General features: G+C 43.6%; 3 protein-coding genes across 4 annotated transcripts in view; 1 reads left to right on the top strand and 2 right to left on the bottom strand.

Moving 5' to 3' along the window:
• Positions 1–4,617: 4,617 nt before the first annotated feature.
• On the bottom strand, positions 4,618–46,293 carry pld1a (phospholipase D1a). Of its 2 annotated transcripts, XM_063219012.1 has the most exons (26): positions 46,146–46,293; positions 35,912–36,076; positions 34,123–34,286; positions 33,544–33,683; positions 31,068–31,179; positions 30,343–30,408; positions 29,919–29,977; positions 28,382–28,474; positions 26,857–27,009; positions 25,931–26,080; positions 25,552–25,635; positions 24,508–24,589; positions 23,254–23,364; positions 22,562–22,753; positions 21,809–22,049; positions 19,188–19,316; positions 18,647–18,765; positions 17,108–17,221; positions 16,417–16,527; positions 15,895–15,983; positions 12,255–12,368; positions 10,988–11,037; positions 10,621–10,755; positions 8,505–8,658; positions 7,570–7,687; positions 4,618–6,527 (listed from the first exon to the last, which is right to left on the bottom strand). In XM_063219012.1, exons 2-26 carry the CDS (start codon positions 36,042–36,044, stop codon positions 6,303–6,305), a joined length of 3,138 nt encoding a protein of 1,045 aa, XP_063075082.1. In that variant the 5' UTR covers positions 36,045–36,076; positions 46,146–46,293; the 3' UTR covers positions 4,618–6,302. The 2 variants fall into 2 exon arrangements, with proteins under 2 accessions (XP_063075082.1, XP_063075083.1); XM_063219013.1 differs by lacking the exon at positions 46,146–46,293 and having other exon boundaries at positions 35,912–36,441.
• Positions 46,294–60,973: 14,680 nt separating this feature from the next.
• On the top strand, positions 60,974–62,390 carry ghsra (growth hormone secretagogue receptor a). Its single transcript, XM_063220297.1, has 2 exons — positions 60,974–61,733; positions 62,086–62,390. The coding sequence occupies exons 1-2, from the start codon at positions 60,974–60,976 to the stop codon at positions 62,388–62,390; spliced, it is 1,065 nt and encodes a 354-aa protein (XP_063076367.1).
• A 4,722-nt stretch (positions 62,391–67,112) lies between these two features.
• fndc3ba (fibronectin type III domain containing 3Ba) overlaps positions 67,113–72,089 on the bottom strand; it is a 173,067-nt gene continuing 168,090 nt past the window's right edge. Inside the window, exon 26 of the mRNA XM_063219011.1 lies at positions 67,113–71,424. Coding sequence (XP_063075081.1) covers positions 71,110–71,424 — 315 coding nt within the window. The 3' untranslated portion in view covers positions 67,113–71,109. The remainder of the gene's footprint in view (positions 71,425–72,089) is intronic.

A 72,089-nucleotide genomic window follows, 5' to 3' on the forward strand; every position in this document is an offset into this window, starting at 1 on the left:
CATAATCTGTCAATCATTCAATCACTCCCCAAAATTAGTAACATAGCAGCTTAGTATTTTAGGAGGTTGTAAGGTCATTTTCTGACTGTACATGGTGGCAATCCCTTAGCCTGGTCCTGACCATCCCATAATACTACCATTTCATTTCGTATTCATGGAGCCAAGTCTCTTGGCGGAAGTACGTAGGATGGTGCGCGAGGCTAGCAATCCCTGGCAGTGTCCTACTTGTAGTAGCCTATTTCTGGCTAGGGCATTACAGTGTTTTATATTCATATTTGCTTTTTTTATTTCAATGTGACAGCAACACAGTGAACAAAAAGCCTTTAAAGTGTGACTACATAAAACATAGAGCTGAAATATTGCTGCTCACACATCTGCGCATTGGGTTTTTACCATTTTTCTGCCGTAGCATGCTGCAGTCAGGTCATGTATTTAGCAATGTCACTGCCTGCAGCACTTAATTCTTGGCAGCTGGCCCTACGGGCCACTACACTAGTATAGGAGGCATCTACAACATCCACTGAAATGGACTATGCATGCATGCTGGCTCAGTCCTCCCTCAGGACACAATCACTAACTTGGTTCTCTCTCTCTCTCTCTCTCTCTCTCTCTCTCTCTCTCTCTCTCTCTCTCTCTCTCTCTCTCTCTCTCTCTCTCTCTCTCTCTCTCTCTCTGACTTTTGAGAGAGAGAGAGAGAGAGAGAGAGAGAGGGGGGGAGAGAGAGAGAGAGAGAGAGAGAGCGAGAGAGAGAGACTGTGTGTGCCTCGCTTATGCTTAGTCAGAACAATCTGCAAGTGTGTGTGTATCCGTGAGAGTGTGTGTGTGTGCCTGCGTGCGTATGTGTGTGTGTCTACATGCAGAAACACATGTGCATAAATATGATGGTTCTTTGCTTAATTTTCTAATAGCCCATCATGTGATTATGTTGTGCTAGTACAACTCCTCTCCATAATCTGCGGTCATATAGGGAGGAAGTGGAATGGTACAATATGTTGGATTTTGATAAGCCTGGAAATTCAGCTATAGGAAACAGATAGAGTGAGGACGTGGTGTCTGCTCCTGACAGACATAGGCCTATCTCTTTGTAAAACCTTAGCCGGCCTGACACAGCATGATCTTTATTTTAATATGTTTCCCATGTGGAAAGGGTAGATAAGTGACAAGCTGTCCTCATCATCATTTTAAAGACATCGAGTTACACGAGATACCAAATCCTATACATTATGATTGGCGCGGAGTTCAGTAAGCTATACAAAATATGGCCGCAGAGTAGTAAAGCAAACAATCATTCTGTTTCCACAATGTACAGGGCCATGGGACATAGGGACAATCTCGTCTTTTTGGCTCTGTACACCACCACAAAGGATTTAAAACCAAACCAACAAGGTGTGATTTAACTGTTAACTTCCACCTTCAATTTGAGTTTATTCACAGTCAACTCAGGTGATATGATGTATAGGAAAACACTTCAACAATTCATCCTGCTGCTTTTGTCAGCAGTTATATCATCAATACCTACAAGTGCCCCAGTTCCATTGACAGCAGTACATGGCCTTGCCATGACACTACCACCACTGTGGTTTCTGATGGTGCATTAGTGATGGTGCATGAGGTGCACTATTTTTTTCTGATCACTCTTATACAAGTTCATCTTTGTCTCATTTATTCTTATTTATTATGTGAAGGCCTAAGACTGGCTATATGTCTTGGGACAGAAACTGATGGAAACAAGTCCCTATACTAGCGCCTATAGTATAGTGTACAGTTTTCTTCCTTGTGGAACAGTTGGTGAAAGACAAGAATTCCCAAGAATTTCATTCATCTTTCTAAACGGAAACTTTTCTAAAAAATCACATAGGCTACCCATGACATACACAATTTCCAGGATTCCTGAGAAGTGTTGAGCAAAACAGTTTTGACGTTTTCTGCTTAATGTCATGCAACAGGTTAATAACGAGAGATCATTTGTCAAATTCCAGCATGCCACCTGGCTGCTATGATCTTTCAACAGGAACCGGCTGGCTGGTTGGCACCCCTGTAGCTACTGTGGCTGAGATAATCCCCATCATGTATCATCCACTCAAATGCAACTACTCTTCCTGCTTGGCACTCTTCTGTATTCAATTATTTGGAAACTGTAATTACTGCTACTGAGAAGCCTTAATCCTTGCTCCTCCTGGTTATTGTTGTATTTCTTGGGTTGACTTGATGGTGTGACTGATCTTGTGAAGTTTAATGTACTTTATCCACATTCTTTGTTTTAACAACCTCCATAGAAAAGCTAAGTTGTTTGTTGAAATTTTACTGTGGCAAAGGCATAGCCTGTGTAGACTTATTGGCTTCAGATATAGACATGCGTAACCTCATGAGTACTATTTCACAGAAAATAACTGGTTAATCACATAACATAACACTGTGCTCAGATTTTTACAACACACACCCCACCCTGTAATTCCACCTGTCGGTTATACTGATTTGCACTGCTTGGCAGATAGCCCTGTAAATGTTAACAATGTTGTGCTACATTTTGCATGTGCTCATGCAGATCATTTGCAGTTCACAGTGGGTAACTCATGGTGAATATAGATAATGTTGAGCTTTATTCATCCAGAAACCTAGAACACGTTATGTGCTTAACCTTTTATAGAGCACTCTTTGGAATACTTTAAAATCCAATTCTTGTGTATTGTGTACTGTTATTTTATAATCAAAAGGTTTGTGGGGGATAAAACTCATTTTTATGATGAAAATGAAGTGTAATGAAATGACAAATGCCAATGCTGAGTCAATGCTAGTGTTGTGTCCCTGCGGGTGGCTACTACGTGACATCAAGTCACATAGGTGACATGTGGAGGCAGCTCCCCCACCTGGCTGCTGGTTGAAAAGCAGCCATGGCATTAGTGATACAGAGAGAGGGCCGGGGGCATCAACATGACCTTGAGGTTTTCCTCATTTCTTTCTCTGGAACTGTGATCTTCAGCTTTTTAAATGCCATTCAAACAGTATTTTCAGCTCGTGTTGTTCTTCTTGCTGTAGTTTTTTTTTTAAAATAAAGACATAGCCAAGAACAACATAAAAGGGAATGTCATACAGCTGAAGTTCATAAAAAGGTCAGCAACAAGCTTTGAAAGTCGAGTGGGGAAAAATAACAGGAGGCTTCTCTTGGTGGTCAGGTGAAGAAAATCCTATGTAAGCCTTTGGGGCACTGTTTCAACATTTTAAAACGCATGATAAAAAAACAAAACCTGACCTACCTCAACGTGATGATGAATGAATCATTATGTTCAATAAAAATCATCTGTCACTACCGGGCTCCTTAGTAGTGTCAATCCAGTGGGCTCACTTTCCATTCAACCTGTGGCACCTCTAGTAAGGCCAGAGTGGGTGATTTTAAAGTCTCTTGTGTGGAGGACCTCAGCCATTGGTGAGTTATGCACAATGAATTATTGAAACCAATTAAAGATTAATGGAGATGGGGATTGTAAGGATGATGTATCGGTATATGTCAGGGACACAATATCATCTCCTCAAGACACCATCAAAAAGGAAGAGTAGGCCTCCTTTTGTAAGAGATTTCTCTGTAATCTGTAATCTACATAGTATTTGTTCTTAAGATTGATGACAGGTAGTGTAATTCAATTATGTACGAAAGCATTTCATGGACACTAATTGAAACAGTTTTCGGCAAATAATTCAGATCATTGTACATACTATGGAAAGCAAAACTGCCCTTAGGCCTTTTCCCAATTTGAAGTAGAGTATATAGCATTCCCTCTTATGCCACTGACAAAAATGTGGGAGCAAAATTAGCTTTCAATTGTAAACAAGTTAATCTCTTTACATAGACGCATGCATTTCTTTGTATTCAGAAATTAAACACAAGCCTAAATGGCTACAGTATATGCTTCAGGCCAATCCAGTCTAAATCCAGACAGCCTATACAGTAGTTGCTTCAAGTACGTATCACACTACGAATAGACAATAAAGAACGCTAAAGGCATCCGCCTGATGAGTACGAGTATGAGTGCACAGATGGCATTATGAGTGAATAGATCTATCCTGTATTTAAATTATGTTATAGCTATACCCCATATACAGCATCCAGACATGATCTATCCTGCATGGACACTGTGTGAGATTTTTAGTTGTTTATTTCCAGAATTCATGCAGCCCATTCACTAATGTTACCTTTTTCATGAATACTTACCACCACCATCAAATTCTAAGTATTCATTATGACTGGAAAAATAGCACTTTACATACACGAAAAGGGGGATCTTCTCCATGGTCAGCCATTTCGAATTTCCAAAAATAGCCATTTTTAGCTGCAGAAATGACTGTACTTGGACCATACTAGAAAATATTTGTTTATTACTCAGTAAACTTTCATGTAAAGATCAAATTTGGCAATAGGCAGCCCAGTTTCAATGAGCAGCATAGTTGCAGTACCTTTTTTGACCATTTCCTACACAGTGTCCCTTTAAATTATGTTATAGGTATACCCCATATACAGCATCCAGACATGAGGGGTTTTTTTACATTTGTGTTGCTATGTCTGTACGTTTAAAATCTTCTTTGGAGACTGAACTACAAAGAACATACAAATATACACACATAATAATGCACGTTTATTGAAATCTGAGATTGTTACAGAAGTGTTCCGTTAATTTGCTGTCTTGTCGGACATACACACAAAAATGTAGAAAATTGCATTAAAACACAGAAATGTACAATTTGCTTGAATTATTACTATTTATTCCTTCTAGAAAAGCTCTCGACTGCTGAAAGCCTGTCAAAAAGCCTCTCCGATCTCTGTGACGCACCATCAGAACGTCCCCCCGGAATCAGGGATTCTCCGCTCCGTCAACCCTCTAGCCAGACACCCTTAACTAGAAATGACATGGCGGTGATGAAATTGTGCTTGGGCCGTCTGCAGAGGGATGACATCCGAGTTGTTTTGTAACCCCCCCACAAACCCTCCACCATCCTCCCATCCTCCCCCAACAGCCTCGAAGCCCCCTCCCAGCAACAGACCTGCCATGCCTTTTTGACAGAGCAGGCACACCTACGGTGCCAAGGGAGGAGAGGAGAGGAGAGAAGGGAAGATGCTAGGCAGTGCAGGAGCAGCAGCAGCAGCAGCAGCAAAGACAATTCACTGGAGGCAGCCGGATTGCAAGGAAATGGATTCTGCAGGGTGTCAGTAAGAAATGTGAGAATAAGACCATGCTGGCTTCATTATTGCTCAGCGTTGTGCTGACCATGTAGGTCCATAAAATGATGGTGAACTATATAGATATGTCAGACAAAGAGTGGTTACATAAAATGAATGATATACTACATCAGAGGAATAAAAAAATCAACCACAGATGGAGAGAGAGAGAGAGAGCGTGAGAGAGACAAAGACAAATAAAGAGAGAGACAGACAGAGACAGAAACAGAGGACGAGAGAAAGGTGCAGTGGGGCAAATACGTGTAAACTGCTGAGTCATTTAGAAAGTAAGGATCAGTGGTGTCAGGTCTAGGGATTCAAGCTTTCAGTCTATGCCTTCTATGCTCTTCACCAATAATGGCTTTGGATTGCATCACAACTGTTCAGCACTTTTAACATTTTACAGGCAGATTGTCTTGTAGCTCTCGAATCATTTTCACTGTCACACAGTCTGGGCAGTGTGAGTGAAGCATGAGGCACGTCCTGGCAGTCCCAGAGCATCTTGCTTGTTTTTTTTTTACAGATGAAATTACACTGTTGACAAACCACAGGAGATTGCTTGTCCCGAACTCAGTACAGAGGAGTGAACCGCAATAAACATGTTGCCTCAAGGACCATTACTGCTGACTGAAGTACTTGCGTTTTCTGAGGGTGATTTTAAGGGTAATGCGGCAGGTTTTTTTAACAATAACATCCTGCAAAAAACATCCCATTATGCGTCCGGACTCCATTCCAAAAATAAAAAGGCACAGGAGCTCATGGGGTGGTCGTACTTTCTCCCGACATCAGGTTGTCTGTCATTTAAAGCGACCTCTAGGAATCTGATACGTAAAAATATATATGCCATTTATAAAATGACATGAAAAACGTACCGAGGTGTGGTATCTGACAAAGCATTAATTGGAATAGAGAGAGAAGAAATGCACTGGAGGAGCCACATACAGTATACTGTAATCTCAGTGTAGTAGCAGTGCCTCATCATGCGAGTTGTGTTCGATTGGGTTCCCTTATTGCGTGAATTCTAGTGGTCTAGTGGTCCAGTGGTCCAGTGCAGAAGCAGATGAACCAAAGGCACCACCACCGTGCTTGCTCCTCAGGTCCAGAGCTCAGTGGGTGCCATGGCCTCTTTGGTGCCGACGGACGGCATGAGGTTCTCCTCACTGAGGAACTCCAGGGGGAACTGGACCAGGAACCCGCGGATCTTCTTCAACAGCTCCCGAGCCTTGGCCGGGTCCTCTTTGTCCAGCCCGAAAGTGGTCTTGAACTCCATGAGCTCCTGCATGTTCCTCACCAGACTGGACGGCAGACAGTTGAACACCTGCAAGCAGAACACAGAATAGTACAGCTCAGGGGTGCGTTTCTTGAAAGCGTAGTTGTTAGCCAGTTAGCAACTTGGGCAGTTGCCAATGTGAAATTGCATTGAAAACAACAAAGTAGCTAACATAGTTCGCAACTTTGGTTTCGAGAAATGCACCCCAGAACTAAAACAAACTAGGAAGACAGCAACTAAGACTACAACCACGAGTACAATTTGCATTTTAAAATGAGCTTCTTAATGCGTAGTCAATATGCTTTACACATTCCTCAAGTCACAGAAGTTAATAGGCTTTGTGAGATATGACAGCAGCTTTTTAATCTTGTGCAAAATCTATTGCCCAAGTAACTTGTACCAGACGAGGGCTATTTTTGTTTAGTGAGAAAGAAAAATAACGCAAAAAAACCCATTAGATTTCATGCGTGTATATCATTTTTAAAATGTACAAAATGGAATAACAGCAGTGCCTGAAACGTGTATGAAATAACACCCAACATGTGACAAGCGGTGTGGTCACTGGAGTGAAGTTGGCTGTGACCAGCAGCTAGTACTACAGTATAGCCAGGCTCTGGCAGCGACTGACTGCCTGCCTGCCTGCCTGCCTGTAAAGTGTTGCTGAAAGTGTCAGTTCCCTGACGGCTGTGCAGAAGATGGATCTGCTGCTCCATTAAAACTCATTAGAGTGCCGCCATGCCACGTGACAGCTGCCAGCCCTCCCTCTCCTCTCAACAGCCCCCCGAGCCCATCTACCCCCCACACCCACCAGCCAGTCTCTCTCTCTCACACCAGCATTGATTGAGGAGCGTGGTTATGGACTGAGTGGAGTGAAGGGCTCGTTTAAATTATAATTTACTGCGGTTTTGATAAATTGAGAGCATTAAAGAGGCTGTCCCCAATTTCACGCAACTGTTATTATCACCTCAACCCCTACACACCACACACACCACACACACCCAACCCGCACTGACAGACACACCCACCCATAATGCCACCACCACTGAGCTGACAGAAAACAGAGAGACAGGAGAGTGTATACTGCAGTGACCTTCTCGTATATGGTGGCGTTGCGTGCCGATATCGTCATCCACACCTCCTTGTAGAAGGTTTCACTGATGGGGTCGGACACATCTATGCTGGGGTCAGTGTGGGCACCCAGCAGAGTCCTGGGTAGGAAAAGAAGAAACACACGCACCACCCACACCCAAGTTGTCATTTTACATCAGCAGCATCGGGAAAGGGTGTTGGTTAATTGAAACGGAATATACTGTAGCTGTGGCCTTCACTGAAAACCTGAGACATTCTCCATGTGAAAACATGGTGTTTGTTTCTTGAATGATATGAACTGACCCGGGCTCTAAATGAACACCTGCCAACAGGCCAAATGCTGCCGAAAATGCAGTTTGGCTGAAGTAAAGAAAACTTACTCGCCACTTTCACCCATTAGTCAGTGTGTGTTTGGGCAGTAAGAATAACATCTACTGGCCATTTTGGCTGGTGATGAAAAAAGTTAATTTAGAGCTCTGGAACTGACCCAAAGGTCACTCAAAGGTCTCGGCCATTTTCTTCATAATGCTTATAGCAAACAGACTCTATACAGGACTCTAAAACAGCTTTGTTTTACACCTTTCTATTTTTGTATTCATACTGTACCAGTACGTAGGTAAGTAAATGAACGTCCAAGTCAAAGCCATAGCCTTGTATACAGCCTCCGCCTTGCCTGCTATTGAGGAGGAGCAGTGGTGTAGTCTACTTTTTTATGGTGGGCATACTGTATATTGGAGCATTTTTTGAAGTGGGTATACTGTATATATTTGTGCTATTCAAAATAATGGATCAATCAATTTTAAGTGGGTATACTGAAATCCCTGAAATTTAGAAGTGGGTATACTCTGTATACCCACGTTCTACGTAGACTACACCACTGAGGAGGAGAGGAAAGTGGAGGACATGGGGGGGTGGGGGGTGTTGTTATTGACTTACTTGAAGCACTCAAGTCTGAGCCCCAGAGCAAACTTTCCAGCCTGGTATTCCTCTCCATCCATCACCGAGGGGACGGTCTCCGTGTCCTCCACGATCACGGCCACCTCGCTGTCTCTCTTGCCCAACATACTGCGGTCGTTGATGTTGGCTGAGCCTACAGGAGGATGGAGGGTGGAGGGCGGGGGGGTGTGTGAGACAGGGAGATGAGAGTGAGGTGGAGCATGGTGTATGAAGATGAGAGTGACCTGGTGCATTGTGATAGTATGGCATATGTATTATACCACTTTGTGTGTGTGTGTGTGTGTGTGTGTGTGTGTGTGTGTGTGTGTGTGTGTGTGTGTGTGTGTGTGTGTGTGTGTGTGTGTGTGTGCGTGTGTGTGTGTGTGTGTGTGTGTGTGTGTGTGTGTGTGTGTGTGTGTGTGTGTGTGTGTGTGTGTATACGCCTGCGCCCATCATACATGAAAAAGTCATGTAGGCTATGCAGCTCTCTGCATATTACTACTGTATGGTGCCAGAATAAGCTGTAAAAATTGTTTAAAAAAGTGGACCAAGATGGAGGACAGCCATGCAACAAAATCCCTGAAAAGGAGTCAATCCATTATCCTCTGGCTCTCATTACTCTACTCCATTCATTTCCCAGGGTGGTGATTGGATCCTCAGGCAGAGGTAATTCAATGCTGCACAAATCATCTGTACAGATCTTTTGAGATAATACATTTCGAACAACGGACTAAGAGATTGTGTCTCTTCCTACTTGTGTTAAGATAGCTGCTGCACAATAGCTGATCAATTTTGTGAAACCCTTTGCCCTACAGTGGTACTTGTATAATTATTCACGTCTGTGGGTGTTTTGTGTGAGCCTAAGTTCATTTGACCCCACTGGAAATACATATACGGAAGTCCTCTGACCACATCACATCCACTGGCATAAAGCTAAATGATTATAACAGCACAGTTAAAAAAAGGGATTTCTTAGAAGGGTGTTAGGCCTATAAGTCTTATGATTTTGTTTTCCAAAATACTGATCTAGCTGCAAAAAAAGAAATTGAAAAAGAAACTTGTGTTCACCTAAAATGCCATGAAAAATCGCTGCTGTCAACAGATGCTACAAACACTTGTTTATATTCAGCAGAAAAAGTCTTTGCTTGGGAAGTTTTCGATTCATCAGTTTTGCCCAAATCATGAATCATTTCAGCAGATGGTAACAGCTGCCATGGTGATTTTCAAAATGGTTGCAGCCACAGGCCAGCCACTGTGGGATAATAGTAGTAATATCATAACATTTCACTAGGGGGAGCAGTGTCTTCATGCCTCACGGGTGGTGAGTGACACGCAGTACAGGGCACAGGGGCCAGAGGCGTATCTTGCCACCAGGCAAGGCAGGCAGCCGCTTGGGGCCCCCAAGCCCCTAACAGCCCACACTTTACCACAGTAGTGGCGATTTTGGTTTAAATGTTAATTGTTTTGCATTTTCGCTTGGGGCCCCACCTGACCCTAGAATCGCCTCTGACAGGGGCGTGTCATGCATCTGTTCAACTACTTGTTGGCAGTGGATAGCAAATATCACACTTTTGTAAAACGAAAAAAAGAAAGAAATAGAAAAAATAGCAGTCTTTTTCATCAATATTAACTAGGGGTGGTACTGTTCACAAAATTCACGGTTCGGTTCATATCACGGTGTCAAGGTCACGGTTTTCGGTTCTCTACGGTTCTTTTTTTTTGTTCATGATAAATGATGCACTGGGAATATTAAACAATATTTATATAACTGCAGTTAAAAGGTGATGTATAGGCTTATAATAGGCTTATTGTATAGGCTCATAATTTGAAAATGGTGTGATTTTAATTGTGTCATCCTCTGATTGGTCTTATACGATAATGTTTTAATCAGAGAGACTGGATAAGATACTCCTAGAATGTCTGTTTTACATATTTTTCTGGGCAGCACATGAATTGCGGTTTGCGACGGATTGCACGGTTCGGTTCGGTATGTGTGTGAATTGTACGGTTTCGGTTTTCGGTGCGGTTTGTGCCATCTCTAATATTAACCAAAGGTATTCACCGATTATGCAGGATACAGTGTATATAATTCCAGAAGCTTCTCTCATATACTAACCAATGATGACGGTATTGTCATCGGCTATGAGCATCTTGCTGTGGACGTAGATCAGCTCCGTCATCAGTCGCCCCTCCAGTTCAGCATGAGTACGAAGTCCCGCAAAGGAGATGTAGTTCATCCACTGGTTATCCACTAGAAGTGTGAATTACAAACCGCAATGTTATTAAGTATGGCGTGCTATGCATTGCTATTGCCTTTATAGCTTTTAATGCCAAACTGATATAGCATATGTGAATTCATTTGTTTCAATTCGAAGCTATGTGTGAGTGATCTGTTACTAGAACATGACATTCAACAGGTTTTGTCAAGAATTTCACACAGAGAGTCAATACCCAATAAACTGAGAAGGAGGCAGAGCACTTACTCTCTTTCTTCAGCTGTGATATGATGGAGTAGTCTCCCCTGTTCATCGTTCTGAAAGACAGAAAACCAATATAGTTAATGTACCACAAAGGCATGAAGGACACAGCACACTTTTAATGTCTGAAAGAAACAGAATTCACATTTCACAGCTTAGAAGTGTATGCTTTTCCTTATTTTCACTGATGGTCTGTACACTAGAACAATAATACTATATTTTTTTAAATGTTGCATAACATCAGAGGTCTGAAACAGGCTTTCATTGTACTGCTCCTGCACACCAGACTGCCTGACCACAGACACAGTACTGAACGGCTCCACCATAAATTGCCACGTTTAACTGTTGGCCATCTCATTTGTGTTGTCACTTTAATGTGAGAGTATCGCTCTAAGGAATGATGAGGACTATGATTAAATGAAATACTGTTATTCCCTCTGGCAGGTTTGGCAGGTTTTTGTAACTTTGCATACAGTTTCTTTCCATACACAAAACCAGCAAAACAGGGGGGCACAATGGAACAGTTTTACACTGTTCCATTCACAAACTTTAGGGCTAACTTTCTGATTAAGCTAAACCTTGTGTTTAATGTCATTTTTTCTTTAACAACACCTGTCTCTTGGGTTTAGAGGCATAGGTGGGATTGGAAACACTACAGAAACAACCGACTTGACGGGGCACTCTGCCAATGCAAAACAATTCATTTGAAAGTCTTATTCCTTCTGTGCCCCTGGCAAGGCTGCTCAGGAAACTTTACTCGTCCACGCCAGACTCAGAGCCAGGAATATATTACTGCAACCTGACAACAATGAGACAATGTTTTCTGCCTCTGTGAGGACTACGTGCAGCACACAAATCATTTGCCATTTCCTTCCCCGTCAAGTCTTTTTTCCTTCATTAAAATGAGATGTAAAGAAGTCTGGAGGAGAATGGAGGGATAACTTGTGGGCAGTTCAGTCTTGCTGAGCTTGAAGTTGTTTTGTTTTTTTAAGGGAGGAGTTGAACGTTTTTGGCCCAGTCTCTTGCCATTCTCATTAAAGTTTAAAAGCTCTTTGGGTGGACAGGACAGAGAAGGTTAGGACTCTCTTACCGCCATTTCACCTCTCTATTTCTCTTGCTCACCTTTATTTTCTCGATCATTCTCCAACTTACTCTTTCATTCACTCACTTACATGCTCACTCACTTGCTTACTAAGTCACTCACCCTTTTGAATAATTTGTTTTCCGAGCAGAAAAAAAATTGGGAATGGAAATTTGCACAGCAGATACTTACCTATAGTTGAAATGCATGACGGCCTGAATGGCATTCCCACCTCCCGTAGTGATGTCACCCTCAAATCCTGGCAACAGTGGCGTCACCACGTAAACACGGAACTTCTTATTCTCCCTGCATTGGAACAGCAGACACATACTTAGTAGCCATCTTAGTTTTGCTTGTCCGTCTTGCCCCAATTTCACTACTACAAACGTACCTGCCTATTTCTACAAGTTTTGGTCACAGCTTTCATGTACACATCACAATAACATTTTGAGGACATTCAATGTCGACAGGTCTTTTGCTGACGTTAAGGTGAAAATATACTGGAAGAAAAATAACACCATTAGTATCTGATGAAGAGAAATGTTGTTAAGCCCTTCCACTGTTGTATCCAAATGTCTGTTTGCAGAATGTCTACGATGAACTCTCACTCTATAGGACTCCCCCATCTGGAGTGGCTATTCTTTATCTGACAGTAATCAGTGACCAAAGAAAGAACTGTTCCCTCCACTGTTACCCAGCCAGCCAGCCCTGTCTGTTCATGCATTTCCACTTTGCAGTTGTTTTCATCTGCTTGAATCAGTGAAACACTGAAACAGTGGTCCCACTGTGCTCATCTTGTTCCATCTCGTTTCCATGCAAATGCGCGGCGGTGCCGGCAGTGAAAAACAAACGCCTGAGTGCATCTACGGAGACACTTGAAAAACAGCCCCAGCACAGCACAGCACAGGTGGGCCCGGTCTTCACAGGGGCGGCAGGTGGCAGCCGGTGATGTGTTGTCATTTCCTGTTAAGCACAGGGCACATCACGGCCTCCTCTGTCACATCTCGGTGGTGTGGATGGTGGTGAGGTCGGGATGGAAGGAGGTGGCAGGGCTGGACTGGAGGAGAAATAGGGCCCGGGCACTTTTGGCTTAAAAGGGGCCCCCTCATAATTAGTGGCACTGACTCACCGGTGGGCCGTGTTTTTTTTTTTTTTTACATTTCTGAAAATAGGGGTTCACAAGGGTGCAGGGCCCACCGGGAAATGCCAGATGGCCAGACCAGCCCTGAAGGGTGGTGCATGATGATGGGGGGGTGGGGGGGCTGTTTGCAATGCCTTCACTGCAAATGAGATACATCACAGACACACCGCCGGCAGTCTCTACGCTCCGCGTCCACCTGCTCACCTTTCAAACAGCAGTTGCGCCTGTCACACGCGGGAAGGCATCCACTAAGAGAGGTCACATCCTCACAGATGGACCACCTTAACAACTTGGCAAGTGTGCTTAGAGGGGTGTGTGTGTGTGTGTGTGTGTGTGTGTGTGTGTGTGTGTGTGTGTGTGTGTGTGTGTGTGTGTGTGTGTGTGTGTGTGTGTGTGTGTGTGTGTGCAGGGCCATAACGAGATATTTTCAAATACTGAGGTCAATTATTGGGTGCTATACTGCTCCTCAGTCAAACTCTTTCGTTCATTTTCATGGTAACACTTTATTTTAGGGACACATCTATTAGCACTAATACATACAATATTAATGCCTGTGTAAGTAACTTGTAAGGCATGTACTAAGCAAAATAAGACAGTTGTTAAGCATGTATTCACAAATGTCTTGTTCATGCCCAATTAGGGATTTATTACTAATATAACCTTAGTAAGGACCAGTAAGCCTATATTTCTATTTATTAGTAAGTAGTAAGTGGCAGAATACAATGTGTATAAGCTCCCGACACACTGTGTGAACAAACCCTGAACAGTGTGAAAACAGATGCAGAATAAGGGTCCCTATTCTAAAGTGATGCATTGGTCAGCCCAGATGGCTCAGGGCCTCTGCACTACCAAAGTCCTAGGGCCCCTACACCACCCAGGCCTGCACTACCTAGCCCCCCTGATCTACAAAGTGTAAGGGAATATCAAATAATTAATACTCATCCAGCCGAGTCATCTAGTTTTCTCTTGTTCATATCAATGAGAGGTAACAAGAGCCTATATATAGCAAGGATTGAACGTACACTTGTCAATGGCGGTGGGTTGGTGAGATGTCATTTTTTTTCATGTACCACTGAGTTTTAATTGTAAAAAAAATAAATAAATAAATGCAGAAAATTAGAATAATAGTTTTGAAGCAAAACCAAACTACTCGTTTGTGATAATTAAGTGAATGTTTGAGAACATTAGCTTCAAGAAGTGCAGTGCATGCTGGGTACGCAATCTAGGCCAACAGACAACCTACCCAGCTCTGAGCCTACGTCCTTAGCTCCTCCCCTCACTTGTGAAATTTAGTTGCTATCCAAACAATTTGCCATGTACGTAACAACAGAAATATTATCATTGCTGCATTGGCCATGCATTGCATTTCTGACTAAGGGCGTACCCATCATGCACTGCACTTCTTGTAGCTAAGTTTCTCAAACATTAACTTATTTATCAGAAAGGAATAGCTTAGTTTCGCTTCCAAACTATTACTCATTGTTATATTCTGCATTTATTGCAGGGTTTTTACAATTAAAACTAATTGGTGTATGAAAAAAATGACATCTCACCACCCACCGTCATTGATAACTTTACGTCCAATCCTTGCTATATAATGCTTCCAATTACTCATTAATATAATGAGTAGAATAAGCGAGATCTTCATACCTACTGAGACTAATATAATCTGAAATGCTCTTACACTTTGCTTCACGGGGGGATGTAGAGTGCGGGCCCTAGGTAGTGCGGGGGCCCTAAGCCAGTGTTTCCCAACCTTTTCTGTCTCGCGTACCCCCTAAGTCTCATAGTTGTGCCACGAGTACCACCTAATTCATGTTCTATATTGCTTTCTCTGTCCTGATGTGACTGTTCCATACATTTGTTATAATAATAACATTTTTCCAAGTACCCCCTGCAGTGTGCTCGCGTACCCCTAGTGGTACACGTACCCCTGGTTGGGAAACACTGCCCTAAGCCATCTGCATCACTTTAGAATAGGGACCCTTATTCCGCATCTGTTTTCACACTGTTCAGGGTTTGTTCACACAGTGTACCAGGAGCTTATACACATTGTATTCTGGCCCTTACTGCTTACACATAAATAGAAATCTAGGTCTACTAGGTCCTTACTAAGGTTATATTGGTAATAAATCCCTTATTGTGCATGAACAAGACATTTGTGAATACATGCTTAACAACTGTCTTATTTTGCTTAGTACATGCCTTACAAGTTACTTACACATGCATTCATATTTTATGTATTAGTGCTAATAGATGTGTCCCTAAAATAAAGTGTTACCATTTTCATTAATCACTGTCTTGAGGACAAATGGGGGGAGTTCCTCATTGTTGATCAGATCGATTTTCATCATAGATACATTTGACATTTTTGAAAAACAAATACAGAGGACATGCCCTCTGTGTCCTCAATGGTAGTTACAGCCGTGTGTGTGTGTGTGTGTGTGTGTGTGTGTGTGTGTGTGTGTGTGTGTGTGTGTGTGTGTGTGTGTGTGTGTGTGTGTGTGTGTGTGTGTGTGTGTGTGTGTGTGTGTGTGTGTGTGTGTGTGTGTGTGTGTGTGTGTGTGTGTGTGGTCCGATAGTGGATAACTGAATTACTGTGCATTTTAATGGTGTCTGAGTCTTCATATGTAATTTTGAACCATTTTCATGATTCATGAAGCAGTCTGTGGGGTGCTTTGGCTTACTCACTTGTGAGCCCGTATTATTCTCTCTATGATGGCGTCACCAATCTTGTTGAAAACTGTCCTGTTGTCAGTACAACTGATGAAAAACTGGTTCTACAGGAAGGAAGGAGGGAGAGAATATAACATTACAAAATCACACCACTGTGCAAATATGGAATAACAAATAAAGCAAACCGCAGAGTCTAACAGGCAACATGTGAACCGAAGAGGATCTCCATAGTACAACTGTTCTTACTTTTTTTTCCCCCAACACCAGAACTCCCTTCATCGTGTTGCAAAACAAGCCTTATTCAGTAGGTTTGGTTTCCATGACATAATGATATTACATTGGCTTGTGAATTTGAAAGGTATTAAACTAATGGCTATACTTTTGAAATTGTACATTTCATGGCCTTATAAAGAAGGATTTGCTCACTGAAATTACAATGTGTAGTCTTCTAGAAAACCTGAAGCTGTCTGCAGGGAGAGACACAAGATGTGTTTTAGGAATAGTTTGTAGTGTACAGTACAGTATGCTCAGTCATACCTCAATGTAGATGAAGTGCTTGCTCTTGGCGATGACCTGGATGTAGGCGTTGTGGATGGACTCCTCGTGGTACTTAATGCCAGCAGACCAGTCTGCAGCAGAGCGCAAGATCTGTGGGAAGATAGCACTGCAGGTGAGATGACCAACTCTTTAACCCCTTAAGACACGGCTTTATAAATTTGTTGTTACCAGTATAGTAATGACCAAGTCGTGGTTCATTTCTAAAGGGCCTGTGTTGTGTCATAGTATCGTAGTGCTATGGTAGTTACATTTCAATGTCTATTACAGCGTGCCACTGGAGGTACGGCGTGCATTAAGGGGCTACGAACATGAAAAACAGACTATCTGTGCGTATGTACTCTCCTCTTCTTTCGATCAATCAATCAATCAATCAATCAATCAATCAATCAATCAATCAATCAATCAATCAATCAATCAATCAGACATATTTAAATACATTATCATACACAGTCATTGTTCAATGTGCTTGAGAAAAAGAAAGAACACATATGGATGGTAGACTACTACTATATCTAAAGAGCAGGAAAATAAACAAGATTGAGGATACTTGAGTATCAAAAGAGATTGTATAAGTTAAATGCATACAAAATGGAATAACAAGCTGGAGGTGTATCATGAAACAACAAAAATAAGGGTGCCTGTTTATTCATGTTAAACTGTATAATCTCACCTGCACTTTACTCTGCACACAGTCGGGCACTTGGTATCGTAGTTCATTGGCTGTGGTATGTGATTTGGGCAATAAAAATGGGTACGAGAGTGACCTGTACTTTGGCTTCATTATCTGTGATGGTTCAAAAAGAAAACACAGGATGTTAGAGGCAGTTGAAAGCAAAACAAGCAATGCATCTTTGATATTTGCTACATGTTTTCACTCTATCAGCACTATTCTTAACGATACAGCCAATTCATCAAACCAAATAACTTGACTTCAGATCAGTAAAAACGGTTGAAGTTCTTAGAAGATTGTACCTTTGTATTTTTCTTAGCTTTTTTGTTTTCTTTTAACTTCCTATTTTAGCTGCGATGTATAAATTCACGATTTTGTATTACTCTTTGCTGCTCTGGGGTGAGTTTCTCAAAAGAGAAGTTATTAGCCTGTTAGCAACTTCGGTAGTTGCCAATGGGAAAATGCATTGAAAACAACAAAGTAGCTAATGTAGTAAGCAACTTTGGTTTTGAGAAATTCACCCCTGATCTGTTTTAATGTGACGTGACCTTGGGTATTTTGAAAGGCGCTCAAAATAAATTGTATTATTATGTAAGGGTTAACGTTCGGCGAGAAGGTCGCTACCGTGGAATAGCAGCACGACAGAGAGAATCTTAACGGTAGGGACACATACACACGAATTTGCGAACTTTGCCATTCATTCCTATGAGAGAGGCGAAGGCAAGCGATGGCAAACGAAAGCAAGCGAACAGGAGCGAAGCGAAGCAAAATTATTAAAGAAAGTTTAATGTTATGCAAATGAGGAGCGAATTCGCCTGCCGCGGCCCAATCAAATCAACAACACAACTGTTCCATTCCATTTGATTCGCCGCAACGACCTGATGACGGTTGGATTTCGCCTCTCTTCGCTTCGCCTCCTATGTGTCCCTACCGTTAGACCCCGACGCGGAGCGGAGGGGTCTTGTTCTCTCTGAAGTGCTGCTATTCCACAAAGCGACCGACTCGCCGAAAGTTAACCCGCTTATTATATGGATATACTTAAATGATTCACACATGCGGGGACATTTCTTTAGACCTATTTAATGTTAAGATTGTTGCTGCGCAAAACAAAACAGTGCCGTTGTGGAACACCGCTAGGCAACAGCTAGGTAGGCTAGCCAGGACAACAGGTGTTGTCTATCACAGCAGCTGATTAGAGTGACAAAAGACCGGACCCCCTGCGGAGTGATATGAAACATTCGCTTTAGCCACTGACTTGTATAGCCTACAAGCCAGTGGCTTTAGCAGTGAACGTCTTGTTGCCATTGACAGCGGTAGCCAGGACAACGGGTGCTGTCCATCACAGCAGCTGATTAGAGTCTTGTTGAAAAGTCGCTTTAGCAGTGAAAAGTCTTGTTGCCATTGACAGCGGTCTGTTATAGACCAACCCGTCCGTTATCGAAAAATAACAGACGTCCGAACGTTGGGGAGCCCCGTTGAAATGAATGGAGCATTCGACAGATGACGTCACAACCATATAATAATATTATTTATTATTACCTTTGTGAAATTCCAGCGCTGGATGAAATGTCGAGCCACATCTCGCGCCGCCTTCCCGTGCACCACTGAGGCGATGTCATGCCAGGGCATCCTGGGAGTCGTGTGCCTGTCAATGAAATCTTGAAGAAAAACAAGAATATAGAGGATATTATGTTCCCCTTTTTGGTGTACATGACAATACAATCTTCCACTAAAACAAGACTATACGGCATACCTATGCTCCATTTTGTGTGAACTAAATGATAGAAGTCCGCAACACTGTTAATGCTCCCAGTTATTAATTTGCACAAATAAATCACTGGGATACTGGGTTACTTTATTTTGTCCAGCACCCGTACCACTGATGTGCGCGCATTCTCTACCATTTTGTGTATGTGTCAATGATATCTTCCAGATAAACAAGAATACACAGTACAGCATACTATGTTCTTTTTCCTACCAGCATGAACACAAAACCTTCACCAGCACATGATATATAGTGAAGCAGCGAGGAGCCTGTGCTGAAATCACTGACTGCTGCCTGCAGTCCCAAGAGACATACCATCAAACGGCTTCTCCAGTTGGACCCAGTCTTTGTAGACAAAGTTGCAGTAGTCTTTGCCATGCCAGAAGCGTGTGTTTCCATACAGCTCTCCTACGCCTGTCTGGAGACTTCGCATTGAGCCTCCTCCTGCAGATGCGCACACACACACACACACACACACACACACACACACACACACACACACACACACACACACACACACACACACACACACACACACACACACACACACACACACACACGCACACACACCATATTCAGTGCACAGTACGGATGTAATAAAACACAGCTTATTATTGTATTATTATAGTTAAAGTTCCTGGATCTGCTACTATGCACAGAAACACACGCACACACACCCATACATGCGTGCATACACATGCACGCAAGCATACACACAAGGACGCACGCACGCACACGCACACACACACACACATGCACATACACCCCCTAAATAGCTGATGCTGTCATAGATTGGCATGTGCTGGTCAAGCACAATTGTGAGTTGCCTGCCACCTGCAGAGTGTTGCATAGCTATGTCACAGGGGGACACAAGTAAGCACAGGCCAGAGCCAAATGTCACTTGGAAGGAGGCTTTGTGCGTATCCCAGGTGTTAGGTTGTCCCAAAGTTACTATTGAATTCAAATTCAAATTACACATTCCTTTGGATTGCTGGATCATTTGCCTGATATTTCCTGACAAATGAGAAAATGAATAAGAAAATAAAAAAGACTAGTAAAGGGGAAGCACTCCAAAGGAGTTTGCAGACATTCCTCACATAGCAACAAAGCCTAATGTCAGAAATTCCATAACTCGTGCTTGAGCAGTCAAGACATCTCCCTTCACTGAAACATATGATGGAAAATGCTCCTTAAACCAGAATAGCCTAATGAGATTGTCTATTACATCCACAAAAATACGACAGGGGCCTGTCACTCCTGTCACTCCAACTGTCTCCCTGTCATTTGCTGTATCCATCAGCTCTCCTAATAATTAGTTGAAGAAATGTCTGCAAGATGCTGCATGACATTTTCCGTTACCTTTGGGCATTTGAGAGTCACTTTTCAAATGTTGAGAATCTCCCAGAGGTTGCGGAAGACTTTGGATGCCTGTAATGCCAATGATGTTTGGGGATCATGGGTGTACCTAGCACTTATTATTTTGACATTTGTATTTTATTTGATCTGTCCTGTAAAGAATGACACAAGGCAGGTATACCACCTGCACAATTGGGCGTGAGAGATAAAAGTTCTCAAAGTCACTTTCACTCATTCAACCCCTCAAACAGGAAGAAGACAGCGGGGAGGGGAGGAGGATGTCAGATTCCTCTAGTAAGCCTGGACAGATTTGCTCTGATCACACCATTTTATGTCATGGGAAAACTGAAAAGGGTTGAAGAAAGTTCACCGATCCAATTCTCTTTCATTGACACCCATCACATCAGCTTATGGTGAGCAATCGACTCGCAAAACCTGTCTCAGAATCTCGTAATCCATTGCCATTGGCAAGGCTGGGAATATGTGTCACACGGAGCAGCTTCAACACAACCTCAGGTCACCATGTCACTGAAGATTGCTTTAAGGACTGAAAACTGACAGAGGAGAAAAGGAAAGAAAAGTAAGAAAAAGGGTGGCGAAAAATAAAGCAAATTTAGTCACTGAGAACTTGTTCCAGCATGGCTTTACCTTTATAACCATGTAATGGTTCATGGATCTACACATCCTGTGAATTGTATTTGACGGTCTGATTTCTTCTTACAACGCATCTAATCGTTGCTGTAGCTGGTATGAAAAGGTAATGATGCATACCAGCCTTGAGCAAATTTTAGATGATGCGTGCAGAGAATGGGAATTATATTATAGAGATGCACAGGATCCAAGATCCGGTTCCTGATCCAGCAGGATAATAGGGTTTTTCACTGGATCCGGATCCGGTTCCAGGATCCAGGATCCGGTAGCCGAGGCTTTTCAGTCAAAATAGTTTGAGACAACGTGATAAAAAGGGCCCACGTGCGTGAGTAGGCTATGTGTTTCAACCCTTTCGTAGGATCCGGTATCCGGTTCCGGATCCGGCAGGATCTTAAGCAGTGTATCCGGTATCCGGCAGGATCCTAAAAATCAGGATCCGGTGCATCTCTATTATATTACTCTTCCTGTAATATATAACAGTAAAAAAACATTCCCTTTCTTTCCCTGGCTTTGACAGTAGAATTATCACAAGCTTTTCAAGTTACTCAGTACGATTTTGATTCAAGCAGAAGAGGAATCAGCTTTTGTCTCAAAAAAAGCTGTAGAAAATGCATCCTATTACCATGATAAAACAGCACCCTCTGCTACCTTGGTAACTGCAAGTACTACTCGCCAAGCAGACATTTGAAGGTCAACAGTCAATTTACCAGAGGGTTTCATTGTAATTAGAGGTTGCATTCAGGCTGCTTGCGTCACAAGAAATGGTTGTGGACGGATGCCAATTATTACACCATGGAAATTATATCCTCTCCTGCTGCGGAAAAAAAAGTGCTTCACTGACTTCAATCCTATTCGGATCCACACCCTGACCAGCTGACAGAGACCAACACTGTCTGTGTCTGAGTCAGAAAGGGAGTTCCAACACTCACTGTCGTCTGAGCTGTCGATGCTGCTCACGCTGTCTGCGTGGTGAAGGTTGTGGCGGTGGAGGTGGCGGTAGAGGCTGAAGCGGCTCTTCCGTGTGCGTCCTATGCCCTTGATTTTAGGCTGGTCCTGCGAGTCCACCCCTGCTCCTGCTCCTGCTCCTGCTCCTCCTCCTCCAACAGTCCCCCCATTTCTCTGGGCTGAGTCCTCTGAGGGGGTGATCCCAAAGTTGGGAGCATCTGCAGGCTGAATGTGGAGACACGCATGGTTGGTAGTCTACAACTGACATGCACAGTCGCACAGTTGAAGTGTTCAACATTAATGCCGTGCTCAAACAATACTCAACTGGCAAACTGCTGTAGCCCACAACAACGACTAACAATACTAGGCCAATAGTCCAGGCTACTGGTGTAAAGCATTTTTCCTCCTGCTGGATGAGTCCCCATTTTGTAAGGGTTCTTTGTAAGTCACTTGGGTGTTGTATATCAGCATAATAAAGATATTATTTGCACTAAATAGAAGGAAATGGAAAATATCTTCCTGATGCTAGAAAATGGTCAAAAGCCATCGTGGTTCCCACAGAGATTAAAACCTGCGCCACAGGAAATCAAAGCACGAAGGCCATTCAATATGAGCGTATTACAGCAAAGTATTTTCATTGATGTCATGAATGACTGGGATGATGAATGGCAACCATGAGAAGCGATATTATAATTCTACAGCAGAACAAAAGGAGATTCTAGAAGACATTCTCAAACCTGTTCGATCGCCATGGCAACAGCCCGGGTCACACTCCCTACATCTGTCAGTCGGTGCTCCCGGTCGTCCCAACGGCCGTAGGCTAGATCTATTCCACCGACGAAGGCCACCGATTGGTCAATGACCACGATTTTTTCATGATGTGCCCACAGATAAACAGAGGAGGACACATGGTCAGGGTGTCTCATGACCTACATGTAAGAAGACGACAGGTTATGTAAGATTTGAAACTGGGGAAATTGTTCACAACACACAACACCAGACAAACATACAGGCAGGCAGGCAGACAATTCCATTTACTTTGAATATGATTGAATGCACTTTACTTCACTTGAATTGAAAATTATTTGCCGAGACGATTTCATTACATTGATTGGTTTGACAGATTTAAAGGAGGAAAGTTGCATATTGGTTGTAACATTCAAAGCAGCACACTGCCACATTACTATTATGGTTATATCTCTTCTAAAAGGGTTTAATCTATTATTTATCTACTGTACAAGGTCCTCCCCATCTCCCTCTCTCTTGCTCTCACACACTATCTTGCTCTCTTTCTCGCAGGCATGCAGGCACGCAGACAGGCACGCACGCAGGCAGGCAGGCAGGCAGGCAGGCAGGCACGCACGCACGCACGCACGCACGCACGCACGCACGCACGCACGCACGCACACACACGATACTGTGGTATTACCTTAATGTTGGGGTGTAGATGCATAAGTGTCCGCTTGCTGTATTCACTGTTTATGCCAAGAGCCAGCTCCACTTCCTTGTACAGCATGACGAAAATCCTCACGCCTTGTTGCTGACAAGTTGAAGGAGAAATGAACCATTATCTAATGTGCTTAATCGTGTTTAGAAGCACAGATTCAGCCCACTGGTTTTCTAAGAATACACAATAGACTCAGTATGCGTTTATCGATTAACATATGCAGTGCTGCTGCTGTGAAACCACGATTACGGTAAAACATTATTTGCTTAGCTGGGGAGATGTTTGCATTTCATTTTTTTCAAACTTGCAAACTTGCAAATGTTTGGCCAGGGAGCGCCATGGTTAATGAGACAAGCAGAGATCAATGTTTTGCTCAATATCAGTAATAATGGCAAAGGACCGGATAATATCGACCGCGGTGACCAGGCTCCTGGCTCCTGTGATTCCAAGTCACGCTACATCAGCTACATATTAATCACTGCTATCGAACGGTACATACCGCCATTCCGACATACCGCCATTCCGACATACCGCCATTCCGACATACCGCCATTCAGGCATACCGCCATTCCGACTGACTTTTTATTGCAGGAACCATTTTCCCAGCTTGCAGGATCTGTTTTCAGACCCTACCTGTAAGGGCATTTGGACCGTGACAAAATTAGACACTAAATTATACAGTAATCCTGTAATTGCGCTGTCACTCTCTCCACTTCCGGTCATGTAGCAAAATTGTTGCGAATGTCAATTGAGTTAGTACTTGTTCACGCGCCTTTAAGTACTTGCAACAATGTTCAAATGACCTAGAATGACAATCAAATACTGTCGGAATGGCAGTATGTCGGAATGGCAGTATGTCTGAATGGCAGTATGTCGGAATGGCAGTATGTCGGAATGGCAGTATGTCTGAATGGCAGTATGTCGGAATGGCAGTATGTCGGAATGGCAGTATGTCTGAATGGCAGTATGTCGGAATGGCGGTTGCCCCCCCTATCTCGGACACCAGTGCTTCCCATACATTCCTATGCCAGCATTCCCTTACAACCAAACATGTACAGTAAGAGTGTATGCATTTTATCATCACCCACAAACAGTTGATATCATTTAATTCAGGGTTGCATTCTTTACAGGTGAGTAAATGCCCTCCTCCTCCAATATCAGCTTTCATGCAAAGGACAACCCCTCCACGAGCACCGAAGTGTTTCTACGAAGCAGCAAAGAAAGAAATGAACTCACTGCCTTGCGTCTGAGGATGCAGTCTAACCGCCAACGATTTCCTTCGACCACCGGCCTCTTGAGGAAGATCTCGGGACTCAACCTGTGCATATCAAACAGGTAATGAGGAAGTAGTCTCAGAAGAATACACAGGCACACAACAGGCAAAGGATGTGGGGTGCAGAACTGAAAATACGCTTTACTACGTAGATCTGTTTCATTTCACCTTGATTTCGGTTTTGTTTCTGTGAAACTATTTACCACAGTGTGTCCCCTTTATACTTTATTTTCTGTGTCTAAGAAGAGAGATCATCTGTCATACAATGAATTGGCATTGGCAACTTTCCAGTTGGCATTGAAGGAATCAGGTGTCGGGCTATTTTGATGGCAATGGCGTAACTGAAACATGAACCCCACGCGCGCACACACACACTCACACAGACACACACACACACACACACACACACACACACAGACACAGACACAGACACATGCGCGCGCATGCACACACGCACACGCGCGCGCACACACACACACACACACTTAAGCGTACATGGCATTCATAGCAGCATGCACACACGGAAGCATGCAAACTTCCAGCACAACGTGGAGATTTGCATGCATCCTTTGATGGAAGTTATTTTTAGGTTTGCAATTTTTTTTCTGCAGGGGTCATAGTATCCTCAAGTGACCAAGGTATCCAGGGATCATCAAGTGACAGTGACCAAACACCCTTGGTTGCTACAATGGAGTCACTGAAGCTGAGGATTTCAGGTGAAGACAATGCTTTTGAAAGGCCTGCCCGGCCCTTACAATCATCCTTCCCACCAGTCGGATGTACTATGCCTCTGTATGCTACTAGTTGAAACTACAACCAATCATATTCCTTCCTCTGAATTAGCTACTAAACTGGCCAATGAGAGAACTAAATAGCCTAAAAAGACGATTCCTGCCAATTTCAAGAAAAAATGTAATATCAGACTATTCTATTCTATAGTCTACTATTCTACAGTCTACTTCTGCAGCATGGTGGGGAGTACGTGTGGCTTGGCCGAGGCTACTTACCACCAGTCAGTAATGAAGATTTCTTCTCTTGCCTCCTCCATAGCATTTGCCAGATCCTCCATGTAAGTTCTCCCATTAACAAACCTGCGGTTCAAACAGACAAAACCCACAATCATTCTGAGTAGAAATAGCCTGGAAAACCAGCGCCAACTGCTGGACGGCAAAATGTTTTGCCTGAGACATCCAATCCATTTAGGCTGGTTTATCAGGCTAGAGTAGAAACTAATTTGTTTAAAAAAGCTTGACTGATAGCACAAAGTTAATAAGGACACGCTCAACAAGATGCAAGATACATTTGGAACGTCTATTAGTGTGCATTATTATTCCTTTACAGTTTTTTGGCCACAGTTTTGTCTTTTTTCCATCCAGTGCTGGTTACCATTTGGCTGGTATGTTCACCTCCTCCCTGGCGAAGGAGCCAAAACGGTGGTCCCTGAGGAAAGCCTTGCCGTGCTTACGCACAAAGTTCTCGATGGACTGGCCCCACCAGCGAGCATGCCTGTAGCTGTTGCACTTGATCACCAACGTCCTGAGAGAAGCAGGAAGAAAAGAGAGAGAGAGAGAGAGAGAGAGAGAGAGAGAGAGAGAGAGAGAGAGAGAGAAAGAGAAAGAGAAAGAGAAAGAGAGAGAGAGAGAGAGAGAGAGAGAGAGAGAGAGAGAGAGGGCGGGGAGAGGAGCAGAGTACATGGGAATAGGCCATTATCATTGATAAACACATGCTATAGGATGTAATTGCCTTTACATTTATGTTCTGACCTCATGGTTGAGATGTACTGTACATGAAGAGTTTTGTGGCAAAACGGTGTATCCGCCATTTTTGACTTTCACATTTTATTATTGGAAATAACTGTTCAGAAGTCCTTTCACCTATGGTGTGTGTGAATTCTTGCCATTCAATTATTTTGAGAACACACTTTTAAAACCTATAAAATACATTTTGCAAAGCAATGCAGTAGAATTCACAATACAAAAATGTCAATTTCTCAACGTTCCCCAAAATGGATATATACCGTTTTGCAACGAAGCTCTCACATCTTCCGTTCTGTACGATACACCTAACAGGTGACTCACCCAGAGAGAGTAGAGAGAGAGAGAGGTTCCATTGACCCATTGTTTCCGGGTTCTATTATTGCAAGGGGGAGGGGGGTGAAATCCCCCTTTAGGCAGACCTAAGGACTGTTCTGTTCAATGCTAGGAGTATTATGACACCACCCTTTAGGCAGACCGGAACCTGGTCATGTTAGGTGCCCATAGCAATCTATTACATTGGCATATCTCTATATACTTAAAGAATCTCTGACTCACCTGCTGAGACTGTCTATCCGCACTCCGTGGCGAGTCTCCGTCTCCTTGGAATCCATCTTGATGGTGAACTCCTTGTCCACCAGGAGCACAAAGGAGATGGCTCCTGAATCGGGCTTCATGTACAGCAGGAACGAGTCCTTCACCACCAGCCACCTAATAATAGAAGATGGTAAATGGACTGCATTTCTAAAGCGCTTTTCCACTCCTTCGAGCACTCAAAGCGCTTTACATTGTATGCCTCACATTCACCCAGTTACACTCAAATTCACACACCGGTGGCCGTGGCTGCCACACAGGGTACCACCCTGCCACCAGGAGCAACTTGGGGTTAAGTATCTTGCTCAAGGACACAACGAGGGAGTCAGGCCGAGCGGGGCTCGAACCTGCAACCTTTGGGTTGCCAAACGGCTCCTCTACCAACTGAGCTACTGAGAGGGGGAGACATCTCAAGCAGTCTGCCAGACAGCCAGCAGCAGCCACCTCTGCAGATAGACCAGCACAATCAGCACCCCAATTTTGGGATTACCACATGTGGCATCCTTTGAATCAGTGGTTCTCAACCTTTTTTTTCTTATAGCACCCCCTTACCTGTGCCAAAGACAAGCCGCGCACCCCCAACCCAAACTTCTACATGTGTATAGGCAGTAAAAAATAACTTAAGTGATTAATTACAATGATTCTTAATCACAACGATACATTAATAAATATCTTAATGACTTTAAATGGGCATCAAATTATAATGTTCCCAGGCAGAATTTTGGTCACAACCTCTACACAAACGAAATTCTGTGCAACCCATGAAATCTCTGGCGCAGCCCCAGGGGGTTTACGCACCCCAGGTTAAGAACCACTGCTTTAAATAACAGCAAAATTACAATGTGCCACAGCCACAGCCAAAGACTATCAAGCTCAACTTGTGAGGCTGGATATCTCCCAGAGCTTCAAAGACACAACAGCCGTAATCACAGTCTTTAAAGTGTCTCAGTGTGCATAATCTGTCCAGTAGTTCCCTCGGCTATATTTGCAGCCGGTGTGGAGAGAAGACCACTGACATAGCCTACAGCTCCTGAAGATAACTGCCTTTGGAGTGGCTTGTCTTTAAAGTCGCTTATCTGGTGTTACACTGAGGCACCTTCTTGAACCATTTATAATACAGTATGTGCATATTAACCTTTTGCCATTTCTGTGGCACCCTTGTAGAGATCCATGGTAATATACGTATATATATATATATATATATATATATATATATATATATTTTTTTTTTTTTTGTATTATTATTATTATTAATTTATTTTTGATAAGACAGTGTGAGAGGTGGACAGGAAGCGAATTGGGAGAGAGCCGGGGAGGGGGCGGCAAAGGACCCAGGCTGGGAATCGAACCCGGGTCAGCCGCATGGCAGGCGAGTGCCCTACCGGCTGGCCACGGCAGGGACAATCCATGGTAATATAAAACCAAAGCATGCACTGCAGGAGGTGTAATGCAATCCATTATCTGCTGTTGGCACTGTTGGTGAACTGACCTTCTTGACCAGCGGTAGCAGACTTTGCCCTGGCCGCAGCAGTTCATTCCTGGGATGCGATGGCCACCCGACCTTTTCTGGATCATCCCCTCTCTGACGGAGGCCGCAATGGAAATGACAAAAGTAGTTTAGAGTTCGTTGATAGGACAAGGTCATGCGCTCACAGACACATGTATTGCAGCCAGCTCTTATGTGGTTGATATCAGTTACGTTAAAGAGGAGAGGTTTACTACTGTATGTATTGGAGAACAGGGAGAGGAAATGACAAAAAGGTGTGTGTGTGTGTGTGTGTGTGTGTGTGTGTGTGTGTGTGTGTGTGTGTGTGTGTGTGTGTGTGTGTGTGTGTGTGTGTGTGTGTGTGTGTGTGTGTGTGTGTGTGTGTGTGTGTGTGTGTGTGTGTGTGTGTGTGTGTGTGTGTGTGTGTGTGTGTGCGTGCGTGTCTCTGTGTGTGCGCGCGTGTATGTCTGCGTGTGTGTCTGCGTGTGTGCGTGTGTGTGTCTGTGTGCGTGTGCATGTGTGTGTGTGTGTGTGTGTCTGTGTGTCTGTGCGTGTGTGTGCTGTCATCATTTGCCCTCTGTCTGCTCTGTCTGAAGGAGATATGCAGCCGTTCCTGCCTCAGGGGAGCGAGCTGCGCATTCCAGCAGACCCATCACTCCCTGAGCATTACTTGGATGAACAACCTGGCTGTAGACTAGGAGGTGGCAAAATGTCTTCAATCACCTGGTGGCTATAACAGCAGACATAACCTGCTTTCAAGCAGGTAAATGAAGGATGAATCACCGCACACTGGTATCTTTGCTGGTAGTTTATTTGGTGAACAACGCGTTTCACTGTTGCTTCATCAGGTTCACTCTCTTTGAACCTGATGAAGCAACAGGGAAACGTGTTGTTCACCAAATAAACTACCAGCAAATATACCAGTGTGTGGGGATTCATCCTTCATTTACTTACTCTTACTGCACATCACCAGCACCTGGACAGTGGTTTTGCACAGGGACGTTACTTTCAGTACTGCTTTCAAGCAGCTAACATACTTGCCTGTTTTATTGTGCAAGGCACTGTACATATTCCGAAGCAGATTTATCTTTACTTTTATAGTTTCTCTTGTTATATTTGTGAGGAACATTTTGTAATCTGTACATCAGAATACAAATGAATTCATCTATATATATTTGGGGAAGTCATGGCCTAATGGTTAGGGAGGTGGTCTTAAAATCAGAGGGTTGCAGATTCTAATCTAAGCCCTTCCCTCTTCCTTCACCTCCATTCATGGCTGAAGAGCCTGTGAGCAAGGCGCCTAATGCCACACTGCTCCAGGGACTGCAACCAATACCCTGTTAATAACTGTGAGTTGCTTTGGATAAACATGTGCACTAAGTGTTATGCAATGTAATGTACAGGTAATGTAATGTAATGTAATTTGTCCATGTAGAAGCACACCTCACTGTCACTAACTGTCAAGTTAACAGTGAATTTATTCCTGCACAGGATGCAGACATAAATCTCTCTAAAAGGGAAAGCAGAAATGGGTCCTTACAAGCCTTTGGGTCCCAGGTCATGAATGAAGGACATCTGGCTCACGTCAATAAATTCCATCTTTGAAGAAGGAAAAAGGCAGCTGATTAACAACACCAAGGACCTCAAATACATGCTTATACTTAAGTTTGACAACTGACAAAAAACCTCAGGAGAAAAGGACAAAATACTTTTAGAAAGTAAACTGAAAGTGACCCATAAGAGAGAGGGAATCTGTTGGAATCTGCTAATACTTTTTTATAATGGTAGCCAAGGAACACATGACTAATGTTTGCCTCAGGCCCTGGGCTATTTTCCACCGCACATCCACTGCTCACCATTTCCATTTGCATGCGCCAGTCTGAGCACACACATTTTTGAACAGAGGAGTACATTTTACTAATACAGTCAGTGAAGTGGCTTTGTGGGTACAGACATGCGCTTACCGTTGCATGGTACTTCCTGTACATGGACATTCGAAGCAGCTTATTCAGGTAGTCTTCCAGTTGCCTCTGCCAAAACATCATACTTAATTAGTTCATACTTAATTAACTTTATTTATTAATTAATTAATAACTTATGTGTCAGTTATTGTGTCACATACGTACAATTTATGTACTTAGGCTATATTCTGTATACTGTACAGTATGCGTGTCGTGTGCTTACTCAAAAGAATGACTACAGCTTTGTTATTTCATTAGCATAGCAGCACACTGACCTGAGGTAATCATTACCAATACATTTGTCCCAGCCTTTGAGTAAACTGTCGCCTGTGTAAGTTGTGGTGTGAAGAGCCTATGAGATCAGATTACAATGGAGATATTGTACTGTGTGTTCAAAAGTGGTGTGATGTGGTTTGCTGATCCGGTAAATAGGAATAGGCTTACTAAACATAGGTAGGTGAAACAGGCAGTGCGTTGCTGAATTATGTGTGTGCGCACAGCTTTGAGGAAGTGGCTGTGGTGGTATAGGGGTCTTTGGTCTTCGGCAAACAGTTGAGGAGTATGTGAACATACAGTGTGTGTGTGTGTGTGTGTGTGTGTGTGTGTGTGTGTGTGTGTGTGTGTGTGTGTGTGTGTGTGTGTGTGTGTGTGTGTGTGTGTGTGTGTGTGTGTGTGTGTGTGTGTGTGTGTGTGTGTGTGTGTGTGTAACCATTTGGCAAACTTCTCACCCTCCTGCTGGACACCTGCTCCTCTCGGCCCAGTTCATCTCCTCCCCCCCGTGGAAGATTCGGCATCTGCCTGGCCTCGCTTCTCCTGATGCTCTTCCTCCTCACCGTGTGACTGGGAGAGGAGGTGAAGCAGAAGAAGAAGCAGAAGAAGAAGCAGAAGAAGAAGCAGACGAAGAAGCAGAAGAAGAAGAAGAAGAAGAAGAAGAAGAAGAAGAAGAAGAAGAAGAAGAAGAAGAAGAAGAAGAAGAAGAAGAAGAAGAAGAAGAAGAAGAAGAAGAAGAAGAAGAAGAAGAAGAAAGAAAGAAAGAAAGATGGTAAATTAAGTCAAAAAGAAGACTTTATATATCAAATGCATGAACACAGATGTAAGCTCAACCTCAGTATTTACTTTTCACAGTGCAGAACTGTCACAGCTCTGCTCCAGTGACTTCACCTGATATACAGTACAAGTAGACTAAATGCCCCCTCCTGCATGACCAGATTGATATCCTCTGCAATACTACAGTATGTTGTCGTTTCTGCCCCGGACAATGGCCCTCAAAATAGCCGCCTGGCCTGCCAAAAGACGATGGACCACACCTCACTAGCGGGAAAGTTAATGAGAGATAGCACAGTGGCTGGCGTATTGAACGCAAAAGCACACGTGTGAATGATTAAGCAAAATGAGGACAACAGGACGAAATTCCTACTGTAATACCTTGTAGCTCGTGCTTGGGCATGGTTACCTCCACAGTAGGGCTGTAATGATATTGTATCAAACCGAGAATTCGTGATACACAGAGTTACGCTGTTGAAGGCAGTATTGTGATACTGCCTTATCGCAAGAGGACAGTATAGTGATATGCCTCTCAAAGTTTTGTTACTCTTCAGTCCAGAAAACAACCACATGATATGATGTTATAGTGCTTCCAGGCTTCAATATCATTATAATTTTTTTACTTTTTAAAAAGAAGCAGCCTCTTGTAACCTATTCTACCTATAAACGATCATCAAAATGATAAATCTAAAAAATCGTGGGGTGTATCCAACCGTAGATCAAAAATCGTGATAGAAACCGAATCGTTAGCTGAGTGTATTGTTACAGTCTTACTCCACAGTCCAAAAAGTAAAAGTGGATTGAAAAGAATGAGCTGCATTCCAACCTGTCTGTTTTGGTTCATGAAGCCAGGGCCCAGCATGTCATCTGAGGACAGCGGTGAGCCACATCATATTCTCGCCACGGCGCGCTCGACCCCACCCTCCTCTTCCCTTACTCAACAACACCCTCCCTTCTACTCATCTCCTCCCTCGTTCTCCCCTGTAGCACACCACACCACCCCTCATATACTCCTCCCTCCCTCATCTCATCCTCCCCAATCTTCCTCTCCTTTCCTCCGGTCTCCTCTCCTCAGCCAGGGGCGCTGACAGCTTTGGCTAGGCCCAGGACAAAGTCATCTGAAAGGGTCCCCCAGCCCCATTGATACAAAGTAATGAGGACCCAATTCTGGGCCCCGGGACAACTGTCTCCTTTATCCCCCCCCTGTCGGCAACCCTGCCTCTCCTCTCGCGGTCTCTCTCGGGACTCTCCGCCTGCGTATGTACCTGAGATGCACAGGATCCAAGATCCGGTTCCGGATCCGGCAGGATAATAGGGTTTTTCACAGGATCCGGATCCGGCAGGATAATAGGGTTTTTCACAGGATCCGGATCCGGCAGGATAATAGGGTTTTTCACAGGATCCGGATCCGGCAGGATAATAGGGTTTTTCACATGATTTGGATCCGGCAGGATCTTAAGCAGTGGATCCGGTATCCAGCAGTTACCTAAAAATCAGGATCTGGTGCATCTCTAGCCTAGGTTTTTCAGTCAGTATTTCACAACCCCAATTGCTGCATGGAGTGAAAGAACATTGGAAGCGGCCAGTGCAGGCAGTGTGGCAGTAAGCCAATGAGTCTTAAAAAACAGTTTGAGCCAACGTAATAAAACGGCCCACGTGTGCGAGTAGGCTGTGTTTCAACCCTTTCGTAGGATCCGGTATCTGGTTCCGGATCCGGCAGGATCTTAAGCAGTGGATCCGGTATCCGGACGGATCCTAAAAATCAGGATCCGGTGCATCTCTAGTACATACACTGGCGGAGAGTCCCGAGAGAGGCCGCGAGAGGAGAGGATCCACTGCTTAAGATCCTGCCGGACCCGGATCCTGTGAAAAACCCTATTATCCTGCCGGATCCGGAACCGGATCTTGGATCCTGTGCATGTCTAGTATGTACCTGCGGGAGGGAAGAGGGATCCTCATCAGGGTCCCCTCCCCTCCTCTCCTCTCTCCTCTCCTCTCCTCTCCTCTCCTCTCCTCTCCTCTCCTCTCCTCTCCTCTCCTCTCCTCTCCTCTCCTGTCTCCTCTCTCCTCTCTCCTCTCTCCTCTCCTCTCCTCTCCTCTCCTCTCCTCTCCTCTCCTCTCCTCTCCTCTCCTCTCCTCTCCGCCTGCGTATGTATGTACCTGCGTGAGGGAAGAGGGATCCTCATCAGGGTCTTGTAGCGCAGCAGCTCCCTGTGCAGCTCCAGGAAGTGCTTCTCCTTACGCTTCACCTCCCAGGTGAAGCTGCCATGCCGCAACTCAATCTTGAACACAGCAGGCATCTACAGAGGGAAAGGGAGAGTGTGTGAGAGAGACGGGGGGTCTGAAATTGTCTTTTGATGTAGTATTTGCTTATTTCATCTGCTTGGGGTTTTTTTAAAAACTTTTTTGGAGCATGAATGTGTCCAATTTATCCATGGCTTATTACTACATTTACATAAAACTGCATTCCAGGATTGAAACAATAAATAAAACTGTCAGTCAGACAGACAGACAGACAGACAGACAGACAGACAGACAGACAGACAGACAGACAGGCAGGCAGGCAGGCAGGCAGGCAGACAGACAGGCAGACAGGCAGACAGGCAGACAAACGAGGCAGGCAGACAGGCAGACAGACAGGCGGACAGACGGACAGACAGTCAGGAGGCCAAACTGACTACAGGTGGGTATGTATGTACTGCATGGGTTTTCACATTCACACCAACATTTGCCCCTAACCTTGGACACACTCCTCTGGGTGAAGCGGTCGTGGCCTGTGGCGGTGAAGCGCTCAACCTCCAGGATCTTGGCCGTGATGGGCACCGCCACCAGGTAGATCTTGGCATCGTCCTCTTTGAAACCCACAGTCTCGTACACGGCTGGGAACGAGATACCGCTGTCTCCTGGAACACACAGCAGCAAGGGGTTGGCGTGTCAGCACTTGTCCACACACACACACACACACAGGCACAAAGATATGGAAACAGGCTCATAGTAGGTGAGGCTGTCGGTGGCGGTGTGTGTGTGTGTGTGTGTGTGTGTGTGTGTGTGTGTGTGTGTGTGTGTGTGTGTGTGTGTGTGTGTGTGTGTGTGTGTGTGTGTGTGTGTGTGTGTGTGTGTGTGTGTGTGTGTATGTGTGCATTTGTTCTCATGTTCTCACGTGTGGGAATGCGTCCATGCCTGTGTGTCAGAGTGCGTGTGTGTCATTGGAGGTGGGGCAATTTACAGGGGTGAGCCACACCACGTTTGCTGAACACAGTTTGCTGTTTACCTTTTATTTCTTTAAATGGGACGTGTACACATTTTGTTTTCCATTCAGAAAAGTAATCCAAAGGCATTGGTTAGGTAACACCAAGGCCAGATAGAATGGCCGCCTTGTCTATTTTCTTCATCTATTCGACTATCAGGTTTCTGACACAATTAGTGAACAGGATGGCTTGCAGGATGGTGTAAGAATTTCAGGACATCGGAGAGTAGGTCGCATTTCAGCCCAACCACAACGCTAAGCACTTAATGGTCAAATACTTTCTGTTTCACCCCGGTGACCTCACTCACCGAGTTTACGTTAAAGGGACACTGTGCAAGAAATGGTCAGAAAAGTTACTGAAACTATGCTGCTCATTGAAACTGGGCTGCCTATTGACAAATTTGATCCTTACATGAAAGTTTACTAAGTAATAAACAAATATTTTCTAGTATGGTCCAAGTACAGTCATTTTTGCAGCTAAAAATTAGCAGATCCCAACAGATTCCTACCTCTCTTATGGGTCAGTTTCTCAGAACTAAGAGGGGTTTTATTTAAAGGGACACTGTGCAGGAAATGTTCAAAAACGGTACTGCAACCACAGACGGTTTAAATGCATATTTTATATTGAGAATAGAGAATCTTTGCTGCAACTATGCTGCTCATTGAAACTGGGCTCCCTATTGCCAAATTTGATCTTTACATGAAAGTTTACAAGGCCTAAGTAATAAACAAATATTTTCTAGTATGGTCCAAGTACAGTCATTTTTGCAGCTAAAAATGGCTATTTTTGGAAATTCAAAATGGCGGACCATGGAGAAGATCCCCCTTTTCATGTATGAAAAGTGTAATTTTTCCAGTCATAATGAATACTTAGAATTTGATGGTGGTGGTAAGTATTCATGAAAAAGCTAACATTAGTGAATGGGCAGCATGAATTCTGTAAATAAACAACTAAACACAGAGTGTCCCTTTAAGTGTTTTCACCTCACCACTGTTCATGAGAAAATTGTCCAAGACACTACATTTCATGCAGATATCTTGGCCAGCCCCATTGCCAAATGCTTGAAAAATACACCACCACCACCGCAAACAACAACAATAACAACAACGACAGTAGCAGCAAAGCAACTCATAACATGATGGTCTTCATCCATTTGATAAAAAAGTTCTCTGCCTCTGCGCTGTGGTCTAAGGTCTAAAGACCGAAAGCTTGCAGTGAAATTAGTTATTTATAGTTTATAGTTTATTAGTTATTATTTAAAAAAATATAGATTTCCTTACTAGTGGGGTCAAAGTCCACCTCCTCCTCATCCGCGAAGCCCAGCTCTCGGGTGTCCAGGTTATCCACGGAGTCGCTCATGTCTTCGGTGACGAGGTTCATGTTACTGCTGGTGGGCTGGAGTGGCAGTGCCATGCTCAGCACTCGGCCCCGTGGGCAGGCCGCGCCTGTTATGGGGTGTGGAGGTCAGGAGGTCAGCCGTGCACAGCCACACACAGGGAAGCTTTTAACCTGACACCAGCCTTGCGCTACAGAAGTTGACGGGGCTGTGTGACACCAGCTGTCTATTCCAGCGTCCCCAAAGTAATGACAAGCACACATATTTTTTTTAACCCAGCACCAGCATTTCTCTCTATGAGTTGATAGGATACTGATGGTATGTCATACTGTGGTATACAGGAATGGGGGGTGATGAGGGTGTCAGACTGTAAATATATCATTTTATTGGGTTATTTGTCAGCATCACAAGTGCTCATACATCTGCATTTAGCTGCTTATCTTCACATTAGTCTGCTTATTCATCTTCCCATTTGTCTCCGCCATAACACACCCATCCGCCCACCCACCCGAATACACACACCGCTCTCTCTCTCTCTGGCACTGTGCTGCTGGAATTTCACAGGACGTATTATCTGGGGAGGTCATCATGTCACCGTATTGCTGCCTTGGGTGTGCCTCAGACATCTCCCACACTCCCACAGAACAACACATAATTACTCACTCACTCATGCATGAGGCAACCACTCGCATCATCACCACCAAATGAGGGCTGGATGATATTAGCGTAGCTCAAGGTTCTTTACTTCTCTAATTCTGAACTCCGAGTGTCACCAATAATGGATAGCTGGGGAATAATTTACGTAACAACTAAAACAATAACAAAGTCAAAAAAAGGTAACTTTTCCTCATCATGGTAAACAAATAACTGTAATAGCCTCCCATCTACACAACACGACAGCGTCAGTGACATTTGGGAATTTGTTCTGTACATCTGACCAGTGGAATTTCAGAGGACCACAGATGTTTTGGAAAATGATGTGACTCTTGCAGTAAAATTAGCAACAGGGTCACATAGCCCATTGAGAGTGTGAGGAACACTTCCTTCATTCTCTCACAGCTAGCTATGCGACTGCATAGTGTACTGTATGGGGCCAAAAGTCACATGCAGGGCCTTTCTCACACCTAAGAAAAGTCTGAATACGTGTTCAAATAATCAACATACAGTACGTGGGTGGTTGACGTTTAAGGGCGTAACACACACAAAAAAAAGTTTTTCCAATTCCTGAAAAAAATGACGGAAAAAATAGAAAAAAAGAAAGAAAAAAATAAAGCTCTTAGTGGTCCATGGAATTTCGCCTAGTTTTTGCTATTTTTGGGAAAATGTGCTCTGCGGTGTGACATCCTTGGTGTGACATTTCTGTAAGACACAATACAATTATTAATATTCTGCACAAACATATCCCTACAATTATTCCTTTAACCTCCACTCCAGACACATTACTACCCACCCGCAACCCCCACCCCCACCCCCACCCACACACGCCTATGCATTGTACAGGCAGACAACTGTGATTTCACTGCATGGTTTCACTGTATTACTTGTAATAATTGTGTGAATGTGACAAATAAATATCCTGGTATCCTTACATCCTTGCATGATACATGAACAACAAGTAATGATTGAGTAACACATTGCATAAGCATGTCACACCGCAGGACATGAAGTCACACCACAGAAAATTCACTTCATTGTGGCCATTTTAATCCTTTTGTATACATGACTGACCTCTGAGCTCATGCTAACTAGATAATGATATTGTGTTTAATCTTAATATGTGTTTTCATTTATAAAAAAACGTTTTTCCCCTTCTATAAGAGCAGTCACACCACAGGACACCATAAAATGAACCTAAGCATTACGTGACAGAAACATTGCAATATGTAGACATATTAAGAGGTGAATAGTCACCTTAAACTTCCACACCACTCTCCAATAACTGAGGTACTGACTGGTTAGAACACAGACATCATATATGAAGACTAGATGCGTCGTCCGCGTTCCCGTCATGCAAGTCGAACGTCCGCGCATGGCGGCCATGTTAAAGCAGCCTTCTGGCTCAACCAGTTGCAGTGAGTTTTGGGTGTTGTATACTCTTCAGATGGCCATAATTCCCTCAAATTTATATCGATTTTCGAAAGGGTTGTTTTTTTATACAGTATAAAAAAATTCCAAACGAAAGTATATGTTGATACTGCATAGTGATGAATATTCACAATATTATTATATTATATTACATTATATTATCATGTAGGGTAGAATGCCCTAATGTGGGACAATTTTTGTCACTTCAACTTTGGTGGTTTATTAAAATTTAATGACAACATTTCAATACAAACAAATTACATCCTTTTCATCCTCTAGTTATGCTCTAATCAAATAAAACCTTTAAAAACATGTTAAGTGTTTCTAATTTGAATAATTTGGGTATTAATGTAAGTTGGTCAAAAATCATGGTTATCCCTAAAGTGGGACAATCGGTTTCCTAATGTGGGACAGTGTATATTAAAAGGTCTCTAAAACATGTTTGTGTAAAATATTAATTCAAAATGTGACCTGCCACTCTTTAAGACATATCAGCTACACATTTAGAGCATGTTTTATGAATTAATTTTACTTTCTTTTATTGGTTAATATGACTGAGACTGTTTGAACCCATTGCACACAATTGGTCACTTCAACATGGCAGCTCTATTTGAGGAAAGAACTTCCGGTTTTTGGACCCAAATGTTGTGTTGATAGCTGTGCTCCAGTAGATTAGGCCAGAAAGACTGAAATACACCTTTGATATGGATTTAAATATCCATTTTCTTATGTGGACATGGTGTTTGACTTCATAGTAATTGTTTGACTTATTAAATTACTACTTTTACAACTGTCCCACATTAGGAAAATCTTGTGTCCCACTTTAGGGCGCACCTATCCTAAAGTGGGACACTAATAATATGGTTTAAAAATAAAATATTACATTATTTTATATACACCACACATTATTTTCTGATGAACATATACCTACCCAACATATTTATCAAAAAATTGACAATGTTGTTTTGATTGGAATTGATTTATACCCTAAAGACAAATTTGGCCAAATGCTATGTAATTTGTCATTTGATGGACTTCACCCAGGGTCCTTCTGCTTAATTGTAATCCCTCCCTGGAGTATTACTATACATTTACTAAATCATGATATTATGATAACAGGATGATAGGGCTTTTATTTGGTTATAGTTTTGTAAACATTTACCAACTTGGGGCAAAGCTACACCCCTTAAACCTTAAGGTGTCCCACATTAGGCATCGTCCCACTTTAGGGCATTCTACCCTACATAGGTCTAAAATCATGTATAATATAGTTCAGTAGGCTTATTCATGTAATTAAATAGATCCCATAAACAAATGCACAACGTAATCTTTTATATTTTCAGTAAAATAACAAATAAACGTTCACTTGTAGTATATGCTTTGGTTTCGACAGCTCCACCTTGTGTTCAAAATGAGTCGTGACGCTAAAGCCATCCAGATAGAATGAACTTGTTGCGCTGTACATCTCTCTTCCAGTACGTCATCTCTGTCGTCTTTAATTTGGTGCAATGAATATATCCATGCCGTCAACGTAATGCACAGCAATGGTTAAAATGTGTATTTGCTGTAGGTATATCTAAATGTTTGGACAATAGGCTAAGTGGGATGCATCTCTTAGGCGTTTTACCCCAGTCTACACTTAAGTTTTAAGGAGCCCTACCATTTATATACACGTGTCAATATTTCAGCGAAGCAACAGTATACATTTTTAAGTATCTCGACGTTTCAATTCTTCAGTTTACTTCAGGTTTAACGGGGGTCTGTGGAGAGTTTAGGCTGCGCTAATATGGCCGACCTGTGCGGACGTGCTTGAAATACGCGATGACGTATCTAGTCTTCATATATGATGTCTGTGGGTTAGAAGCCTGTCTTTAAGACCCTTGTAGTTGGCCTTGCAGCTGCCCGTTCACAAACATTGACATACATGTCACCCCATAGGACGCAATTTGCGTTACGAAATTGAACTTGTAGTTAATATTACTGTCTTGAGTTTTTTTCACATTGACATATCTTAATATAAAGTTAATATTTATGCAGTCATGCCAAATGCTTCATACATTATTCAAAATGTCGTTGGTTAATTTATATATATATTATATTCCAGGTTTCATTAATGTTCACACCGTAGGATATTTGACATATAAACCTTACATAAATCTTGACAAAAATGTTTCTTCTCATCTAAGACTAATATGAAACATAATGTACCACATCTTCTTTCACTGACATTTGTTTTTAAGAGGAAAAAGAACAGTTTTGTAGGTTTTTAACCAATGTTACGAAAAAAACAAGGCGTCACGTCAACCACCCGTACATTAACCACAGTTGGTCAATTTGGTCTTAGTTTGAAGACGACAACCTCCTCTTTCAAATGAGCCATACAATAAGTGTGATGGTTGTCATCACATTGAATCGCTTTGTTTTAATTGCGGAAACCGCATTCTATGAGGTGGCACCGTATACGGAACTTAGTACGTTACCTCTATTGCCATCCTAGACCCAGTAGAAAACTCGGCAACATATTCTAATATCTTAATTGCAATGGTAGCATGTGTGCCAGCAGTGGGTGGAAGGCTTCCAAAATTCACTCCATCAGGGAAGCCGACAGGGGGGGGAGAAATGGGTCCATTGTCCCGGGCCCAGGGACAGAAGGGGCCCAAAATTGGGTCCTACTTTCATTATATGACTTGGATGGGGGCCCCTTTCAAGTGGCTTTGTCCCGGGCCCAGCAAAAGCTGTCAGCGGCCCTGCACTCCATCCCCAAAGGTAGATTAAGAGTATCACGCACAACAAAGCAACCTCTGCTAATGTTGACTACAGATCAAGGTGTACTAGCTTTACACCATGCCAGCCTCTGGCCAGCCATCTGTCACATACGATCTTATTTAGACGAGTCAGGATGTGTGTGTACGTGTGTGTGTGTGCTTTTCAGAGGATCATTGTGTGAGTACCATAAAAGGGCCATAATTCGGTCAAGCCACATCAGTGTGGTGTCTGGTACCACCATCATGACTCAGAATGCCACTCACACACGTACACACACACACGCACACGCACATTCACACACACACGCTCACGCACACACACACACGTGCACGCACACGCACATGCACACGCTCACACGTGCATGCACGCACGCACATACAGATACACACACGTACATGCATTCATGCACGCACGTGTGCACTGCACACATGCGCGCACACACACACACACACACACGCACACGCACACACACGTACATGCATGCACGCACTGCACACACAGACACACGTATGCACACAGACACACACACATGCGCACAAATACACGCACGTACACACACACACACACACACGCACAAACACACACTTTAATACACCCTCCCCTGTTGTCACAGAACAGGAACAACTGAACGCCAATAAAACATTTTATTAGACCCAGTTATCTTTATTACCAATTGCAAACATCTACCTTTTAGAAAAGGTAGAAAAGGAAGCAGATGTACACAAGTAAGCTACATATTGCCCCTATTCAGAAGCTGTATTAAAAAAAATCGAACTACAAAATAATGCTGCACAGACCAACTGTGGGGAACTGCTCCTTCATTTAATGGTTCTAATTGTTAAGGTGTGAGGTAAAGTATTCCTGCCAAGACATGACTCTTAAGTTCAATTCTGTCTTAATGACAGAATCTAGCAGGCACTCTTTTCGGTTCGGATAAGGCACAGCCGTTTTTCCTTTATATGGAATATTCCAAAAACCAAAAACAGTTAGCAACTCCTCTGACTCTGAGAAAAGAATGAATCCTTCTTTTCTTACCGGACTTAAAGCAAAAAAAAGGAAAAAAAGAAATGCTGTTACACCCAAAAAGAACAGGAACATATGAATTGGGCAAATTTCGAGACAGAGGTGAAATAAGTCGCCCAGGGTTTCCTGTTCTATGAAAGAACCCAAACAAAACAGGAAAAAAAGGACTGGGTGGTTGTTTTGGCCACAGATTTATCCATTATGTCACCCCGGCCGGCACAACCAGAGACCAGCACACTAGAGAAGAGAAGCCTCGTGCTGGTGTGGCGTGTCTGAGCTTGTGGAGAGGTCCTGTGTGTTACAGACAGTAGATGCCTCCTCTCCCCATCTGTATCCCTCCACATATTTCAGGGCTTTCCCCCATGGACTCCTGTTTACACAAAACATGCAGAGCAGGAGCTCAAAGGCTGATGCACTACTTCTGGTCTTGCTTGCTTGGAGAACGAAGGCTACAGGACCACACAGTGACTTTTTTTACACTCTGGCATTTCTGTAGTTCCTATAGCACTCAGTTGTTGCATGCTACACGGATCCATTGACTTTCACTAGCTTAGCGACATATTCCCTCTTTTAACTTGTCTTACAGCAAGACAACGCTTAACATGAAAAATAAGACACTTTACCACCTTTATAAACCCTGGCCAACGATTTTAACTGTATTAAGCCCCAAAATAGTGACATACCCCTTTAAGGCTAACTTGGTAAACCCTGTGGGGCAAGACGTAGCCCAAGACTTATTTCACAAAAACTATCTTTTCCCATAGTGTGTACAACATAGCCGTGTGTAGAACAAGGCAAAAACCAAGTCCCTTATTTGAGTGCACTGTGTGGTTGCAGGAAACATTCCTGCATGCAACTGAAAAATACTTTGGCCTAAATCGCTTGAGGGACGCAACACTGACAGCAAATATATGACAAGGCCAGTTTATTTTTGGCAGACCCCTGCTGTGCACCCCAACCCACACTGGGGGTAAAACATAGCTCTCAAAAAAGCAACACCCCTATTATTCAAAGGCAACCCCTATTCTAATTCTAATTCCCTAAAGCAGTGTTTCTCAACCTGTTTTTAGGCGAGGCACCCTTTCAATTCAGGAAAAATTTCAAGGCACCCTAAACCAACAAGCCGTAACATGGCATCGCATCCGAAATCACACAAGCTTAGAAAAGTAACACATTTGGAGACGTCGCACAACCTACATTCGAGTTGCAGCTGACTGGGGCGACCTATATCTACTTTATTGTGTGTAAATGGCAGATGAAAGATTCCACTGACTAGCATTAACTGATAAATTTAGACAAATATGTATTATATTACATAATTTATTTATCAGCCACGTTTCCGTGGCACCCCTGAGGGGGGCCCGCGGCACCCCAGGGTGCCCCGGCACCCCTGTTGAGAAACACTGCCCTAAAGTAAGAGTATGCATTTACTATTATGCTATCCAACCAAGTCAGAGTTGGCTGTTCTATCACAAGCCTGGCAACAGCAAGAAGCTGTCCATCAAACTCTTGTGTCAAAGTTCCTAATGAACACATTACCCTCCGTGGAAATGCGTCTGTCTCGGCTGCATGTTTGTGCCAACTTGCAAGCTATATCCAGGGAGGACTATCATGCCCCCACCCCCTCCCCCTGCCCCTGCCCCGGCTTTCCTCACAGTATATCAACTGGTTGAGCCAGTATCAACAGGGCCATGTGTGTGGGAGAGAGGCCATCCCATGGCTGCAGAGAGGCCGCAGTGGGACGTGCTGCTTCCTCTGTGCTCTGGGCCCGGTGGAATATCAGCTCTCCACTTCCTACACACCAGTTCCTGGCTGCTGTCGTCACAGGCTGCGGTGGTGGGACGGGACAGGGGGAGGGCAGGCAGGGAGGGAGGCAGCGAGCGAGAGAGCGCTTCTGGGCGGATGGCCATAGTTACGCAACAAACCAGTGTGTCAGTGGTGCTGCCGTGGGAGGAATCTGCAGCCTGTTTCACGGCACATGAAGGCAGGCAGCTAAACCACACAGCAGTTATACTGGCCCTCATGTCAGGCACCCACAGCAAACTGGCTAATGGAAAGGGAAAAAAGGAGAGAGCACACACACACACACACACACACACACACACACACACACACACACACACCTGCAGAGTACGGGCCCTTTCGCCTCAGTTCGCAATGACGACAATCAGTCTGTAGACGACTTCAGCAAGGCAAGGACGCAGGCCTGCACCGAAACGACTCCAATGAACCACGTCTGTTTGTTTTGCGTTGTAATGAGGTCATAAAAGTCATTTCCACCGTTGCAAATACATCACAGACAAACCGCCATATGTACTAGACTCTCTGGTTAATGAGTCCTCAAAAATGCGACTCTTCCACATGGCTTTTGTGACATTTCAATGACATACTTCGCAAAGCGTCATTCTGCTTAAGTAAGCACTTTACAACTTCACAGCACAACCCATCAGGCAAAGACATACTCCAAAGTCCACACATTCTACCTCCCAGCACTGAAAGCACGGCAGTCAATAGATAATTCACATACAGTACACACTATTCTACCCTTTTTAATGTCATTCCACAGGTATCTTTTGGACAATGAGGACAAGGGAAAAAGTGCTGGATGGTTAATGTTCTATTCATTACATTACATTACATTACATTACATTACATGACAATACATTACACTTAGCTGACACTTAGCTTTCTCCAAAACGACTAACAGATATTACAGAGGGTATTGGTTACAGTCCCTGGGGTAATGTGAGGTTAGATACCTTACGCCAGGGCACTACAGCCATGGAGGGAGGAAGAAGGGACTGGTAAGGGTGGAGATTGGACCCAGTAATCTAAAGTCCAACTCCCTAACCATTACACCACGGCAAGCCATATTCAGGTGAATTTGCATCTTGATTACCCGGATGATAATATCAGCCTGTCTGAGTACACAGTAAATGTTGCGGTGTTAATTCAACACTTAAATAGTTCTTTTAAGTCCAAATGATGTCAAATCAACTCTCTAAGTGTTAAATGAGCACTGCAGGATTTACTGAGTATGTGTAAACGATTCACAGTCCATGCCACAAGCACCACCAAAGCAACAACTTCACAACATGGATCTCTGCCTACTATGACAGTCCAGGCTGACAACCCTTCCAACAGGTGATGAATGATTGATGTTGCACTGACATGAGTCTCTGTCAATGAAACTCTGAGCCTGGACGAGCACATGAAGTGTCACCTCACTAGGCACTATCCAACACTACAGCCTTCAAGACATTGGGCCGTTACTACAAAGCTGGTTCAGGATAAGTTAAGGTTGAGTTAAGAGGTGAATCATCTAATACAAGAGCTTTTCTTATGAAAATGAGGACTCCAGGCTCTATTAGATGATTTACCTCTAAACTTAACCTTAACTTATCCTGAACCAGCTATGTAGTACAGTCCCATTGTGTGTTCCCTGATCACTATGAGGACCATTTCCTAACTTCCATATGAGTATGTAATGGAAAATGTGACACTCCCCAAAAACAAGTTAGAACATATGACATTGTGATGTATATAAACAAAGAGAAATATCTGACATAGATATCACTTTACCCGAAATATGCCATTTTGTTTTGCATCAAAACACAACCAGGAATGTTATTCTCACACAGAAGCTGGCTCTGTAAATAGAGGGTGTGTACAACAACAAGGCAACGAATGAACTGAAAGACAACTGGCTGGATTTTGCGGCACTGCTCTCTTGAGAACAGCTGAGATAACATGACCGTAGGGAGTTGGGCGTCTGGGAGCCGCGAGGAGGGCCTTGTTGTGTGCCCCCCTTTGCGAGAAACACTGAAGACACATTCCTGCCCTGACACAAAAGCCCTTCACACAGACGTGACACACACATGGGGCAGGGGCCAAGACGCACTGGCAGTCGCCACACATGCCTCATCTCCAAAGAAGATCCAGTTAAAACAGGAGAGGCACTGCTGTCATAGTGATATACAGTATACACAGACACAGACACAGACACAGACGCACACGCACACGCACACGCACACACACATTGCTATGTCAGGCCATACACCCATGCTCACATGCTATCCTAATAGTCATCCACACTCAGCAAAGATATACACACACATGACTTTGGACAGCTACGCTGAGCATGTTCTCTCTGCTGTGAACACCGTACCTCAATGTGTCAGTTCACCATGACCCGCCCACCCCACAAAAGACAGACAGAGCCATACATACAAACTGAGTGTTGTGGTGCGGAGACAACACTAGACAAGCAAAGTGAAGTACAGTTGAAAATAAAGTTCAACAACCTGCTGCGCGTGCAGACGTGCCCTCCTCATGGTCAGGATTGTGTAATCCAGCTGTTGGCTCATATGGTTGGTGCCCACGCAAGGAGCAAAACAAATAAACACTGGCAAGCCACACTTGTTCAAACTCTTGTGTCTGTGTTCGACTCTACTCACTCGCAGACTGAGTGAGCGGTGGAAAGATCACTCACAGGCCAATGCCTCAGAGGGGGGAGGGGCTTGGCTGGGGGCCATGGCCCTGTCCATTCCGGCGCTCTTAACCAATCAGCTCTCGAGCCGGTGGCTGAGCCATTCCTTCAGAGTTTACAGTGGCTGTGAGACAGACAGGGCCACAGGGGCTGTGTGTGTGTGTGTGTGTGTGTGTGTGTGTGTGTGTGTGTGTGTGTGTGTGTGTGTGTGTGTGTGTGTGTGTGTGTGTGTGTGTGTGTGTGTGTGTGTGTGTGTGTGTGTGTGTGTGTGTGTGTGTGTGTGTGTGTGTGTGCTACAATATGCGACTTTGCCTCCTCCACTTGTGCTTGTTTCCTCGAACCAGGAAGTAATATGTCATGATGACATCACTGACAACAGCATTATATTTCAATATCTTGCAAAAGCTCAGTTGTAAACTCTTTTTCTCATTTGCAATTGGGATGGTGAATGAAAAACATTCCCTCAAAAGTTGTTGTGTGGCTAGACTGACACCTGGGAAACTTAATCGTTTTGTCCACGGAGGAGGGGCCAGGAGGCGGGGCGAGGAAACAAGCACAAGTGGCGGAGGCAAGGTCTCATATTGTAACGCACTCTGTGTGTGTGTGTGTGTGTGTGTGTGTGTGTGTGTGTGTGTGTGTGTGTGTGTGTGTGTGTGTGTGTGTGTGTGTGTGTGTGTGTGTGTGTGTGTGTGTGTGTGTGTGTGTGTGTGTGTGTGTGTGTGTGTGTGTGTGTGTGTGTGTGTGTGTGTGTGCGCCTGCGTGTGTGTGTGTCACTATGCATGCGTGTCACGATGCATGGGTGTGTGTGTGGTTTCCGCCAACAACATATCACACTACTGATTGTGAAATACAAAAGATCTGAATGACGACGTGATCTCAAAATTGGGCTAAATGACTAAGGACCTGAACAAACAAATGATCCATCAGTGGTGCTGCTTTTATTTGTTATTTTGGGCGCTAGAGGAAATTAAACTTGTTTGGGGGAAGACTGTGAGCTGTTATCTCAAAAAACAATGGTGAAGAACAGGAACTCGTCTGACAGTGTAAAATCAAACAGTTACTAAAACAGCACTTGGACATTATTTTGATAACGGCAATGTACAGAAAGGAGAAATTAAACGTTTCCTCTTGTACAGAAAAATTATGTCAAGGCATGTAGCATATACTACAATAGAAACTATAATAAATAATTTAAAACTACAATACACTACTGTCCACGTAATTGGTCAATTATGTCTGATGTCATTTCTATACATTTGCTGTACTCAGAAAAAAGCATGACAATGAACAGAGGAGTGATCATTTAATGACATCACCCTTGTTCAAAAGTTAAGTGAAATGGTTGGTCCTCGTTGACTTGGTTAATGGTCTACAATATCACTGGCTTACCCTCCATGTTTATACAGATGTCTTCCCATGAGAGGTGGACAGGGAAGCAAATAAGAAAGTCATGCTCAGTCTTTACCAAATGTACACACACACACACACACACACACACACACACACACACACACACACACAGAGAGAGAGAGAGAGAGAGAGAGAGAGAGAGAGAGAGAGAGAGAGAGAGAGAGAGAGAGAGAGAGAGAGAGAGAGAGAGAGAGAGAGAGCGCGAGCGGGATGAGTGAAGAGGCAACGGAGACCATAAATCATTGTGATTTTTCAATTTTACGCTGTGCTCAGTGCAATGCCCCTTGACAGTGTCTTCTGTAATAATTACCCCACTGGGGATGTCTTCTTGAAGCAGCCTATGAGGGGTACGCATCACTACACTTCCAACCCCACAACTAAAAAAAAAACATTGAACATCACAGGAAGCTTTGGGCAGACAGTTTCAGATGGAGAGGGAGGGAGACAGAGTGACAAAGACAAGGTTGCTTGAAACAAGACTACAAAAGGAGGGAGATGATGAGAGAGCAATCATGTGATGTACAAATAGTATATATAATATACAATATTATAATTTATACAATAGTTTAAACACCAAAATGATGTCCAGAATAATGAATTCTGAGTATGTCTGTCTTACTCAGTAAAACCACCACTCCTCCCCTTTTGACACGCTTTCATAAATCAGCAGAAACACAAAAAAAGGTTATGATAACAAAGAACTGTCATGTAAACATACAGCCCCTATCCAAACAACAGACCATGAACAAGTATGAAACAAGAAAAGGTTAAAGGTCAACTTGTATGTGAATTGTGGTCTGCCCCTCTTTGATTGATGTTGAAGAATGCACAGCCACCCTGACAGTCTGATGATAACGCCACCATAGTAACAGGAGTGGTCATCAAACCCTCAGCAGAGTTGAGTTTGTCAAAGCACCAATCAATTCCAGGATAGTTTGGGGGCACATAAGTCATTGAGCGAACCACCGCAGGCAATGTATCACATAATTATTGTATTGTACCATATCAGAGATGCAACATATCCAAAATAACCTGATCAACTTTGTTCATTTACATCAAGGACATAAGAGGAATGTGCAAAGAGCTGCTTTTGGTGCTAAGTTGCTTTCGGTCTTCAGACCAGCACCAGTGAATGCGGAGAATCATGCTACAGTAGCCTACCTTGTCACTGTTTTTACTGGAATTAAGAATTCTTATCACTACAGAGGCACCACACACCCCTTGTCTTACACATGTAATATTTGTGATTAATCTTTTTCACCTCCTTCAATAATAATAATAGGCTACACTAAACACAAGGTAAACAGGAAATATGATGCCATTGTACTAACTGTGCCATTTTTTCTCTTTCCAGTCTGGGCACTGGCCTCTTATTTTGCATAATTGCTGCCACTGTCACAGCTGATTCATCATCCTCTATGACGGGCATCCTCCTTTCCCTCTAAAATCATCTTATTGCTGTTATTGAGTTAACTCTCGAAGCCAACCTATGACATATGATATATTTTGGATGCCAGATGGAATTTTGCCACTGTGCTATAATATTGCACATTTACATGCAGGCTATGGATATACATTCATTAATGTGCAATGTCGTGAAAAAAAAAGAATAGTTGAATTGAGCAGAAGTTAACGGACATGACAAACAGGGATTCTGTGTATGCTGGTCAACAACATGGCAGACCCATGTCTTCCCTCTATCCAAATGAATTGATTGAACAACAAGATTATGTCCTTGTTCGTATTCTAAATGGGTGACCTTTGGTACTGAGGTCTGAGTGATTTAAGGACATTTGTTCAGACAAGAAACCATCCTGGTTATTTTGTTTACCATGTAAATACACTTATCCATCGTCTACTCCACTTGTTTGCTTTGAATTCACACACCAGAGGATCCATTTGAGGCCGAGGGGCAATTTAGTTCACATCATCAACTTTGTTAGGCTATGTGATATGGAGAGTAAATGTGATGATAATGATACAAACTTGGGTTCAGTGCAGTTCAGTTCAGTTTGGTCTATTTGATAGGGATAGATACACATCATGTATAGGCTATGCAAGCCCAACAGAATATCATCAGCCATTGGCTAATTTCCAATGCCCGTCTCTAGAAGGGCTTTTAAAGTATAACAAAAACTGTTTTTATTTTAAAGAACATCCCATCCATTCATTCAAGCCATTCATTCAATCTAAAAGACAGCCAATACATACACATATAGATAACTAACTACATATGCATGTCCAGCCACTCGTTCATTCATTCATTCACTAATTATTACAAATGTACACTCTCTTCCTACCTTTCTACCTGACCTTATGCACAGTGCCATGGACAGACACACACACACACACACACACACACACACACACACACACACACACACACACACACACACACACACACACACACACACACACACACACACACACACACACACACACACAGAGTCAAATAGTTAAAAACTAGTGAATCACCGTCTTTAGATAGCTAAACAGTAATAGCCAGGGTTGGTGGTTTATCTAGGAGAAGCCAGCTATACTGTAACTCTGTCAGGACTTATTGTCTATGCACTCAGTGGATCGACAACAGTGCAACTTCTCCCTCTTGTGGGCAAAGTGAATGCACTGCAAGTTGGTTTTTTTATGAAGACCATTTAGAGAGGGAAAACAGTACAATGCAGAGGAGTGTTTCAGTCCCCAAATCCCACAGAGCCAAAATGGATGCACAGGGGTGCAGATATCATGTCATGATTAGGGGATATGCAACCCATACCGTGCGATAAATTAAACTAGAGGCTTGTCATATCATTCAGAAAGTACTGCATAGAGAATGTTTTATCATGATCACTCTTGTTCATTCACTTGCTTAACCCTCCTCTAACCCTCAAATTTTCAAAGATCTGTAATCCTTGGGGTCAAAAGTCACTTAAATGTGTCCAAAGTCATTAGAAACCAAAACTTTTTCACATGCGTCAGATACCTTTTGTTGCTTTGGGACATAAAGAAAGCCCTTCAAATATAACCACTCTGTACCAGTCGTTGTGTGGCATATTGGGTCAGAAAGGGTCTGATTTCCTGCATGTTGGGAAAGGGTTTTTTTATTTTTAGTGTGGGATGCAGTTAATTGATTTTGTCAAAGATCCATTGATGTGGCAGTCACCTCTGCCCAAAATGTTCACCTTTAATTTGATTTAACTGTCCCCAATGTCATCAGAATTATTGGGGCCCTGAAAAGAATATTTGTAAGAAAAATGGCATATTTTCATCTATTTTACATTTTCTAATCACATAAAATAAATATTTGCAAAACTTGATGTTTAATTTATGTCTTATACGCCTAAAACAAGTTGGTGTCAAATTTAACACATTACCCCATCTATTTAGTAAAAGTCATCAAATATGAAGCAAAAGAAATATGTAGGCCTGCTTTCTACATTTTTGAGAGGTTAAACATGACCCCAAGGATACTCTGGGTCATGTAGGGGTCTTTCATCTACCCACTGGGATCTAGTGCAGTAATACTGTAAGTAGCATCAAGTGTGTCAATTATATGTAACAAAAATATACAAATAGTAGGCCTACAGCATCCTGTTGTTCGGATGTATGTGTTTGTGTGTATAACCTGTTTACCTACAGCATATCACTTGTTTACAGATCAACCAAGAAATTGTAGCTCATGTGATTTTTTTTAGTATGCATACACAACCTTTGAATGATCGTGGCAATCTTCTAATCTAAAGCCATAAAAAATGAACTTTGAACTATGGCTTTTTTCTGCTTTCTTTTGTAGTTTGTGATTATATACCAGACCTAGTCGATAAGTTTTCACTTTTTAGGTGACTATATGCACTTCTAACAGTTCATACAATAATTGCAAAAATCTTAAGAAAACAGTTGACTTACAATAACCTATGAATGCCCATGCAGTTCCTCAAAAGCAATGGATGTGACATGGGAGATGTTTGAGAAAGAAAGAAAGAAAGAAAGAAAGAAAGAAAGAAAGAAAGAAAGAAAGAAAGAAAGAAAGAAAGTAAGAAAGAAAGAAAGAAAATACAACTGATACCTCCAACTGACGTCTGATTCTTGAGGCTCCCTTGACAAGGCTTGTGTGGCTTCTACCGTACGATCTCAGTGAGCAATATCAATTCCAATCACACCATTCAGCCTTCAAAGGAAGAATTACGCAAGGACTGCCATATCTTTGCAACACCGAATGTGAATGGAAGAGGTACACAAACACAAGTACGTAAGAGGTACACAGTTTTATGGCAAAATGACCGAATTGCACTGCGCACTGATAAACAGAGTGGGAATGCCCAGGTCATTTACTGTTCCTGCAGTCAAATGACATACAGTACTTTGATGCTGACCATGCGGGAAATGATTCTCACTGAACTGTAGTACACAAACCAATAGGACATTTATATGTCCCCGGTTCTTAGAGTGAGATGAGTGAGTCATCTATGGGAGTCATCTCATTGGCTGACGACCTGACAAAGAATTTAGTAAAATCACTCCTGAATACGCGGAGCTGAGGGCGCGAACATCATTCTTACCGCACGAATAGACCAGGCGTGATGCGATTCAAGCGACAGAGCGATACACGCGATTGAAGAGACTATAGTATGTCAATTACAAGCAGAAGGCAAAGCATTTCAAACATTCCCATTGGCTGTGGTCACTGACCTCTCTACAGTCATTGGCTGTCGCGACTTGTCGCCGAACCGCGTCATAGAAAGTTGAAAGGATTTCAACTTCAAACTGTCGCGCTCATCGCGCAAATCGCTCTAGTCTCCAGAATCACTTTTGAATCGCGACTCAATACAAAGTCAATTACTTCCGGCGCTCGCCTCGCTCTTGACGCGGTAGGTGTATTTGTGCGGTTAGAGTCACACTCTCTTCGGCTGTGGCGAGCAGGGTGTAGTAGAGAGATGACTTTAAGAACCGGGGACATATAAATGTCCCATTGTTCTTATTCGTAAGAATCGTTTGTCATCTCTATGGGACCATACCATCACTCCCGGATCATACACTGACCGACCAATGAGAAGGACGTCCATAGAGGTCCTCTTAAAGGAAGGTGCCCCCATCACCCCAGGCCAGTGGTGCCCAGTACCCTATGTCCCAGAGCAACAGTAACTCGAACCAAACATGAAGTCTTTACGAGAAAAACAGAAAAAAATCTACTTTAAGCCTCGTGGTGACGTTACGAATAACCTCGTTTCTCGTGGTTGGGCGACGAAAGGGGGGACTGACACTTGGGGTAGTTTGGTTCTGGGGGGAAGAATACTGCGGACGGACGTCAACAAACAAGCGCGACTGAAGGCTAACTGGAAACGAAGGTAATCAAACATTTCAAACAAGTGATTTACGGTTAAGTTTAGGGTTAGGGTTAGGGTTAGGGTTAGGTTTAGGGTTAAGGTTAGGGATAATGTTTGAGGAAGGGAGACATGGCATGAAGCTGACAGAACAACAGCGCTCCCCTCCCGGAATGCACGCACGCTGCTCGGGTGGTCTCTCTCTCTCTCTCACTCGCTCTCTCTCACCCACTCTCGACAACAGCGTGCATTGCCCAACTACGAAAAATGAGCCTATATCGTAGTGGTACCACAAAGCATGTAGTTGATTTTTCCCCGAGAATGGGCTCCCCAGAGGCATAGCGGTCACGCCAAGCCGGTAGAACCTGACAAAGGTACAGGGGCTGGCCCAGCCAGCAGCCCTACATATCTCCTCAAATGTGACACCTCTTAAGAGGGCCCACGATGTAGAGACCCCGTGCGTAGAGTGCGCTCTGACCTGAGCAGGGGGAGCAAGCCCCTTAGACTCATAGGCCAGTAGAATGGCTTGCACCAGCCATTTGGAAAGCCTCTGCTTGGACAAAGCAAGCCCCTTAGAAGGGTTAGCGAAGCACACAAACAGCTGCTCAGTCTTACGAAAAGAGTGAGTTCTGTCCATGTAAATGCGTAATGCGCGTACAGGGCAGAAGATGTGCTGGTGCCGCTGCTCCGCTGATTGAAAAGGAGGAGCAAAAAAAGCTTGAAGCTCTATTGGTTCACAACTAAAAGCATTCTGAATCTTAGGCATGAACACAAGGTTCAGCTTCAGAACAACCCGAGTGTCTCCCTCAGTGAACTGCACGCAGGCAAGATTGACCGAAAGCCCGGGCATGTAGATCACTCACAGGCTTTGTCGTTGCCAAGGCGAGGAGAAGGGCCGTTTTAATAGAGAGGATACGCAAATCCACCCCTTGGAGAGGCTCGAAGGGGGGCACGCACAAAGCCTCAAACACCAGAGCGATATCCCAGGGGGGCATTGTCTGTCTCGCAGCCGGGCGCAAGTGCCTGGCCTCTTTCACCAGTGGGTGATTGCCCACGGAGCCTGAACCAAATCCCATATGGCACGCGGATATCGCGGCCATGTAGACTTTGAGGGTAGAGAAGGCCCTGCCCTCATCTAGTTGTTCCTGCAGGCATGCCAACACTGTGGGCATCAAGCATTGGAAAGCAATTACGTCACGTTGGGCACGGCAATGTTCAAACACAGTCCACACACAGGGATTTATTGGAAACTGCTCTCGCTCCCTGGATAGTTCGTATGACATTATAAGGAAGACCAAACGCATCCAAATTTATGCGTTCCCTATTTAAGCCCATGGGAGCTTCATGCTCTAATGATGGGGTTGCAATAACCCTATCCCCTTTGACGGGGTAAGAAGGGGGAATAACCGGCAAAAGCACTCTAGGCACATTACGTACGGCATTTGGTGACGCCATGCGCGCTCTCGGCGTGCCGCGCGGCACTGGTGGGGACTCCAAACATACTCGTGACGCACTGGGTGGCACGGTTGAAGAGATAGAAAACGCAGTGTTCGAAGGCAGAAAGCGTTTACCAGCCAAACACAGTGATCTGCGTTTAGAGAAAATTAGGGTTTTATTAGAAACCTCAGACACCGTTAGCAACTCGCCCACTGGAGGGGGAGAGAGGGAAGCATTAATTAGGACGTGGAAGTGTAAAAAGTGTAAGACACGTAGGCTGAAGTACATACGAAGCACCAACAGTGTCGGGTACTGGATCAGGGCCCAAAACACCGGGGGAACTACTGTGGTTCCCTTCAGAGAAAAGGTAAAGGATGCGAGTGTTATTAGAAATAACCAAACGCTGTGAGTGGGGTACACTAAAAGCACCACTGGTGCCAGGTATAGGTTTTGATCTCGAAACCTCAGGGGTATCCACAAGGTGCAACTGGGAGGAGATTGAGATATGCGAGATACACTTTGAGAATCGAAGCTGTGCGCACGCTAGGCTCGAAATCTGAATGCAAAGGGTTAGACCAGTGTTTCTCAACCTTTTTTTAGGCGAGGCACCCTTTCAATTCATGAAAAATGTCAAGGCACCCCAAACCAACAAGCCGCAACATGGCATCACATCCAATACCACACAAGCTTAGAAAAGTAACACATTTGGAGACACACAACCTACGTTCGAAGTTGCAGCTTACTGGGGCGACCTAAATTAACTTCATTGTGCATAAATGACAGATAAAAGATTCCAATGAAGTATTACATTTTAATATTAATTATGAATTTATGAATTTAGACAAATATAATATAATCAGCCACGGCTACGCGGCACCCCTGAGGAGGGCCTGCGGCAACCCAGAGTGCCCCGGCACCCTGGTTGGGAAACACTGGGTTAGACCAGAGAATCGTATATGAGAGTGAGATAAAGCAGGCGGGTTCTTTTCCGGTATCCACTTTACGTCGGGTGAACGCCCCTTTAGGAGACCTTCGATTAGGAGACCTTCGGAGTCATGAGGTAGAGAATAAATGGAGTCCCCTTAGCGCTGTAGATGGCGGTAGCGCACGTCTTGTGCAAACACCACGAAAAGAGAAGAAGGAGGGACAACGCCCCCTTAGGAGACCAAATTTTGAGCACACGCTTTTGCATTGAGTGGGCGTGTTTCGATTCCTCTTATTATATATCCAACCTCTTTGGTTAGACCGCTGGTTAGGCGAAGACCCAGAGGGGGCAACCAGATTACATCTCATTCCAGGGAATCGGTAGTTATGCCTTATGTTAGAGCTCCCCCTGCGACATATTCGTTATAGTGCGCAGTAAGGCAAGGCAAGGCAAGGCAAGTTTATTTGTATAGCGCATTTCATACACAGGTGCAACTCAATGTGCTTCACAAAAATAATACAAAATGCAAAAAGAAAGGAAACAGGGAAGAAAGAAGGAAATAAATTATAGTCAAAGAAAATTTAAAAATTAAGATAAAACATAAGGTAAAAAAATAAATAAACATAAATAAGATAATATAAAAACATAAAAATAAGAATGATATATAATTTAAGCTAGAGGAAAGCATCTGGCAACAGCTTTGTCTTGAGACTAGATTTAAAGCTATCAATAGTGGGTGCATTTTTTACGTCATCTGGAAGCTGGTTCCAAAGCTTTGATGCACAGAAACTAAAAGGTGCCTCTCCACACTTTGTTTTGACTTTTGGAATCACCAGCAAATTCTTCTCCGTTGACCTTAGTGACCTGGTTGGTGCATACAGCTGAAACATATCCAGTAGATAGGTGGGTCCCATTCCATTTAATGATTTAAACACAAGAAGCATTGCCTTAAAATCAATTCTGTAGCTTACTGGGAGCCAATGCAGCGACCTCAAAATTGGAGTAATGTGTTCGAACTTCCTTATTGAAGCCGAAGCTGTTTGATGGTCTTTTTGGGGAGGCCTGTAAAAAGAATGTTACAGTAATCAACCTTGCTAGAAATGAAGGCATGTATTAGCTTCTCCAGATCATGTTTAGACATAAGGTCCCTAAATTTAGAGATGTTTTTTATGTGATAAAATGCAGACTTTGTAATGGCTTTCATGTGACTGTTAAAAGTTTAGTTCACTGTAAATGAGGACCCCAAGATTTTTAACTGTATCCCTTGCTTTCAGTCCCTTCGTTTCAAGGATAGTAGCAATCTTTTGTCTCTCCTCTCTTTTCCCAAATATAATTACTTCAGTTTTATCTGTGTTCAGCTGGAGGAGACATCCATTTGTTAATTTGGTCAATGCAATGATAGAGTGATTCACGGGGGGTGTAGTCATTGGGGGACATAGATAAGTAGAGTTGGGTATCATCCGCATAGCTATGGTACTTTATGGAGTTATTCTCGATAATGTGTCCCAGTGGCAGCATATACAGATTGAACAGTAGTGGTCCCAGAATGGGGCCCTGGGGGACCCCACAGTTCATAGACATCGGTGATGAGGTATGTCTTCCAATGGCGACAAAAAACGTCTTTGTTGTAAGTACGATTTTAACCAGTTGAACACTATGCCTGTGAAGTCAACCCAGTGTTCCAGTCTATGTAGTAGTACAGCATGATCAACTGTGTCGAAAGCTGCACTTAAGTCTAGTAGCACCAAGACGGATGTTTTGCCAGCATCAGAATTCAATCGTATGTCATTCATAACTTTAATAAGAGCTGTTTCAGTGCTGTGGTAGGCACGGAAACCTGATTGAAACTGATCAAGGTAGCAATTAGATAATTACAAAGGCAGTTAATTGGTTAAAAACATTTTTTCTCTATTATTTTACCCATGAATGGTAGATTGGATATGGGCCTATAGTTGTTTAGTACCAGTGCATCCAGGTTGTTCTTTTTCAGTAAGGGTTTCACAATTGCTTCTTTCAGACAGCCTGGGAATATGCCTGTTTGTAGTGAGGTGTTGATGATCTGAAGTACATCTGGTGATATTAGATGTAAGATGGATTTGAAGAAGGCTGTTGGTAGAATATATAAGTCGGATGTAGAGGAGCTAAGACTTTGTACCGTTCTGTTAAGAATGTCCACATCAACTAAATGAAAATTTCTCATAAGGTTAAGATTTAACTTCACCGTAGCAAATTGGTCCGAATCATGGGGCGGTTGCACCTGTGCCTTGTATATTTCTGTTAATTATGTCACAGAAAAAAGATAGTCTAGCTTTAGAAATTTCTAGGTTGTATTTCGAGAGTGTGTGTTTATAGATTTGTTAGTGGACTTCAAGTTTGGATCTACGCCACTCTCTTTCAGCCCTCCAGCATTCTTGCTTTAGCAATTTAACTGTGGGATTCATTCTCCAAGGTGCTTTTTGATGTCCCACTGATTCGATTTTTACAGGGGCAATAACATCCACAATATGGGTCATCCTTGAATTAAAATTAACCACGAGATCATCTGCACTCTCTGAAGTTTGACATATGACACCTCTGCAGTAGAGGTGTCATATGACCCGGCCTCCTGGTCACATGACTTCACGGAACCGTGGTTAGCCAGTTTAGCCGAGTTAGCCGAATTAGCATCCCCTTCTAAGGGGACAACCGCTACTCTTTGCTTTGGAGGGATGGTGGCTATCATGCTAGCCGCCTTATTACGCTTTCTTCGGGGGCTTTGTGAAAGCAAGGCGTCCGGTGTGGTGCAAACAGTGCTTGTCGCTAACATGTGTTGGGACACAGTATGAAAATTGCAATTGACGTTTAATTCACCAGATGGGGGATTAACATTCAGAACATTTACAGTGAAAGTTAACATTTTCCAATACAACATTAGCGTGAGGCCGTACTGCTCGGGCTAACGAGCCGGCTACACACATAATTCTACCCTTCATTCCGCTTAGCGGGAGAGAATTTACAACACAGTCATGATACATAGACAATGGGACATAGCCATCACGGGGGCATGATGACCAATCCGATGAATCCCATGGCTAATGGGAGGAGGCGAGATCCTCGGCGGCTGAGTCGCTGAAGTGCTGTCCTTCGAAGAGCTAGCTAACACTGATGCAGGGATCAACCGACGGCTCGAAGGGGTGCCGGTGGCCGCACATGAGGAGACCTCCTCGGTGTCCTGTTCGGAACAACCTGGCCGCTCCTTGTAGGGTCCGGGCGATGAAGCGGTCTGCCTGCTGGTCTGCAGCTTGAGTCTGGGGGTCTGTGGAGCTCCTATGTTCCTTTACTTGTCCATCGCTGCTAGTGCTTGTTCCCCGAACAAACCAGAGCAGGAGAGCGGCATGTCCATGACAGTCGACTTTTCCCACAGCCCCCTTGCTCCAGCGACAGCAAGGCCCATGGTTCTTCCAGACGCCTGTGCAGCCGCCACATTGCACTGGAGGATCCAATCCATCGCGGTGCGGAGTTCCTCCAAAATGTCGCCTGTAGGTTCTCCCTCGGCTAAACACGCGGCTATGTCACCCTGGAGGGCGGCCATGTGAGCAGCTAGCATGGCGTTAGCATTCACGGATGTAGCCTTCTGGGCGGCTGAGCGGTAGCATTTTTTCCCAGAGGGAGAAAGTCAGCCATTCTGTCTTTCCCGGAAGGCTCAGCTGAGTGAAGGTGGACCCCAGGCATCCTGGCTGGGGTGCGAAGTGTCAGGCGAAGCGTGCTTCCAAAACTGGCATGCAATCCCATCCTTCATCCATGGTGCCGGTATCCAGTATGGCGAATCCTGGCGTTTGTGCACGCGCCGAATACGGCTTGTCCCAGGTCTTAGCCACATGTTCCTGTACCTCTCGGAAGAGGGGAAGCACCCTCCTGGTGGCGGTGGGGTGCGGGAAACGGGGCTCGTCGAGCCACCCTCTGCTACGAAGCGGCGGTGGTGCGGGCCATGGCACAACCAACGAACTGCTCTCTCGGAGATTTCGAAGAAGCCATCCATGCCAAGGGGGGGGGCATCGAGCGTGGGATCCTCGCTGGGTTCCTCCGCGGTCACCTCCACCTCCGTCTTATCGTAGAGACCCTCCACACACGGTTCAACGGATGGCTGAGCCTCCTCCCGCAGGGTAGGGTCGAGGGAGGGGGTATATGAAGCGACTGAACCACCGCAGATGTCATCTTCTTTTTCCACTGTAGAATCCTCCTCAGGCTCGGCGTTCTCACAGTGAGACGCCATTAGCATGCGCTTCAGAGCAGCTAGGCAGTTTTGCTCGAAGGGCACTTCTGTCCACTTCAGCTTCGGCAGAAGCCCTTCGTCGTGCTGAGTGCCCAGCGAAGTCGCACCTTCCCAGCACACTTCTATGTAGGACAGTTAAACTCAGCAGGCCGAGCAGTACACTGTCGAAGAAAGTGAAAGAATGATGTTCGCGCCCTCGGCTCCACGTATATAGGCAGTGGGCGGGCCCTGCCCCCAGCGCCAAATTTCCACCTTTCAGGAATGATTTTACTAAATTCTTCGTCAGGTCGTCAGCCAATGAGATGACTCCCATAGAGATGACAAACGATTCTTGCGATTAAGAATCACAGTATCAAGTTCCCTGACAAAAATATTAAAAGGCTGGATCCAGATCTTGGTAAAAGAGGCTACAGTGGAATATCACTTTATAGACTACTTTACACGTTATACTATATTTTACACTTAGGCCTATTGCAGAAATACATCATACTTTGCTCAGACTTTGTCAACACTCAACTTTGGATGCCCATGGATACTTGTATCAATGTGCTTAACATGTAGGCCTTCAACTAATGTGTATGTATGGACCTACTGTGTATTATTTTCTTCACTCTTCCTTCATTCACATAAAACTGCAGACCAGGGATGGCATTCTCTCGTCTCCCACAGTCATCGCCACTAGATGAGGCTAGGGGACCACTCAAATTTGGTAAGACACCCATGGTTTGAAACATTACCAAAGGTATAGGAGGACAAAAACTCCATGGTAACCCCTTGACTACTACTTAGAAACCGTCAAGCCTACCAACACTCCAAGCCCTCCAAGTACAACCAATGTACCCATCTGTGCTCGTGCATCCTTGCAACATTTGCGGGTGAACAGTGCATGCTTGCCTGACGAACGCAGCATCAAGCTCAGCATCACTCTTTGACCACCTATAACCCGAGGAGCCATCACACACTGCAAGCTCGACCTGAAAGTACCTCAGTCGTTCTGTGCGTTGCAAGAAGGCAGGGTTCATAACAGAAAAAAATGTCAAGGTTATGGAACGGATTTTCAATATATTCCCTTGTTATTGGTAACTGGCACTGGGGTTAGTTTGTGGAAATGAGCTTATTTTTGGAATGAAGATGCACGGTACTGATGTACAGCATATTCAGTATGACAGTGAGACTCTGCGGTCGCTACTATCGAATGGATAAAGAGTCAACCTGCTGTCAAGATTATGTCTGTCTCAGAGAAGTGATAAGTGGAGTAGCGAGAGACTGACGGTAACAGCAAAACCCGATGTCATTTCAACATGCGCACCTGGACAGACGACTCCAATTGTTCTTATAACTGTAGCTGGGATGATAATTCGAGTTTTTGGAGCGACGAACCTCCTCTGAACAATTTTCCTGTTCCAGTGTTGACCGGTGTTTCAATAATATGTTCTTTTTTATTTCTAGTCGGGGTCACAGGTAATGTAATGACAATATTAATGGTGATCAAATACAGAGACATGCGTACAACCACTAATCTTTATCTATCCAGTATGGCATTGTCGGATCTTCTGATATTTCTCTGTATGCCCCTTGACTTATACAGAGTCTGGAGATACCGTCCCTGGTATTTTGGAGACCTTCTTTGCAAATTGTTTCAATTTGTGAGCGAGGGCTGCACGTATTCAACCATCCTGAACATCACCGCCTTGAGCGTGGAGAGGTACTTTGCGATCTGCTTTCCTCTTAGGGCCAAAGTTGTGGTCACCAAAGGGCGTGTGCGGGTTATTATTCTGATACTTTGGACGGTGGCATTATTGTGTGCGGGACCCGTGTTCGTCTTGGTTGGTGTGGAGCATGAAAACGGAACAAATGCATGGATAACAAGTGAATGCACTGCGACAAAGTACGCAATACAATCCGGACTCTTTACCATCATGGTGTGGGTATCGAGCGTGTTTTTCTTCTTGCCTGTTTTTTGTCTGACTATATTATACAGTCTTATTGGACGCAAACTGTGGAGGAGACCCAATATTTCTACCCGAGACAAAAACAACAAGCAAACTGTGAAAATGTTGGGTAAGTGTCTTCATGCGCATATTACGCACGGAATCTTGCCATGCGCACCACTCTCTGCATGTACCACACTAGTTCTGTTTTCAAACACTTACTTAAATATAGCAGTACTTTTCTGTTTCAGTGAGATAAATGGACTATCACCATTATTTTTCATAACTGGAGGCACTGCATTAAATGAAATCACATTTTAGGTGCGCGCGCACAGGCTGCGCACATTCATCTTTACAATGTCAAGTTTGGCAGAGCGAGGAAAGTTTGCTGACATGGTTTCATATAATTGTTGCCTAGATGGAACACGTTTCCTATTCCTATTCCTAATTCTAACAATTATTTGAATGTTGTGTGTTTACAGTGGTGGTGGTGTTCGCATTTGTACTGTGCTGGCTGCCCTTTCATTTGGTTCGCTACCTGGTATCCAAGTCGTTTGAGACAGGCTCTCCGTTGATGGCTGCCATCACGCAATATTTCACCCTCATCTCCGTGGTCCTCTTCTACCTGAGCGCAGCCATCAACCCCATACTCTACAACATCATGTCAAAAAAATACAGGGATGCAGCATGCTCACTTTTTGGCATTAAGAAAACAACACGAAGAACAGCGTCATCAGTCAAGGGCGGAAGTTCCCCAGGGTTGACGGAGTCAAGTGTCAGCATGTGACTAAGACGCCTGTATCGGAAGGACATTAACTTTTGCACAATGTTGTGTGTAAATTGAATTACAATCTGTGTACTGGCTGGCATATGTTTTTGTTTGCTTTGTTTGTTCACCCAAATCGGATATGCTGGAGGCAATGGTGGGGAAAGTCTTTAAACAGATATCGGCCTACCTCATTGATTTGGAAAACTACAATATAACTACATAATGAATATGCATATTCTTCTCTTATTCGACTGTATGTTCCTTACTGCTGTCATTTGTGCCAAATTGTGTGTGTGTGTGTGTGTGTGTGTGTGTGTGTGTGTGTGTGTGTGTGTGTGTGTGTGTGTGTGTGTGTGTGTGTGTGTGTGTGTGTGTACAGGGGCACCGCAAAAAAAAATGGGGCCCCATGAAATATTCAAATTTTGGGTCCCTAAAATAACAAATTATGTCATCAGCATCCTTCCAGGGGCCCTGTCAGAGCTGTCAGGCCCTTAGAATCTGTAACACCTTACCCCCCCCCCCCCTTTCAGGCACCCGTGTGTGTGTGTGTGTGTGTGTGTGTGTGTGTGTGTGTGTGTGTGTGTGTGTGTGTGTGTGTGTGTGTGTGTGTGTGTGTGTGTGTGTGTGTGTGTGTGTGTGTGCACGCGCCTGTGTGCACACGTGCGTGTGTTCTCTCTCTCTCCTTCTCTATCTCCCCCCCCCTCTCTTTCTCTCTCTCTCTCTCTCTCTCCCTCTGTGAGCAAGCGTCTGTGGCTGTGCATAGATCAATGTGCAACGCAGACCTGGCTGTAACTGTCAATGTTGAGGTGAAGGAGATAGGAGAAAAGTTCCCAAATGCCTTAAACGATACTCTTGTTTCTGGAGGACTAAATGAGCACTGTAGATACCACACTGGCCTCTCGCATGCTGAATCAGAGGTGCAGAGGTACAGCAACTTGTTATCATTCAGCTGTTTGTCCAAATTGCATCCTGCTCAGAAACCCATTTCTGCTCTCTCTGTGCAAGACACCTTTACCGGCAGCAGTGCTCTGAAAACATACTAATGTGGGGGCAGTGCACTGATTCAGAAAGTCTCAAAACAATCAAGCGAATGTGGGAGCACCGGTGTGAAATCCATGGGAAATGATGGAAGATTGTAGTACACTAATAGCTGTGACAAAAAGATGAAATTGTTTGGCCAAGCTGAAAAAAAATTGAAATGGGCACATGAATGTTAAACCCCCTGCTTTTTTGCAAGTGCTGTTCGCAGTGGTCTTAACAAAATGTGCCTGTCAAAATGACTTCAGCTATGTCATTATGACTGCTATTTTAGCTGTATCATAAAAGCAAGCTCGTTTGCATGTGTGTGTGTGTGTACGTGTGCGTGTATGTGTGTGTGTGTGTGTGTGTGTGTGTGTGTGTGTGTGTGTGTGTGTGTGTGTGTGTGTGTGTGTGTGTGTGTGTGTGTGTGTGTGTGTGTGAACACGTGTCTGCACGTGCAAGTACATGTGCGTGCATGCATCGCTCTGTGCTTGTTTATAGTGAAGAGTTCATCCGTCTTGGAGATAACAAAATGCCAACACATCTGCTGAATGTACTGTATATGAATGTATATGAACATCAATTTTCACCCTCAAGGATTATTTTTGTGATCAACAGTAAAATAATGAACAAAACAAAATTGTATACTAAATGTGTGACTGTAAATATTCAACCCTTTGTTTAGTTCCTGTAATATATGTATGTATGGAGAATGGACTGCAAGTTTGTGTACATATTAGTGATTTGTGTGAAGTAAACTTGTCAACAACTGACTTAATGTTATTAGCAGTTACTACGTATATCGCACTATTTCTATGGGTGATGGGCGTACGTGTAGGTGCCGGAAAGGGGGATGCAGTGGTGCATTGGCATCCCCACTTTTGGACTACCTAGGCTACCTAAATGAGGCTTTCTCAACTTTTACTGCTGACCAATAAGTTGAGTGCAGCAGCAGTAACATTGTTAAAGGGACACTGTGTGAGATTTTTAGTTGTTTATTTCCCGAATTTATGCTGCCCATTCACTAATGTTACCTTTTTCATGAATACTTACCACCACCATCAAATTCTAAGTATTCATTATGACCGGAAAAATTGCACTTTTCATACATGAAGAGGGGGATCTTCTCCATGGTCTGCCACTTTGAATTTCCAAAAATAGCCATTTTTAGCTTCAAAAATGACTCTACTTAGACCATACTAGAAAATATTTATTTCATGTAAGTATCAAATTTGGCGATAGCCAACCCAGTTTCAATGAACAGCATAGTTTCAGTACCAAATAGTTTTTGACCATTTCCTGCACAGTGTCCCTTTAAGAAATAAAGACACAAGGAAAAATGCACCACCACTTTAAAACTCGTTCCGGCGGCCTTCGTGATGGGGTCATGAGACACCCGGCTAATTTCTAAGAGGAGCTGAAAAGAATTCATTAACTCATAACAAGGTGACCATTAATGTCTCGGCCCGCCCCCAAGAAATGATAAATCATGAAGCCTCTAGCAGAAGAGCAGAAAACGAGGCCCTAAATCAGGTCTTCGCCTGAATCGCCTGCTGCGGCATTTGGAGAGGAAACATGGCTTGGCCTTTTTAAAGGCCAGACGTGGCAGACCTTTTCAAGTCATTGTTAGTCTTTCTCCAAAGTTGTGAAATGTTTAACCGCCGATTTCCTCAACTTGACTTAAGGACACAGTAAGTGTCAACAGGTGGTTGTCCTTACACAACTGGTGCCCTCTATAACAGCAGACCCCTTCATGAAAATACAATAATGTAGTTGAATTGTGTGGGCACTGGTGATGTTGACTGCACCTCAGATAACATGAGTTGCAAACTTGGAGAGGCGGTTGCCTGGTAATGTTGAGAACCTCATTCCAGACAGTTGCTGATGACACCCAGGGGTGTAACAGCAAATTGTGGGCCCTATGAACAATCAGCTCCAATGGGAACCCCCCCCCCCCCATATATCTACATATATCGAACTGTGTGTGGGCCCCCTAAATACATGGGGCCCTGGTGCCTCAGTCCCACTTTACCCCGCTGAAAGACACCCCTGATGACACCTTCCTCAGTGGCTGTCTGGACCATATGGTGTTCAGAGATGCCTAAAACCCATGTGTTTGCCTCACCCTGTTGAATCCATTCGTCCCAGTGATTTCAAAGGGCTATCAATTCTGTCTGTATCTGAGCATGTGAGCGAGTGTGGAGGGCTAGGAACTTAAAATAGGTCCCTTGTGAACATCAGCTTTCCTTGATTCATAGCAGTGCTCTGTGATAGCTGAGACTGAGATTCTCCGCTCTATCTGCGGTTATAGTGAGTGACTACCATTAAATATATAACCCAATAAGACTTACACACTCTTTAATACTTTAACTCTAGGCCTAAATAAACAAGAGACAGCTTGTGGGAGGAAGAAATTACATCAAGTCCACACAGTTCTGTAGGCATGGTGCAGTGACTGGGCCATCTTGGGTTTATGGCCCATCTTTTTTATGTCTACATCTTCTACACGGAAAAGCAATACAAACTTTCTGCAACAGCCCATATATTTACGTGGATCTACATATTTTACTACTTTATCTACAAAACATTTCCTTTCCCCCAAAGTAGTCTAAATAAGGCACTGTAGTTAGCCACTCTGAAGGATTGATACCTATTAATAGTCACACACTGCAAATCATTTTAAATGTGCCATACAATATTATATTTTGCCATTTGCGATATATGGATGAATAATCCTCCTGTGAACTTGGAGATTTCAAGCCTCTAGCCAGGGTTTCATGGAGGGACTTGTCAACACCCAGATATTTCTTTCAGAGCTGTAAGAGCATTTACTGTATGTTTTACTCAGGCACTCCAAAAGTGGAGGAGACACCATCACACTATAGCCTAATTATTGTCACAGTTCTTAACTGGGTGCTGAATCCCACATAAACCATAAATGAATGAAGGAAGTGAAGGACAGCACTCTGAAGGAAACGAAGGACAGCACAGCTGACCTTGTGCGTACTACAAGGCGACAGCATCTAAATCTATGGATAGAACCTCCTAAACATGATTAATAAGACACTCACAAGGTGACCTTGTGCTACAAATATGGATAGAAACAAATCAACTTAATAAATTGCATGTGAAACTAGAAGCACTCAGAGAGCGCAGACCTCCGCCAAGGAATCTGTTTGATAGAACATTTGACTATGTTACACCCTAAGTCTTTCTGCCTTCTTTTTGTGGAGTCTCTGCAATTCAATTTCTGGTCACTAGGGGTGTTTTGATATATAGGCCAGCAATGGTGAAGAATCTTTTAAAAATTCCTGGTTCAGGTTTGTGATCCGGATCACCGCCAGAATTTAATCACTTGTCTCTTGTGTCATTACTAACAACTCCACAAAGTTTCGTCCAAACCAGTTGATTTGTTTTTGAGTGATCCTGCTGACAGAATCTTTTAAAAAGTCCTGGTTCCGGTTTGTGATCCGGATCACCACCAGAATTTAACCACTTGTTCCTTGGGTCATTATCAACAACTCCACAAAGTTTAGTCCAAATCAGTTGATTAGTTTTTGAGTTATGCTGCTGACAAACAAGCAAACAAACAGACAGGCAGACGGACAAACAGACAGGCAAACCAACGCGACTGAAAACATTACCTCCCATGGAGGTAATTAAGTTGATCATTAATCTTCAGAATGAACAAAGTAGCACAGACATTTTTTTTTCCAAATCAGAAAAATTAAAACATTTATTGGGCATAAATATATTACATATAAGCTACAGATACAGATAAGTCTTACATACATTGGGTAGTATTTGCAAAAATCTATACATTAAAATTGATATGGCAGTTTCTTTTACATTATGTTTATGAAATTGTCTAACATTTACAATACAAGAAGAAATGTATGATTCTTAGAAATTGTAGACCATGAAAAGCTTGGAATGTTTCTCATTTTCTCATTCATGTTTCAAACTGTGAGGTATAAAACACATTATTTTTGGAAAATAGTTCAATACATTTCCTCTATACATTTACCAGGGACCACTTTGGGAGTTTGGGAAAACTTAGAACCAAAGTACAATTTAAAAAAAAAATCAATACTTTCGCTTTCAAACAAAATCGAACGATGGTATAAAAATAGTAACAAAATTGTTGGGTAAAAAAAGTTAGGCTTCTGATAACCATTTGCTTAAAATTATAAGCACTTCATTCATTGTAACACATAATTTGATGGAGACAAAGACCTCATATATATATAATATAAACTAAAGTAGACTGAGATGAACGCAGACAGTAATGATGATACCAGGTTTAGAGATATTTGAAACAGTAGGCTATACTGATCTGACACCCTATGCATTAGGGCCAGCTAAATCATGCCTTTTACATGTATTTAATCAGGGAAAGCATCATTTCAAATAATTGGAATTTGATCACGATATATTTTATGAAGACTAACATTTAGCTTTTTAAAAAGTGCTTCATTTTCTGTTAGTTGACATATAATATCTCTATAAAACTCTATATATCATTCCTTAGCAAAATACTGGATAAGTTCCCTATTGAGCTATGATGTATGGAAAAAAAGTACTTGCTCAAAATATAGTTTGATTGTTTCTCTGACCTTTCAGCATGAAATTGTACATAAAAACTTCACCGTAGGGGTTACACAAATAAATGGCACAATTTTCTCTACAAAAAGAAAAAAAGGTGTAATCACAGATCAAGTTAACATTTTCCTCTTTCAATATAATAATGCTCTATAGTCACAAAGGATTTGTCACATAACCCTTTAAATAAACAGCAAACAAAGAAAAAAAAAAGTAAGGTGGACAGGTCTCAGCTTTGGCAAACAGTATATCATAAGCTTCATAACACTATTAAGCGATACCAAAATGTAGCGAATTATATCCCATAACAGAACACCATTACCTGGTTAAACATTTGCTACAAACTCTATGCAGATACAACAGGCTGATAGTACAGCACTTCTCTGAAAGGTGATGAATAGGCATTCGGCTATATGTAAATGTCAATGTTAACAGCATGTTGCTTGCTACATGTACCAAATTACTGGAAAAAAAACATTATCAAAGGGTTATTATTATTATTATTATCATCATCATCATCATCATTATTATTAGGAATGCTGGCCTTAATCATAATTCTAATACATCAAAAACAAACAAACAGAAATAACATGCTACGAGAGAAAAAAAAATTAGTACATAACTACATTTGTCTCTTAATCTTTAAAAATAAATAAATGAAGATTGCACTGTAATTGGCATTTAAAGTACTGAATGCAATATATAGTATAAATAAAACTAAAAGAATTATACCTTAGATTCCCATTAACTTTGGCAAAGGTATCTTGAGCTAGTAAACGATTTTGCTTACGGACACAAAGGATCAAGGCACAGCTTAGGTAAGAAGAGACAGGTACAGACAAGGGCAGATTGGGAAAACAGAGAGTAATGATGACAGTGATGGCCAAGTAAAAACAAAATAAAGAAAATAAAAATTTTGAACACAAAGAAATTTTAAAATAGTGTTTGCAGCACCCTCCTGGTAACAAGAGTAATTTCTTCACCTCTATTAATGTCCACGTCCCTGAGGTACGACACATGCTGTCATTCAGAAAATAAGGGAGGGCCTTATTGACCATTACAAGCCCTGATTCCCCAAAATTCCCCTTCTTATATTCCCTTGCTTGAAAGAAAAAAAATTAAAACATATCTGCAGATATCCGGGTATCTTTGGATCTGTGGAATCTGATGGTTTTGTACCTTGACTGATGGAGCTGTTCACATGGCCCTTTCCCTCCTGTAGTACGTAGTGTTTGGCATGCACATTAAGGTTCTTGGTTTGTTTTAACGTCAATGAGGGTTTGACTGCTGCAATGTGACATGAAAGCACCTTTGAGATTGAAGAGAGAGAGAGAGAGAGAGAGAGAGAGAGAGAGAGAGAGAACATGAGAGATAGCGAGAAAGAGAGAGGGAGAGAAACAAAGATGGAGAGGGATGGAGTATATGCTGCAAAATGGAAAGAGAGTAAAAAGACGAAAGGGGTCTTACAGATCATGATTCACAGAGTGACCAGCAGCGGTACGAGTAATCATTTCACAGCAACCCACTGGCTTTTGACTTTGACATGATTTGTTGTGGCACTAGTCATTCAACAGTCGTCATGGTCCCTGTGTCTGTCGTGAGGTGAGAGAGCCGAAGCCTTACTCCAGGGGCAAGATTATAGATGCCGGAGCAGAGGCAGAGGCATCTGGGCCCTGACAGATTCACTCTGGTAAGCACAACGAAACGAGAAACGAGAGGTGTGGGACGAGCAACAGTAGCCCAGTCACCAACTCCCCTGTCAAATATTTTGGGCAGACAGAGCCTGACCGGACTCCAGGACTCGCCCGTTTCACAAGTCGGGCTTCTGTGGCGGGGGTGGCAGCATTTCAACAGCTTGCATACGGCACAGCCACACTCCCAGGCTTCACCGACACCGCTACTGACCACAGATTAAAAAAAAAAAACAGGAAAAAGCACCAAAGTATATGAGCTGACCCATACTATAAGACACTCTATTTGAGATGCCTACTTCAAACCCAATAATTCTCATTATAAACTGTGTTTATAGATTATATTTAAATATCATTAGATAACAGGTAAAAATTGTCTATATATCTATAGATAGATATAGATATACATAGATATATATATAAGTATCTATAGATAAAACACATAATAGCAGCATTACGATAACCACACACAGATTGCAACTTTGCTTTGGCAGCTTCAATGCAGGAGCTCCAGGTAAGCCTTTCGACTGAAATGAGATTCATGGGGATGATTCAGCCAATCAACTCAGCTGCTACATGATCATGGGGATGATTCAGCCAATCAACTCAGCTGCTACATGATCATGGGGATGATTCAGCCAATCAACTCAGCTGCTACATGATCATGGGGATGATTCAGCCAATCAACTCAGCTGCTTCATGATCTTGAGGCCAAACTGCCCGCTCGCCTCGGAACCATCCATTAGTGTCTGTTTCCTTTGAGAACACTGTGATTTCTCTAATACAAAAAAAACAAAACAACGGAACAGTACAAAGAACAGCATTTTGAAAAATCAATCAATGAAACGATGAAATCAAAAAACTACAATGAATGACATTTCATGATAAAGCCGAGGTGCCAAACCTTTTGAATATGGCTGTAAGTAGGCAGATAACGTCTGCAGCAGACTAAAGTGAGATAACACATGTAAAAAGGCCATAGAAGGTAATAGACATTACATTTCCTTGTGTAGTTGTACACCATTTGATGGATTAAAAAATAGAGCATGCAAATCATTTTGATAAATGACCATTTTAAGGCTTGATATGTCAAGAGTTTATGCTGTCAGCCATGATGAGGTGGTAGGTGTAACAGGCTTTGGTGGATGTGGCAGATCCTTAGATGAGAGAGTGAACGAGTGAGGACAGAAGAGAGTGGCAGAGAAGAACAGGAGGATGCGCAGGTCAAAAACATTAAAAAGCCCGAATACATAACTTGGACTACACCGGTAGCGTCAGACATATACCTCAAGTGTTGTTGTTTTTTTTCTCATCCCTCTCTGTAGGGCTACTTTCAGAAGTGTGTCTTTTTTTCTGTCTGTTTGTGTGTTGCTTTTTTCTCTCCTTTTTTTCTACTTGGGTGCTCTCCTTTCCAGCGTCTTGCTTCACTTCATGCAGAAGTACTGCAGGATGAAGGCCATGAGGATGGAGAGGGCAGCGAAAGCGCACACAATCACCGCAGCGAAGCGCTCGTCTGTCGAGATGATGCCGGTGGGGGCGACCGCTCCGGCTGCCGCGCCGGACGCGTCGGCCATTAGGGCGGGGTCGGGGCGGCGCACCGTGAAGAGGGAGGCGGGGCTAAGGGCGCCACAGAGCTCCTGAGAGCTGTCCTGGCAGCGGCGGCACACGCACACACGGAAGCGGTACTCTGTGTTGCACTGCAGCAGCATCTGGTGAGACGGGTCCTCACCCTTGTAGACCTGCAGGAGGAGGAGGAGGAGGAGTAGGAGGAGGAAGAGGAGGAAGAGGAGGTGGAGGAAGAGGAGTAGGAGGTGGACGAGGAGGAGGAGGAGGAGGAGGTGGAGGAAGAGGAGTAGGAGGGGGTGGAGGTGGACGAGGAGGAAGAGGAGGAGGAGGAGATGGAGGTGGACGAGGAGGAGGAGGAGGAAGAGGAGGAGGAGGAGGAGGAGGAGGAAGAGGAGGAGGAGGAAGAGGAGTAGGAGGGGGTGGAGGTGGACGAGGAGGAAGAGGAGGAGGAGGAGATGGAGGTGGACGAGGAGGAGGAGGAGGAAGAGGAGGAGGAGGAAGAGGAGTAGGAGGGGGTGGAGGTGGACGAGGAGGAGGAGGAGATGGAGGTGGATGAGGAGGAGGAAGAGGAAGAGGAGGAGGTGGACGAGGAGGAGGAGGAGGAGGAGGTGGACGAGGAGGAGGAGGAGATGGAGGTGGATGAGGAGGAGGAAGAGGAAGAGGAGGAGGTGGACGAGGAGGAGGAGGAGGAGGAGGTGGACGAGGAGGAAGAGGAGGAGGAGGAGGAAGAGGAGGAGGAAGAGGTGGTGGAGGTGGAGGTGGACGAGCAGGAGGAGGAGGTGGAGGAAGAGGAGGAAGAGGAGTAGGAGGGGGTGGAGGTGGACGAGGAGGAGGAGGA

This window comes from Engraulis encrasicolus, chromosome 16, assembly GCF_034702125.1.
Source record: "Engraulis encrasicolus isolate BLACKSEA-1 chromosome 16, IST_EnEncr_1.0, whole genome shotgun sequence".
In the NCBI taxonomy this organism is placed as follows: Eukaryota; Metazoa; Chordata; class Actinopteri; order Clupeiformes; family Engraulidae; genus Engraulis; species Engraulis encrasicolus.

What these genes read in the sequence shown, in the direction of transcription:
- pld1a (XM_063219012.1), bottom strand. Translation starts at nt 36,044, where the DNA reads ATGGCACTGCCACTCCAGCCCACCAGCAGTAACATGAACCTCGTCACC. An exon ending in GTGAACATACCAGCCAAATG is followed by an intron (nt 25,636 to 25,930) that starts GTAACCAGCACT and finishes TTTGAACCGCAG; the next exon opens with GTTTGTTAATGGGAGAACTT. An exon ending in TGACAATACCGTCATCATTG is followed by an intron (nt 8,659 to 10,620) that starts GTTAGTATATGA and finishes ATCCTCCTGTAG; the next exon opens with GCTCAGCCAACATCAACGAC.
- ghsra (XM_063220297.1), top strand. Translation starts at nt 60,974, where the DNA reads ATGCGCACCTGGACAGACGACTCCAATTGTTCTTATAACTGTAGCTGG. An exon ending in GCAAACTGTGAAAATGTTGG is followed by an intron (nt 61,734 to 62,085) that starts GTAAGTGTCTTC and finishes GTGTGTTTACAG; the next exon opens with TGGTGGTGGTGTTCGCATTT.